This window comes from Nicotiana tomentosiformis, chromosome 11, assembly GCF_000390325.3.
Source record: "Nicotiana tomentosiformis chromosome 11, ASM39032v3, whole genome shotgun sequence".
In the NCBI taxonomy this organism is placed as follows: domain Eukaryota; kingdom Viridiplantae; phylum Streptophyta; class Magnoliopsida; order Solanales; family Solanaceae; genus Nicotiana; species Nicotiana tomentosiformis.
The window spans coordinates 106,682,818-106,754,906 of NC_090822.1; the positions used below are offsets into that span (position 1 = coordinate 106,682,818).

General features: G+C 37.9%; 2 protein-coding genes across 2 annotated transcripts; one reads left to right on the plus strand and one right to left on the minus strand.

The window, feature by feature from the left end:
* Window positions 1-47,103: 47,103 nt before the first annotated feature.
* LOC104094763 (superoxide dismutase [Cu-Zn], chloroplastic) lies at window positions 47,104-51,879 on the minus strand. The gene is made up of 8 exons (XM_009600758.4): window positions 51,389-51,879; window positions 50,651-50,712; window positions 50,499-50,538; window positions 50,263-50,358; window positions 50,124-50,155; window positions 49,930-50,005; window positions 49,699-49,752; window positions 47,104-47,318 (listed from the first exon to the last, which is right to left on the minus strand). The coding sequence occupies exons 1-8, from the start codon at window positions 51,663-51,665 to the stop codon at window positions 47,293-47,295; spliced, it is 663 nt and encodes a 220-aa protein (XP_009599053.1). The 5' UTR covers window positions 51,666-51,879; the 3' UTR covers window positions 47,104-47,292.
* Window positions 51,880-67,309: 15,430 nt separating this feature from the next.
* Window positions 67,310-68,002, plus strand: LOC138901982 (uncharacterized). The gene has a single exon (XM_070189784.1). The coding sequence runs from the start codon at window positions 67,310-67,312 to the stop codon at window positions 68,000-68,002; it is 693 nt and encodes a 230-aa protein (XP_070045885.1).
* The last annotated feature ends 4,087 nt before the right edge of the window (window positions 68,003-72,089 follow it).

A 72,089-nucleotide genomic window follows, 5' to 3' on the forward strand; every position in this document is an offset into this window, starting at 1 on the left:
AAGACCAGTATGGACTTAAAGGAATATTGTAGGTGAAGTGAGTTCTACCTGACATATTTGAACAATAAGATTCAGAAACCCAAGGCCAATTTTACCTTCACCTTGGAGAGGAGAAGAGACATTTGTGATTGGGTTAATAATTTAAGTATGCCTGATGGGTATGCATTAAACCTGTCTAGGTGTGTTGACATAAAAGAATGAAAGTTGACGTCTATAAAAATCCATGATTGCCACATTTTCATGGAATCTTTGATGCCTGTTGCGTTTAATACATTGCCTGATAGAATATGGAAGCCCATCACATAGGTAAGCTTATTTTTCAAGGAGTTGTGTTCTAGCACCTTGAGGGTGGAGAATCTAACTTACATGGAGAGTAACATTCGTGTAACTTTACACAAGTTGGCGAAAGGTTTCCCTCTTGGTTTTTTTGACATGATGGAACATCTTCCAATTCACGTTGCACAAGAGGCATGGCTTGGAGGGTCAATTCAATGCAGATGGATGTATCCATTTGAGAGATAATTAATGACTTTTAATCATTAATCATTATGTGTTTCATTTTAACATTATTCCATCTAAAAATAATGCTAATATACTGGATTATTGGCAAATGTAAGCGGAATGTCAAAAATAGATCTAAGATTGAAGGATCGATTTGTGAGGCATATGTGTCTAGAGAAACTTCTTATTTTTTTCATATTATTTTGAACATGATTTTCCATATTTGAGAAATAGACCTTATCGGCATGACAATGGAGGCACCGATCCTTCGTATCCACCATTTTCCATATTCAATCAACCAGGTAAATGTGGTCCAAAATGTAGTTCAAAATGACTTTTGAGTGATATGAAACTAAATTCAGCTATAACACATGTGCTTTTGAATTTCCCAAAGGTCCAACCTTACTATAAGTAAGTATACATTTGTGTTACCGACATATATTAAAGATTCATCATCGTTTTAACTAATGACATTTTTTATTTTGTCGGACAGTTGGTTTGTGGGTAGATATGTGCAAGAGCTTGTTTATCCAAAGTTTTTAGAATGGATTAAAGAATTTATAAGTGTTACTTAATATTTAACATGGTCTTATTAACGGTAAATTATAATAAGTTATACGTATTTAAATAATTCTAAATTATTTTACCTTTTATGGGTTCATAATCCAGTTAATGGCGTAAATGACCAATTTTTGCAAGATATAGCTTGGGGACCTGATCCTAGAGTCAGAAAGATGTCTAAGTATTGTATCAATGGGTACAAGTTTATACAGAAGAATGAGCTAAGGGTAAGAAAACAAATAATATTGGTGTGTGTGTGAAAGCCGATGGGGATATTGATTATTATGATGTGCTTCAAGAGATCATAGAACTTGAGTATAAAGTAGGTTGGCCGAAGAAAATATTGGTATTGTTTCGGTGTAAGGTATGATCCAACACCAAATAGAGGTACGAAGGTGCATCCTCAATACAAAATTGTTGAAATAAAGCACAAGTGGAGGTATAGACTCTATGACCCATTTATTATTGCACAAAATATGAAACAAGTATATAATGTACCTTATCCTTTGTGCAAGAATAAGTCTGCATGGCGGGTAGTGATAAAATCTAAGCAAGTGGATAGAGTTGAAGTCGAGGATGCATTGGATGTAGCATACCAAAATGATATTTCAAGTGTTTAAATGGTAGTGGATGATGAATTAGCAGATGAATTGCAGGATAGTAATGGCCTATACGAAGAATTCGATCCTTCGGTCCTAAGATCAATTTTAACTGAGCATGGTGAGGGAACATCAATGGAAAATGAGGACGAAGATTCAATTGATGAACATGAAACAAGCGATGATGAAGAATTATATGATAAAAATGAACCAAGCGATGAATAATTATATGATGAAGAAAATAAAAATGAAATAAGTGATGAGGATTAAGCTATTGGTGTGTTTTATATCTTGATCAGTATTTATATGTTATGGTGTGCTTTATTGTAATATGTAATAAAATTATTTTATATTATTTTTGACATCTTCATTTTTTATGATTATATTGTTATATTTATTATGTATACTTTATGTTTATATTTGTTATATTAAATTATGTTACATGTAAATATTTTATATTCATTACACAGATGGCTTGTCGCGGTAAAGAAATAAAAATATCTAAGAAGAAAAAACACACTTTACCTACTACAAGTGAGCTTCCTCCACCTATAGCAAATATGAGCCATCCTCTTACGCCTCCTCGTCCTTCCATGCCAGCTTCACAGTTATCTGACTTTTTCAAAGTCCCTCCCCCGCCTAGCTCGCTTCAGTACTACTCCATGCCTTCTCATGGTGGCTCAGCTTCGACCACCATTAATTTTATACCCATGCCTCATTTTCCAGCTTCTTCCTCGCGTGATCCTGCTAGTCAGATTGGTGGCTCACCACCAATTGCATTCCCGAGCCATCATAGTAGCCAGCATGGTGGTTTATTTTTTGTGCCTCATACATCGCCCACTCAATTATCATATCCATCATCATCCACTCCAAGTATATCTAACTTGGATATTGGAGGCTCTCACACAGCTGCCTCCCCATCTACCAGTACTTTTACAGTTGCTGGTACCGTGAGACAGTGTACTGTAGGAACGGTATAGTACAATTTTCTTCATCGATTGATTATCGTTCCCCGTGGTGATGGGTGAGTTTTTCTTCAATTTTCTTTTAAATTCTTTCAATAGAATTTTGCATATAATGAATTTAATGAATGTTTATTTTATATATTAAATTTAATGCAAGTTTTTGCCATCCTATCAGGCCACACATATGGTGATGGAATCTATGAAGCCGGGTTTTCATGAGCCATGGAATTCCCGGAGACAGATACCGTACCAGATTAGAATGAATATGTGGCAACAATTTAAGGTAAGAATAAATTAATTTTTATTAATACTTATCCTCATTCGTCTAATATTATTTATTCATTTTTGCAGGTTAGGTGCGTATGACAGCCTGCACTTGAAAATCTGGTGAATGAGGACTTCGAGAAGAGAGCACAGAAGCGGATAACAGATTCACTTCATGTTGCTAGGAGAGGTGGCACATGGCCTGATTGGATACATGTAGATGTCTAGAATCAGCTCTTGGAGAAGTGGAACACCCTTGAGTGGAAGAAGAAGAGTGAACAGATAAAGTTAAACAGAGCTTCTACTAAGGGTAGAGCGTTGCATACTGGAGGTTCTATTAGTTTTGCAACCCATCGATTGAGATTGGTAATTTCATTATAAAATATTCTTAGTTTTACAAGTATGCAAATTGAACACACACATATATATATCTAATTACTTTTTAATTTTCAGGAAAAGGAATGCGGGGGAGATGTGACTTATGCTGAGGTCTTTGCGGTGTCACGACCCGATTTCTCCTATAGGTCGTGATGGAGCCTAACATTGGCCAACGGTGAACTAGCCATGTGTCTATTCTTTTAATAATTTTAAAGTAATTGATTTTTTTTTATTTATTAAGTAAATGAGAAGTGAAAATTTTTGATAAAGTAAAGCGTAAACAAATAAAAGGACAAGTATGGTGAAATAAATACTCAAAAGCCATCAAATGTCTACTAGCATGTTTTCAAGATACGATGTCACAAGTGTATGAGCAACTAGTAGAATATACTAAACACCTGAACTACTGTCTGAAATGAGATAGACAGAAAGTAAATACAAAACAGAGAGACGGTAGGGGCTGCAGAACGGACTCGGAGAGCAGCTCACCACTATGCCTCAGGATAACGGGGGTGCGCGCCTGAATGAACATCAGATGCACCTGCCTCACATTCTGCACGATTAGTGCAAAAGTGTAGCGTGAGTACATAAACAACATATACCCAGTAAGTATCCAGTCTAATCTCGAAGAAGTAGTGACGAGGGGGCGACATCGACACTTACTATAGGCCAACAATAAAAATAGATAAATAATATGTGAATAATAATAATAATAACATAATGGCAAGCAGTGAATAAATGATTCTTTAACTGATAGTAATTTCCAAAAATCTCCAACTAACACATACTAACTTCAAATCAATTTCAGGCCAATAAATTAATTATAATCTCTCAAGTCATGAAAATAATATCAAGTGTATTTGGGCTTCAAGCATTAACACGCACGATTTATGCCGAGGTCGTACGACCCGATCCAGAATAATGTGTACACTGCCGAGGGTCTAGTAGCACGAACCATAAATGCATCTATTATACTATTGAGGCGTTCGGCCCGCTCCAGAAGAGAGAATACTCTATGAACATCTGATTTAAAAGTTATCACAAGACTAATACACAAGGAAACACAATTTCTATTAACAGTCAAATAACCCGCCAAAACTCAAAATAAGTGAAATTCGGCCTTTACTCAAAATAAGTAAAATTCGGCCTTTACGAATACTTTATCAAGTTTCAATATAAGTTAGGCACTTACATTAACAAGTAGAATGCAAACAATACAAGTATTTCATGATTTGGATCCTAAAACTACCCGAACTTAAGCATGATTAGCAGCTACGCACAAACTCTCGTCACCTCGTGTATACGTAGCCCCCACAATTAGAAGCAAATAGTAATTTAAAATATCTATGGGGTAAATTCTCTCTTATAAGGTCAGGCAAGAGACTTACCTCGTCTCAAAGCTCACTTTCCGGCCCACAAATTCGCTCTAAAGCCCCAACTTGGTGTCGAACAATCCGAAGCTAGCCAAATATTATATAAATTAATCAATATATGCTCACAAGTTCATGATGCTATTAGAGCAATTACCCAACCCAAATTGGAAGATCCTAAAATTCACCCCGGGCCCGAATTCCAAAAATATTCGAAGATAAATATTACCCATAGTCTCACGAACTCAAATATATAATTTTTACTTAATTCCATAATCAATTTCGAGGTCAAATCTCATTTTTACCAAAACCTTAGATTTTTCACAAATCCCCTTTAATTTCACAAGTTTTCCATGTTAAATCCACCTATGATTCGCGTATTTAGCTAAAGAATTGATAGGGATCACTTACCTCTTGATGTTGATGAAATCCCTCCACCAAATGATCTTAAAATCGCCTAAGACCAAGTGGGAAATGAGGAAAATGAAGTTAAGTCCCGTAATAAAAAGCCCTTGCACTAGTCGCAGATGTCGGATTTGCGACATATTGTTCGCAAATGCGAGGATTACAATTGCGACAAAACCATCGCAATTGCGAAGGCTGGACATCTCTGACATGGTCGCAAATACGACCAAAAAATTCGCATTTGCGAAGAGGTGCTGATCGCAAAAGCGAAGGAAGAGCTCGCAAATGCGAGTCCTGCCTCGCCCAGTCTTCATTGCTATTGTGAAGCCTACCTCGCAAATGCGAACAAAACCTCGCATTTGCGATACTTGAGGCACCAACAAAAAAAATAGAAAAACTGAAGTCCTTCAACTCCTCTGAACGTGTCCAAAACTCACCCGAGCCCTCGGGGATCCACACCAAACGTTAACACAAGTCTAAAAATACCGTACGAACTCGCTCGCATGATCAAAACACCGAAATAACATCTAGAATCATGAATCAGATGCCAAAATCCATGAATTAAACCATGAAACTCAAGAACTTTTAGAAACACTTCCGCATGCCCCGATTCTTGTCAAATTTAATCGGAATGACTCCAAATTTTGCATATAAGTCACAAATCACCATACGGAACTATTTCCAGGCTCGGAATCCCAAACGGACCTCGATAACACCAAAACCTATGACAAACCAAACTTAAAGAACTTGAAATAACTTCAATGCGCTAACATTCAATATTAAGCGTCGAAATGCTCACGGGTCATCCGAAACCCGATCCGAACATACACCCAACTCCAAAGTCATCATACGAATCTATTGAGACAGTTAAATCCCAGTTCTGAGGTCGTTTACTCAACATGTTGACCCAAGTCAAACTTAACCAATTTAAGCCAATATTAAGGAACTAAGTGTTCCGATTTCAACTCGAACCCTTCCAAACCCGAACTAACAATCCCCGCAAGTCATAAAATAGTAAAAGAACATACAGGGAGTCTTCATATCACGACCCAAAAATCATAAGTCATGATGGCACCTAACTCGACCCGCTAGGTAAGCCAACTAATAAAAGATACAAGTCAATTGAATTTATAGGAAAGTAAAATATGATTATCTGAACTTTTACAAATTTTTCCAAGAACTAGTAATACAAATCATGAGCTTCTAGGACTTAGGATTTATAAAAGAAATCTGATACAAATAATTACATGACCTGTTTGAAAACTACATAAACAGATTATCAAAGTCTAAAGCTACCAAGGACAAGTGGCATCTTTTATCCAGAATACACGAACATCTTCAGGGTCAGCTCCCGACATCACTAGCAGCTCCGCTTTAAAAATCTGCACGCAACGTGCAGAAGTGCAGTATCAGTACAATCGATCCCATGTACTGGTAAGTATCTTGTCTAACCTCGTCGAAATAGTGGCGATGCTTTGGTTAAAAATGCTTAATGATAAAATTTGCAATGTAAACTAACGATAGAACTATACTACAGTGCAACAAAATATAGCACACGAAATGAATATACAAAGCAATAACAGAGTACTATAAGAAAACACAATTCAGCACGTATCAATATCTTACCCAATCCTTTCCTTAGAGCCAAAGCCAATAAATCACAATAATCACCTCAAAATTTTTATAATGTGAGAAACATACTCAAGACATCAAATCCAACGACACGGAAACACCCTTCGTGCATTTATCTCATCCTCACCAATTATGCGTAGAACAGTACCAACCAAATAGCAGAAATGCCGATAACAGAAATGACATAGTAGGAAATATGCAAATAGCTATGGAAAACGAGAATGTACATGAGAACATCAGTAACCGACTGAACAGAAAGCATAGAGGTAATGACAACGATTAGGAAAAAGGAATGTAACTTCGACTAACTAGCATGGTGAAGGCATGAAGATAGATATGACAAATAAGGAAACGAACACATGATCTTTATAAGTTAACCAGTAGAGACATGAACGATTAGTATGGAAGAAGACATATACTTAAGTGCAACAAAACAGATGACATGGATGCAATCATAACAGTAGGAAGTAGGCATGATATTGGCAAGTTTAAGCAAATAGAAGGCATGGTAACCCGAAAACAAAGGTGATAGAGGATTAAGATAGAACAGTAACAACATATCACATAAGAACCGTGAACACGACGATAACAACTCCAGGTAAAGACATGAAGATATTTGCAAGAAAGGGATATCACAACATAATGCATGTCTCTCATCCTCACTTTCACGGCAACACCCTTCGTGCCATGAATTCACCATAATATGAAAGCGTAATAATATAATGCAATGGCAAGACATCACCCTTCGTGCTTTTACTCACATAACATGGCATGACATCACCCTTCGTACTTTTTCTCACATAACATGGCACGTCATCACCCTTAGTGCTTTTACTCACAATGATATGGCACATCATCACTCTTCTTGCTTTACTCTCAATAATATGGCACGGCATCACCCTTCGTGCTTTTACTCACAATGATATGGTACGACATCACCCTTCGTGCTTTACTCTCAATAATATGGCACAACATCACCCTTTGTGCTTTGCACTCTCCCTCACATGATAATTTATAAACAAAGGCACGACATCACCCTTCGTGTTTCACACTCTTCCTTACCAAGCATATGTATATCAATGACAAACAAGGCAGGAAGTATAAATAACGTCAAGGAGAGTGTATAAACTAATAATCCAAATGAATCCCAATTACAACTTTCCAAGCCAGCAATAGTTCAATAAACCCACAAGAACCTCATTATTCAAGTATTCCAACAAATCTCACAAATGATCTACAACACAAGTTTAAAATCTAGTATCTCAAGAATATTAGCCGTAGCAATGTATTAATGATTATGCATATTGATGACTGAATTAAACGCACCAATGTATTCTCAGAATTCCATCAAGTTTGATCAAGTCATAATAGGCTAAGTCTTAGTTTCTAACATTTAATACTATGTTCTTAGTATCTAGGATCCAAGTAAGGCATGAAGCAAGAAGATCACGGGATTCTAGAAGACACAATTTATTCCCCCTCCCCATATTTTACCCCCCGAGCATGGTTACCCTGGCACATGCATATATGCTCGTCGTCTCATATATGTATCGCCCTCGCAGTAGAAAATAATGCAAAATAGTAGGAAAAATTCCCTCAACAAAGTTAGGCAAAAACTTACCTCAATTCGGCTAATTCAATACTCAATTTAGCTTTTCCTTACAAATTCACCTCTGCTCGGCTCAATCTAGTCAAAGACGACTTAAACACATCACACAATGCAAGGGAAAACAATTTTAATTCATAAAGTTGTGATTTTTATTTAATTTCTAAAAAGTCAATAAAAGTCAACTCCTCGAGCCCGCACCTCGGAACCCGATAAAATTTACAAACCCCCAAACACCCATTCCGGTACGAATTCAACCATACTAAAATTATAAGGTTCCGATACCAATTTGTCCTTCAAATCATCATTTTGCATTTTTGAAAGATTTTACAATTTTTCCCAAATTATCCTTTAGATTCTCATGAATTTGATGTTAAATCATATATATAATCATGAAATGTAGTTGGAAAATGATTAAAGGTACTTACCCAATAATTTGGTATGAAAATCCCTTCACAAAATCGCCTCTTCTCGGACCTAGGGTTCAAAATATACCCAAATGAAGCTAAGTCTCGGAATTTTTAGCACTTAACAGGTTGCAGATGTCGCATTTGCGACAGGGGGTTCGCAAATGCGACCCTCGCAAAAGCAAACGATGTATCGCAAATGCGGACTGGAGGGCCTCCTCCTTAGGTCGCAATTGCGACCATATATTTCGCAAATGCGAAGACAGAAATCTCGCAAATGCGGAAGGGTTCTTCGCAAATGCGAATCTTCCCCAGCAGCCCAGACTTCGCAAATGCGATGGCTGCTTCACAATTGCGGCTGTCGCATTTGCGACCAATATATCGCAAATGCGATGATACCGGTACCAACAATCAAAATTTATGAAGAATCAATCTGAAACTAATATGAAACTCACCCGAGCCCTCGGGTCTCCAAACCAATCATGCACCCAGGTCTAGAAACACAACATGAACTTGCTCGCGTGCTCAAATCATCAAAATAACTTTTAAAACCACGAATCGGACGTCAAAACGCATGAAGATCAACTAAACTTCAAGAACTTCTAGAATCGCAATCGAGCGTCCGAACCATATCAAATCAACTCCGAAAGGTGCCAAATTTTGCAGACAAGTTCCATTTGATAAAACGAACCTACTCAAAGCTTCAAATCACACATAACAATCTCGAAACGATGAATCACACCTCAAGTTAAAATTAATGAACTTTGAAACTTTAACTTCTACAACCGATACCGAAACCCCTCAAATCACCTCCAGTTGACCACAAATTTTGCACACAAGTCACATTTTCTATTACGGACCTATTCCAACTTTCAGAATCGGAATCCGACCCCGATATCAAAAAGTTCACTCCCGGTCAAACTTCTCAAAAATCTAACTTTCGCCAATTCAAGACTAATTCGACTACGGACCTCCAAATTACAATCCGGACGTACTCCTAAATCCAAAATCACCCAACGGAGCTAACGAAACTGACAGAACTCTATTCCGAGGTCAAATGCTAAAAAGTCAAACTTGATCAACTCTTTCAACCTAGAGCTTAAATCTTGAAGTTCATTCTTCCAAATCGATTTCGGATAACTTGAAAACCGACACCGACAATTTACGCAAGTCATAATACATCATGCGGAGATACTCGAGCCTTCAAAACATCGAGCGAAGTGTAGATATTTAAAATGATCAGTCGGGTCGTTATACTTAATTAGGGCAATGGGGATCTAGATAGCAAAACGACCAGCCAGGTCGTTACATGCGGAGACTCACAAAAAGAAGAAGAAGGACGGCACAAGAGAAGGATGGGTCGAACCGCGTGCTTCAGAGACATTTATATGATCCCAACTCCAATACTATATTATTTTTTCCTCTTGCTTTATTTTATTTATATAACGTGTATTATTTTTATTTCAGGACAAGTATCATATTGATCTTGATGCATGACGACAAACTCAACCTAAAGGAACTCAGCCAACCCTGGAGGATATGACTGCAATTTGGACACAAGCGACTGGTGGTGTGAATAAATGTATATATATTATGTAATTATCTATTTGGTATTAGTTTGAAAGTTGTGTGTTTGTTTTCTTACTCCTTTTACTTTCTTTTCTTTATTTCTCGTGAAAATAAATAAAGGTTGAGTCTACAGGATTGGAGTACATCCATCCTCCAGTCGTCCACCAGCAACATTATGCAATGGTGCATCAATTTTCCAAGAAGACGTGAAAGGTATGTGTCAAAAAGTGGATCAAATATCGCAAGAATTTCAAGCAACTCAGGCTTTGATCCAAAAATTATTAAAAGAAAGCAAGAAAGGCAGTTAAGCTGCAATGGAGTCTGAGTCTGAGTCTGACTAGGATTAGCTATTTGAATGTTTTAGAGTTGAAATTAGAGACATGTTTAATTTATGTTGTTTGATTAGTTGGTTGGATTGTTATAAATATTATTGTTCGTTTTGTAGTAAATATTGGATTTGAATTGTCATACTAGGTGTTTGGTTGGCTGTTTTATTTGGCAGGTGGTGTAATTAAAAATACAGATTTGCGACTGAATCAGTCGCAAATTCTACCAGAAATTATCCAGATTTGCGACTGATTCAGTCGTAAATTGAGAATTTTTGAATTTTTTTAATTAATTAATACTCAATATGTACGACTGTTTCGGTCAGAATATTAATTATTGTTTCGGTTGGAACATTTAATTTGTATTCTTTTAGTTTGATTAGCGACCGAATCAGTCACAAATTTACCGACGGATTCGGTCGCAAATGACTTAAATTCAAATGTTTTCATTTTTTAGATTGCGACCGAATCCGTCGGAAATTTTTGACTGATTCAGTCGCAAATATTTTGTGACCACATGTTTTCCGACCGACCTTTATCGTTCGAAAATTCGTCGGAGAAACACGATTTTCTACCGATTTTCAACTCATTTGACGGTCGAAAATTAGTTTTTTTCTAGTAGTGGCGCGCTTTTGGGGCTCGAAGTGACGTAGCTCGAATGACAAATCCGTGTGAGTTTAGACCCAAAACGGACAATATGTGTCATGGGCTTGGGTCGTGACAATTATTTGTGTGCCCCCTGCTACAAAAAGATTGAATAATACACCTAGTTAAATGGTGAGTTATTTATCTAAAGAAACATGGATCAATTTTCACTTAGCACTTTTTTTTCGCTTTTAGTAGTGCACCGATGTTCTAGAAGTCCAGCTTGTACATAATGATCCATATTCCTTCCTTCTCATACATAGATCTTTTCTTTGAAAAAAATGAAATGAAAGAGGGGTAGAAATAGCAATGTAAACGAGGGTGAATCGACTCTGAAAGGCTGACAGATAAATCATCTTCAGGCCTTCCACGATGAAATATGAGAAGAAAGAACTATAAGGAAAAGTCATAATAACGAATCCAAATGATTAGAGAATATGCCTAGAAGATCATTTTATTTCATATTTGTGTAGTATATTGTTAGGTTTCAGCATCTCTTTACATGCCATTTTATTCTTCTATTAGCCATCACTATATTGTCTATATCTTTATTCCCACGACAATACTGACCTTGTTAATTTAGATCTTAATATATTACAAGAAAACAAACCAGGTAGATTTGTAATTAACAAAAATGGAAGTCAACTCTCTTAAAGGTAAGCATAAAACCAATTTGATCTTTTCTTTTCCTAATTCTCCATATATATAATGCAAAAGGATAATCATAATATCAAAAATTTATCTATGGGAAAATTAATAGATCTTTTTTTTTAATCATTCCTACATAGATTTTAATAGGTGCAATAAGAAAAACAATTTTTAAGGTAATCCCAGACATGAAAGTTAAAATCAAGTTTTCTCCTGAATATTACCCTGAATATCGAAGTTGCTAGTAAGAATTTTTGAAAATGAGATTTATCTTGATTTATCTCTTTTTATTTATCAAAGAATGATTATGATATATTTTGAAGCTTGGCTGTGGCGTGAATATTATACTTGCGATGATAGAGCATAGCAAAGTAACATCACAATAGTCTTTTGGAATTTGAATACAAGCACCACAGTTATGACTTATTACCACTACTAGAAATTCGGCAAAAATCGATCAAGATCGACCGATCAACTTTGGTCGGTCAAAAAATCGGCCAAAAAATAGACCAAAGTTGGTCGGTTTTTCAAAATATTTTATTTTTTAATTTTTTTACGAAACCGACCAACTTTGGTCGGTTTTCTTTGGCGCAAAAATGTGAAAACTATTTTTGAGTCCCGCGAAATTTATTTTTCAAGAAACCGACCAACTTTGATCGATTTTTTAATTAAAATAAATAAAAATTAATATTAAAAAAACCGACCAAAATTGGTCGGTTAATTCGGCCGGTCATTTTTAAAAACCAACCAACTTTGGTCGGTAATTTTATTTTTTAATAAAACTGACCAACTTTGGTCGGTTATTTTCGTGCGAAAATATAATTACAGAGTATGAATAAAATAAAAGACAGTCTTAAAATAAAATACACCAATGGTCTAGTGGTAGAATAGTATCCTACCATAGTACGGACCTCAATTCGATTCCCAGATGGTGAATCTTTTGAATACATAATTAAATTATTTTTTAATTTAATTGACCGACCAACGTTGGTCGGTAATTTCCGACCAACTTTGGTTGGTATGCCTTTTCGACCGTCAAACTATCGTCCACACATAAATGGTCGCGTTTTGATCGGTAATTGGCCATAACCGACCAACTTTGGTCGGTTGTTTTGGTCGGTGTTTAGCGGATTTATAGTAGTGTACCACATTTTATTATTGGTATAATAAGTTGCCTATATAGCTTAATCTCCAATCAATTATCCGGAAAAAAAATTGAAAATAAAATTCAAAGTAAAAGATTTTTTCGTAAGAGAAATACTTCCTCCGTCTCATTTTTGTGACACTATTTGATTATGACATTAGTCAAATATTGCATAATACCAAAATTATCCTTTAAATGAGTGGTGGGAGAATTTCACATATCATTTCATTTTCTTTCTTCAGATAGTTATATAAGAACACATTTATATCAAGTGAGTTTCAATAAATCATGTTATTAAGAATAAAATAAAAAAGATAAAACAAAACAATTTTCTTTTCAAAAAAAGAAAAGATATAATTTTATTTGAACGAACTGAAAAAAAAATATCTCACATAATATGGGACAGAAAGAGTATTCTTGATCATACAAAACACATGAAAAGGAAAGAAAAAAGAAAAAAGTGAAGGTAAAAAGCAAGTAAAGGAGATCCAACAATGGGCGGCCAAAATTCAGAAAGTTTCTAAGGTGCAGGGGTGGGGTGAGGTTGCTGAGGGCAGATTCTTGACGTAACAAATTAATGTGCGGTTAGCTGGTTATGTAAAGTACTTAATACTTTCACTATCTCAATTTCTGTGGTATATTTTTCTGTTTAGTTTGTCTAAAAAAAATTATATTCATTAATAATTTAATTTTAGTCATTTCATTTTAGATGGGATAGGAAGGAAGAACCATTAATAGCATTTGCAGCTGTTTCTTTCCGCTCGATATACAAGCAGTTGAGCGCGAAACTTTCTTCGTGAAAAAGCTAGTCCTTGTCAATATAGGACTGTCTTTCATTCTACTTTTACTTATTTTTTTTAGATCTCTCATTTTCTAAATTTTTTCATTGTTTTTAGTTTGATCTGGCTTCACACCTCGCGGTGCTTACACCTCTCGCCTATCGGGACACCAACCTAATCTTGATAAAGCTGAAGTGAGTTTGGGGAATGGAAGAACAAGAACATCTTATTTACCACAAAAAATGGTAATATAAGACCCTTCTTCACTCATGTTTGTCATCTGCTCATGAATACCGTCCAGTCAAGTCTTTGTTCTTTTATTCTTAAAATAATTTATCTTCACACAAATTTTGTGACTTGTCTTAGACCATAAATTTAAAAAGTATAAATTTTCTCTAGGTGGTTTTGTGAAAAACGGCTCTGTTACGCCGTAGTTTGGTTTGCTGGTGGGGCAAGCAAAGTATAGTAATCTTTTTCTCATTGCCATATATTCTATTCAACTCTTAAATATTTTGTTTCAAGTGTACCAAAGTCGCTTATATTTTTTGATTTTTTCTATATACCCTTTATGAGAGCTGGCCAAACCAACTATATAGCTGGATCAGAATTGCAATTTTTTTTATTTCTTAAAATTATCAAAGGACAGGCTGAATTAACTAAAACATTACTAACACATTAAATTATTTGGTCTATTTTTTAACACTCCACAGTCTAACTCTTTCATCTGTCGTATTAATCATATGAAGCATACAACTGCAAGATATGAAAAAGAAATCACACCAATATCAATTTGCTAAAAGGGTAGGCTACGGCCTAAGGTAGAATCCTATAAGTAGTACTAGCATAATTTAAGAATTTAGGGGTCCGTAATTAGCAACCTATCATTTCTTTAAAAGGTAATCAAGGCATAATAATCATATTTAAGAATACTATATTAACATCACATAATACTATATGAGTTCTCCTGACTATTTTTTTTCCCCTTCTATTTTTCCTTTTTCATTGTCCATGTTGAAATCCGTGGCCGATCCAAAATAGAAGCTGTGATTTTGAAAACATCATAAATTCACAACGTTTAAATTTTGAGTTCGCTATTACATGAGATATGAGAAACCTAAGAAGCTTGTGAGCCACTCATAACAAGAAGGTTTTCTATTACAAGTTGCAAACGGCAAGCAAGCAAATCAAATACTCCCTCCGACTCATATTATATGTGTCGTGTTTCTCTTTTATACGTCCCTTAAGAAATATTAATTAGGAAAAGGATTAGACTATTCTACTCTTATTTATATCTTAAGATATAATCTTTCTTCATTGAATATTTATTCTATTTATTTATTATCTCCATCTTCAAAACAATTATTACTAAGGGTAAAAAAGAAAAAAAATAATCAATTTTGTCTTGAACTTCTAAAATAACAAATAATTTGAGATAACTATTTTTAGTAACTATGACTATTAATATGAGACGGAGGGAGTAACAATCTTTTAGTCGACTAGTTGTAAAGCAAAGCATTTTTTTCCCACTTGGGTTGCCGGGGGGATGGGGTAGGGTGGGTTCGGCTGAGTGAGAATAAGCTATAGGACATCATCAAGAAAAGTACAACCATTTAAAAAGGAAAAGAAAAATAAAAGTTGCAAGAAAGGGAATGCTTCAAACTTCAAAGTGTAGTTTTTTGTGGATCTGTCTGTTCTATCCTTTTTTATTTTTGTTGTTTACTATTTATATACATTTCAAAGTCATCAATTTTCAAATGATTTGGCTAAAATCTAAATCAAAGAGTTAGTTTCAAAGAAAAGGGTAATAAGATGAATGATTTGGTGAAACTTGTTACAATTATCAAGAAAGATATCATAAAATAAACTAGTCATTTTTAGGTATTGTTAATCTCACTTCCAGCAACCAATTTTTTTTTTTAACGCTTATTATGTCGCTCTATCTCTTTATTCTTTTTTTTTTTTCTTTTTCTTTCACGCTGATTTTCATATGCGATTTTAAAAAATGAAAAGGTTCAAATTTATTCATGCACTGAAATTGTTCAATTTTGTCCTCTTACATGTTTAGTCCATTCACATTCTCGTCATTTGCCCTTACAATTGCTGGAGCTCTAGCGTGAAATGGATGGACTCCATGTCCAAATTCTTCAACAAAAAAAGAATTAACTTTATCTCTCAACTTTTGATTATATTTAAAATTATCCTCAAATTAAAGTTTTATTTGGGATTAAGGACAAAAAATGAGACTTTTTCGTAATGGTAAGATTAATATTAGATCAAAAGTCTAAAAAAATTGCTCGATATTGAATAGTACACGGACAAAATTTAACCCTTTTGCCTTTTAGATGTAAAGATCACCTAAACCAGAGATCTTAATCTACTAATGTTGACTAAGAGGGTCCAATTCATTAATATAGTTGTACTCCATAAGCAAAGCAATAATGACATTGACATATCAATGGTTGGTCCGTCGTTGACTAGGAATATAGCTAACCAATCCTCTCGAACTAATTTTGAGAAAACTATTACTTAGTAGAGTACTTCCTAACTAAAAAAAGTTCGCTACTGCTTTTTAAACCGCAAGCTAGTAAAACAACAACATACACAGTATTATCTGCATCATGGAGTTTAAGGAGGATAGTATGTACACAAACCTTATCTTTACCTTGTGAGGATAGAGAGCTTGTTTCCAATAGACCCTCGGCTCAGGAAAATATAAGCACCACATTAATAAAAAATAAGGCAATAAGGGACATCACTAAAAAGCCATATAAAAGCAGAATAAAAAGAACAAGATAGTAAGGTGATCAATAATGAAAGAAAACAACAGTTAGTCATAAAAACCTACTACTAACAGAAAGCGAGACTGCGTGCCAATACTACTGTTATGAACACTCTAAACTACCTATTCTACTACCCTAATTCTCGACCTCCATACCTTCCTATCAAGGGTCATGTCCTCGGTCAGTTGAAGTTGTGCCATATCTTGCCTAATCACCTCTCCCCACCTCTTCTTTGGCCTATATTTACCTCTCCGTAAGCCCTCCAATGTCAACCTCTCACACCTCCTCACCGGGGCGTCTGTGCTCCTCCTCCTCACATGACCAAACCACCTAAGCTGCGTTTCCCACATCTTGTCCCCAATAGGGGCCACACGCACCTTGTCGCGAATAACCTCATTTCTAATCCTATCTAACCCGGTATGCCCGCACATCCATCTCAACATCTTTATTTCTGCTACCTTCATCTTCTAGATATGAGCGATATTGGCTGGCCAACACTCAACCCCATACAACATCGTCGGTCTGACCACCACACTGTAGAACTTACCTTTAAGTTTCGGTGGCACCTTTTTGCCACACAAAACCTCGGAAGCGAGTCTCTATTTCATCCATTCCACCCCAATACGATGTGACATCTTCACCAATCTCCCCAAGGTACTTAAAACTTCATCTCCTAGGAATGACCTGCGAGTCCAGGCCCCCTTGAGTCTCACCACTGAACTTGCACTCCGAGTATTCTGTCTTGGTCCTGCTCAACTTGAAACTTTTAGACTTCAGGGTTTGCCTCCATACCTCTAACTGCGCGTTCACACCGCCTCACGTCTCATTAATCAATACAATATCATCTGTAAATAGCATGCACCACTGCACCTCCCCTTGGATGTGGCGCGTCAGTACATCCATCGCTAGGGCAACAAAAAAGGACTGAGTGCCGACCATTGATGCAACCCCATCATAATCGGAAAATGATCCGAGTCCTCACCCACCGTCGTCCTCACTAGGGTCTTTGCTCCATCATGCATGTCCTTAATCACCCTAATGTAGGCAACATGTACACCTCTAGCCTCCAAATATCTTCACAAAACCTCACTTGGAACTTTATCATACGCCTTTTCTAAGTCGACGAACACCATATGCAAGTTCTTCTTTCACTCTCTATACTGATCCATCAATCTCCTTACAAGGTGGATGTCTTCTATAGTCGAACGCCCCGGCTTGAACCCGAACTAGTTCTTGAAAATAGACACACTCCTCCTCACCCTTAGCTCTACCACTCTCTCCCAGACTTTCGTAGTATGGCTAAACAGCTTGATACCCTAATAGTTAATACTCCCTCCATTTCAATTTATGTGAACCTATTTGACTAGGTACGGAGTTTAAGAAAAGAGAGAAGACTTTTAAACTTGTGGTGTAAAATGAGGCACATATATTTTGTGTGGCTATAAATCATTGCATAAAGGTAAATTATTTCCAAATAAGGAAATAGATCATTCTTTTTGGCACGGACTAAAAAAGAAATAGGTTCACATAAATTGAAACGGAGAGAGTACAATTTTGGATATCACCCTTGTTCTTGTATACAAGAACCATCATGCTCCACCTCCACTCTTCGGGTATCTTTTTTATTCAAAATATTATATTAAATAACCTAGTGAGCCACTCCAAGCCTGCCTTGTCCGCACTCTTCCAAAACTCTACCGGGATTTTATCCGGCCCGGTCGCTTTGCCCCTGCTCATCTTACGCATAGTCCCCTCCACTTCATCAACTCTAATCCGCCTACAATACCCAAAGTCACAACGACTGCCAGAGAATTCCAAATCACCCAGTATAATACTCATGTCCCCCTTCTCGTTCAAGAGACTATGAAAGTAGGTCTGCCATCTCCGACGGATAAGCCCCTCATCCAACAAAACTCTACCTTCTTCATCCTTTATACACTTCACTTGGTCCAAGTTACGAGCCTTCCTTTCTCGCGCCTTGGCTAACCTGAACAATCTCTTATCCCCTCCTCGGCTCTCGAGTTCCTCATACAAACGACTAAAAGTTTCAGTCTTGGCCGCCGTAACTGCTAGCTTTGCCTCTTTCTTAGCCAACTTATATTGCTCCCTCTTCTCCTCCTCGTCTACACTTTCCACTAGCTTCAAATACGCCGCTTTCTTGGTTTCCACTTTTCCTTGCACCTCTCCATCCACTTTTCCTTGCACCTCTCCATTCCACCACCAGTCTCCCTTGTGACCACCAAAGTAACCCTTTGAAACCCCTAATACCTCTCTCGCGGCTTCCCTAATGCACTGCGCAGTCGTGGTTCACATAGCGCTCTGCAAGCTAGTAAAAATTAGAGAAATATATATTTTTAGCCGCTCCAAAAATAATAGCTGATTAAATTTTGTGTGTGTATATGTGTATTTTATATATATATATATATATATATATATATATATATATATATATATATATATATATACATACTTTTCGACTAGCAAATACAATTAGTTTCAACCGACCGACCAATTTTGTATTTTTGCCCTAAAAATTAAAATGACCTTATCACCAGGCCATGAACGTTACTAGAGTCATCATAAAAGGAAAAAAGAAAAAAAACGGGAGAGATATGATGAAAAATCCTATTTTTGGAATTTGAGATTGAAATTTTTTTCTCTCTGTTGGTTCTTTCTAAATCAAGATTTAGTGGGAGAAGACTTGATTCAGTACTATATGCTATTAAAAAATAAAATATATCAGCATCCAAAATTTTAGATACACCCTAAATTAACATTCTAGCAGTGAGTAAATCCAAATTAAGATCTATCTTTTTTATCAAAAAAGAGTTTAAAAATATCAAATGAAGCTGGATCGAACTTAATTTGGATAAACCTCAAACTAAATTGTAAAACAAACAGAACATTTCAAAATTTTCTTAATTCTCCCTGTTATGATGATATCAGCTGTTACCTTTTGATGTAAAGCTCTAATTAGTTGCACTGATTAATCTTAGGTCTAACTCTATTTCCCATTACGCAAAGAGGTTCGTCTCTTCCTAAGTTACTAACTTGTTATGCAAGTAATTCTAGCTTTTGACTGGCTAGTGCACATCGTCAATTATTGTAAAAAAGAAAATTATAAAGAAAAGAAATTGAATATATCACAACAATTTTTGCTGGAACATAAGTTACTTTGACTTGAGGAAAATTTTGTCCAATAATAATACTTTGACTTGAAGAAATTGGAACAATAATTGAAAATACTTCGTCATACTTAATTGATGTTTATTACCTCACATTTAGTTTCTTGTTATTAATGTTATAAAAAGAAATACCTTTGTATACGGTCGAAATAGATTTCGGTCTTCGTACGTTTGATCGACTTCGAATGGTAAGCGACCGAAGTGAGACTTCGAGACGAGTTCCGAAGATAGTACAAACAAGCTTCGAGCTCCAAGACCGATCGAGGAATCGGCTCGGTATCATTATCGAGCCCATGACCAAATTGAACCGCAAGGCAACGTGAAAGTTGTCGGAGACGCACAGACCAATTGATACTCACCCCGAATATCGAACTCGAACCAAGGCCGAAGGCTCGACCCAATACCGAGCTCGAGCCAGTATCGAGCTCGCAGACAAGAGTCGTTACAACCACACTAGGGGAGAGAATCTTGGCGGGAATCGAGGAAGAGATAATTCATCATGGGTTCTCCACTATATATTTTTTATTATAAATAAAATAAGATCCCTCTACTATAAAGGGAGAATCCTTGTAAGCACAGGGCAGGTTCACACATTGTAAGCAAAAGACTACTTCTCTTATTGAAGAATAAATTTCTTGAGCTTGTTTTACTCACCATACTCACTCTTCTTGTTCAATAATTTATCTCCCGTTTTTATAGCCAAGAATCTAAACATTTGCACTTCTACGTACGATTTATGTCAAGCTATATCACATATCCTTAGAACTACTTATAAATTTAACTATATCCGATTTTTCGGGTAAACAGTTTGGCGCCCACCGTGGGGCTAAGGGTAATAGTGGTTGTTTGATACAAATTTGCAATACACACCAGTTTACAACTTTGAATCAGCAATGGCAGACCCTCGATTGATGGCTTTATCTATCGACCATGAAGCCGACCTTCGAGATGAAACCAACAACTTAATACCCAGGGCGGGAAGGCCACTTAACGATGTCACTGAAACTCGAGTCGAAGTACATGAAATCCGAGTCGAAGTACCGCTAGATGTCAATTCACAGGTGGCTCTTGAGGCGAACCAACGTTCCGAACCGGAAAAAAGTATTCAGGGTGGTACTCGATCCGTAGCTCGAGACACCCATAACGTGGAGGAGATCGGAGTCAGCTTACGGATGATCTTCGAGATGTTACAAGCCCAGCAAATAGCGATAGCTCAGTTGTAGAGCCAAACTCATGTACAAAACAGGCCGGAGCCCAATCCGCTTCGAGAAATCACCCACAGAACGGAGCCAGCCATAGTGAAGTCAAACGAGCAAGAATCGGGGACTACTCCCGAAATTACTAAATTGCTCGAGGAACTCACAAAACGAGTCGAAGCCAACGATAAAAAAGTAGAAACATATAATTCCAGGGTCGATCAGATCCCGGGAGCTCCACCAATGATAAAAGGGCTGGATTAGAAAAAATTCATACAAAAGCCTTTTTCCCCGAGTGCATCCCCAAAACCAATTCCCAAAAAAATCTGTATGCCCGAAATTCCCAAATATAACGGTACGACCAAAAAAATCTGTATGCCCGAAATTCCCAAATATAACGGTACGACCGATGCCAACGAACACGTTATCTCTTACACATGTGCCATCAAGTGTAACGATTTGGAAGACGATGAGATCGAATCCATGTTATTGAAAAAATTCTGAGAAACCCTCTCGAAGGGAGCAATGATTTGGTATCATAATCTGCCACAAAATTTCATCGATTCTTTTGCCATATTAGCGGATTCATTTGTAAAGGCACATGCTGGTGCCATAAAGGTTACAACAAGGAAATCAGACCTCTTCAAAGTAAAACAAAGGGGTAATGAAATGCTGAGAGAGTTCGTGTCCCGATTTCAAATGGAACGTATGGAATTGCCACCGGTAACAGACGACTGGGTCTTCCAAGCTTTCACCCAAGGGTTGAACGAGCAAAGTTCGATAGCATCACGTCGGCTGAAGCAAAATTTGATCGAGTATCTAGCAATAACTTGGGCAGATGTACACAACCGATATCAGTAAAAAATTAGGGTCGAAGACGACCAGTTGGGAGCTCCTTCCGGATCCATGCATCAGAACAGGATAGCTATTAAAAATTAGAGGGACATCGACAGAGAGCAAAGGCCGAATAGAGACCGATATCAACCGTACATCCCAGATCGAATGAACAACGGTTCAACACGCAATGCCGCTCGGAACAATCGAAGGAGTGATCGAGAACAAAATTCTCGGGGGCTTATGAGCAGGAGTGGCTTTGATAAATATGCCAATCCTATAGAGGCACCTCGGCTATCGGAGTACAATTTTAGCATTGACGCATCGGGCATTGTATCGGCGATCGGAAGAATCAAAGTTACTAGGTGGCCCAGACCCACGCAAACCGACCCTTCCCAAAGGAACCCGAGTTCGATGTGCAAGTATCATGGTATGCATTGCCACAGGACCGAGGATTGCAGACAATTAAGAGATGAGGTAGCCCGTCTATTCAATGAGGTCCACCTTCGAGAGTTCCTCAGTGACCGAGCCAAGAATCACTTCAGAGAAAGGGACGCCAGTAAAAAAGATAAACAAGAGGAACCTCTGTATATTATTCATATGATCATTGGTGAGGTCGATACTCCACAGGGACCCGTGCTCAAATACGGCAAGATACCGGCCACAGGGGGAAAACGAACTCGAGGCTATGTACCCGAGGGCACTTTATCATTCGGAATTGAAGAAGCCAAGGGCATCTCTCAACCTCACAACAACGCTCTGGTAATTTCTATCCTATTAAATAAATTTCAAGTTAAGCATGTCTTAGTGGATCCAAGTAGCTCTGCGAATATTATCTGATCTTGGGTAGTGGAGAAGCTCGGTTTACAGAATCAAGTCGTGCCCGCAACTCGGATCTTAAACGACTTCAATATGGCCAGTGAAACAACTAAAGGGGAAATTATTCTGCCTGTAAATATGGATGGAACCATCCAAAACACCAAGTTCCACATAATCGAAGGCGATATGAGGTACAATGCCCTACTTGGAAGACCATGGATCCACAATATGAGGGCAGTGCCTTCGACTCTACCCCAAGTGATGAAATTCCCTACGTCAGACGGCATGAAGACAAGATACTGGGAGAAACATGCTGCGAAGGAAATGTTTGCGGTCGATGAGATAACACTGATACCAACCTTATCAGCCTCAGAAAGGTCGAGCACTAAAGATAGGCGAGAAACCAAATAGCAATCACAGCAACCAGTCTCGACCGAATCGGTGAAGCAGGAAATAGAAGATAACGAGGAAGAGTTTCCGACACCTCGAACTCTCATCGTCCCTGACAACTCTGACGCCACAAAGTCGACGATCGAAGAACTGAAGCAGGTTATATTAATCGAACGTCTGCCCGAGAGAAAGGTATACCTGGGAACGGGGTTGACCCCCGAACTCAGGAAAAAGCTTATTCAATTTCTTATTGATAATATATATTGTTTTGCTTGGTCCCATTTAGACATGACGGGGATCCCACCATCGATAACAATGCACCAGCTGAGTTTGGACCCTAGGTTCAAACCGGTGAAGCAAAAAAGAAGACCTCAATCCGAGGTAAAACACGCATTTGTAAGAGATGAGGTAACTAAACTTCTTAAAATAGGGTCAATTCGGGAAGTAAAATATCCTGAATGGTTAGCCAATGTGGTTGTAGTCCCCAAAAAAGGGAACAAACTTAGAATGTGTGTAGATTATAAAGATCTAAACAAAGCATGCCCCAAAGATTCTTTTCCACTGCCTAGCATCGATCACTTGATCGATGCCACAGCCAGCCACGAGATCCTCACTTTTCTCGACGCCTATTCCTGGTACAATCAAATTAGCATGAACCCAGAGGACCAAGAAAAAACTTAATTTGTCACTAAGTTTGGAACCTATTGCTATAATGTAATGCCATTCGGGTTAAAAAAATGCAGGGACTACGTACCAACACCTAGTAAATAAAATGATTGAAGAACAAATAGGTAAATCGATGGAAGTTAACATTGATGACATGCTAGTTAAGTCCCTGCGCGCAGAGGACCATTTGACTCATTTGCAGGAAACGTTCAAAGTTTTAAGAAAATACAACATGAAGCTCAACCCCGAGAAATGTGCTTTCGGGGTTGGATCGGACAAGTTCCTCGGGTTTATGGTGTCGGATTGGGGGATCGAGATCAACCCCGACAAAATCAAATCTATCGAAGACATCACCGTCATGGATAGTGTGAAAGCAGTGCAAATGCTAACCGGACGGATAGCTGCCTTAGACCGATTCATTTCAAGGTCGTCAGATTGAAGCCACAAATTCTTCTCTCTACTCAAAAAGAAGAACGATTTTACCTGGACCCCAGAATGCCAACAGGCGCTAGAACAACTGAAGCGGTACCTATCGAGCCCATCATTACTTCACACTCCGAAGACAGATAAGAAGCTTTACTTATACTTAGCGGTATCAGAAATCGCGGTAAGTGGTGTCCTAGTTCGAGAAGAGCAAGGTACGCAATTTCTTGTTTATTATGTAAGTCGGACTTTAGGAAAGGCAGAGACTAGATACCCACACTTAGAGAAATTGGCGTTTGCATTGATAAGCGCCTCTAGAAAGTTAAGACCATACTTTCAATGTCACCCCGTATACGTTTTAACAATTTGCCTACTTCGAAACATTTTGCACAAGCCCGAACTATCGGGCCGACTGGCTAAATGGGCCGTCGAACTCAGTGGGTACGATGTTGAATATCAGCCTGGAACGGCCATCAAGTCCCAAATTTTAGCAGACTTCTTGGCCGATTTCACACCAACCCTCGCACCCGAAGTTGAAAAGGAACTCTTGTTAAAATCAGGTACATCGTCGGGGGTGTGGACCCTCTACACAGATGGTGCTTCAAATGTGAAGGGATCCGGGCTTGGCATCGTATTAAAACCTCCCACAGGTGGCATTATTAGGCAATCCATCAAAACTACTAGTTTAACTAACAATGAGGGCGAGTACGAGGCCATGATTGCAGGTCTCGAGCTAGCTAAGAGCTTGGGAGCAGAAGTCATTGAAGCCAAATGTGACTTTTTGCTAGTGGTGAACCAAGTGAACAAAACTTTCGAAGTTCGAGAAGATAGGATGCAGAGGTATTTGGAAAAACTACAGGTAACTCTACACCGTTTCAAAGAATGGACCCTACAACATGTGCCTCGAGAACAAAACAGTGAGGCCGACACACTCGCAAATTTGGGGTCGTCGGTCGAAGAAGATAAGATCGACTCGAGGACTGTCGTTCAACTTTCGAGATCTATAATCGAGGGAGGAAATGCCGAGATAAATTCCACAAGCTTAACCTGGGATTAGAGGAATAAGTATATTGAATACTTAAAGAATGGAAAACTCCCATTGAACTCTAAAGAATCGAGGGTTCTACGAACCAAGGCTGCTCGATTCATGTTAGTTGAAGATGGAACATTGTACAGAAGGACGTTCGACAGACCATTGGCAGTATGCTTGGGACCAGGGGACACCGATTATGTTTTACGGGAGGTCCATGAAGGCACTTCTGAAAACCACTCCGGCGCCGAACCACTAATTCGCAAAATCATCAAAGAAGGATACTAATGGGACAGCATGGAAAAGGACACTAAGGAATTCGTTCGAAAATGCAATAAATGTCAAAGGTTTGCACCAATGATCCATCAACCAGGAGAGTAGCTTCATTCAGTCATTTCTCCATAGCCATTCATGAAATGGGGAATGGATATCGTCGGCCCTCTACCATCATCCCCAGGTAAAGTTAAATTCATTTTGTTTATGACTGACTATTTCTCTAAATGGGTTGAAGCACAGGCGTTCGAAAAAGTAAGAGAAAAAGAGGTTATAGATTTCATCTGGGATCACATCGTGTGTAGATTTGGTATACCAGCAGAAATAACATGTGACAATGGTAAGCAATTTATCGGTGGTAAAGTGAAAAAAATTCTCGAAGATCATAATATAAAAAGGATATTGTAAACACTATATCATCCTAGTGAGAACGGACAGGCCGAATCAACGAACAAGATTATCATCCAAAACATAAAGAAAAGATTGAACGAAGCTAAAGGAAAGTGGAGAGAAATTTTGCCCGAAGTCCTTTGGCCATATCAGACAACATCTAAATCCATTACAGGAGCGACTCCATTTTTCTTAGTGTATGGCTCCGAAGCTTTAATTCCGGTCGAAGTCGGGGAACCAAGTGCAAGGTTCCGACATACATCGGAAGAATAGAACTACGAGGCAATGAATACTAGCCTCGACTTATTAGATGATAAACGAGAAGCAGCACTGGTTCGAATGGCTGCACAAAAACAACGAATCGAAAGGTACTACAACAGAAGAACCAAGCTCCGCCATTTCAAGACCGGGGACTTGGTCCTAAGGAAGGTCACCGTCAACACTCGAGATCCTAATGAAGGGAAGCTCAGCCCAAATTGGGAAGGACCCTATCAAGTCCTCGATATAGTCGGGAAAAAAAAGGTCTTATAAAGTTGGAGCAATGGATGGAAAACCATTACCAAACAATTGGAACATATCGCTTCTCAAACGATATTATTGTTAAGGTATGATTTTCTCTTCTCTATCGTCTATATACGTATATTCGGCACTAACTCATTGCAGGAATTCGACAAAAAACATCAAGACCTCTGGTTTCAAAGCACGCGTTGTACTCTTTTTCCCCTTAGTTCGTCTTTTTATCCCAAATGGGTTTTTCCGGCAAGGTTTTTAACGAGGTAACAACTATGTGCTACCCGGGGACAAATCAATAGTATCCGAGGCTCCTTCTTAATCAACTTCGAATACTGGGGGGCTACCAATCGAATAAATCAAGTTTGGCACAAGAAAGTTGTTTCATATCAAATTCATGTCGAACAGGGTCTCGATAGAGAAAAGTGTAAGGGCCAAATGGTCAAAATGAACCATGCCCACATAGTTTTGCTCGAACTCTAGCACAAGATACAAACACATGTATAATGAATTATAAAGGAGAACTTCTTATTTTTTCAGATATCTCACACTTTGAAAAGATCTTCCTGCTTCATGATTCAAACAGGCTTAAAGGCCAACCACCATCAAAAGAATTTTTGATACAAGCGATCATAAAAAGCCTACGGGCTAAGATACTTTAAGTTCGAGTTCGAAACAATTACTCACTCAATTATTAAAGCCTAAGGGCTATCTTACTTTGAGTTCGAACAATCGCTCACTTGGTCATTAAAAGCCTACGGGCTAAGATACTTTGAGTTCGAGTTCGAAACAATCACTCACTCAATTATTAAAGCCTAAGGGCTATCTTACTTCGAGTTCGAGCAATCACTTACTCGGTCATAAAAAGCCTACGGGCTAAGATATTTTGAGTTCGAGTTTGAAACAATCACTCACTCAATTATTAAAGCCTAAGGGCTATCTTTCTTCGAGTTCGAGCAATCACTCACTCGATCATAAAAGGCTTACAGGCCACTTTTATTTCGAGTTCGAGCAAGCACCCACTCGACCATTACGCCTACGGGCTACTTTACGTCGAGTTCGAAACGTTCACTCGACTACTATGCCTGAGGGCTACTTTTATTTCGAGTTCGAGCAAACACTCACTCGGCCATAAAGGCTACGAAGGCCGAATTCGATGAAATCACCTAAATCCTTATGAAAACATTCGCAAGGCATGAATGAAATCTTCGCAAGGAAAGAAAGCAGAAGCAAGTCAGTAAAAGAAAAATATATTTGTATAAATATACAAAGATTGTTTACATGAATAAATGCAACATAGAAGCTAAGGGCTAAGCTTCTGGGTTATCATCGAGAGCGGTCTCTTCTCCACCGGGATCCCCCCCATCCCCTCCCCCCGTTATCGGACCCGCTCTTGCTACTATCATCATTATCATCATCATCGTCGCCATCATAAGCCAAGGCTTCAACATCAGCTTCGAGTTCTTTGTCCCTTTTTATCTCTTCAGCAAGATCGAAACCTCGAGTGTGTATCTCCTCGAGGGTCTCCCTCCGAGATCGACACTTAGCAAGTTCGGCAACCCAATGTGCTCGAGTGTCGGCAGTATCCGCTGCCTCTCTTGCCTCCATTTGAGCAGCCTCGGCATCAGCCCGATACACAGCAATTGACTTGTCTGCCATGACTTTCGATGACTCAATCTCCGCCTTGGCCTCAGCAAGCCTTGTTTCAAGCTCCTCGATCCTCTTGGCTTGAGCCGAACCTTTTTGCTTGACGCTTCGAAGTTGAACATCGGCTGATGATAATTTGGCCAAGATAATTTCTTTTTTTGCAGCCAGGCGGTCGATAGTCTCCTTCCACCGATCACATTCGGCCTTGATTTGATCGACTTCTTCCCGAAGTAACCTGATCTTTTCAACCTTTTGCTACAGCTGAGATAACGAAGGGTTAGCTTCCACAGTTGGGTCAAACCCATACTCTAAAAGAACGAGGCTCACCTTCTTATCTAGTTCGGCCTCTTCTTCACGAGCCTTAGCCAAATCTGCTTGGAGGTCCTTTACAACCTCGTCCTTTTGGCCGCAAAGAAGTCGCAGAGCATCTCTCTCCCCCGAGACCTTCTGAAGCTTGACCTCACATTGGTTGAGGTCGGCTCGAAACTTGCTAATGGCCTACATAGAAGGGAAAGAACACAAGTCAGGTTTAGAAAAGAATGAAGAAATCAAGCGCAGTAAAATCATTACCCGAGAAATGAAACGTTGGCCTCTTCTAGGAGAATAGAAGCGTCACTAATATCGGAGGCATCACCGACTCCAGTAAAGCAATCCCGAAAAGGATCCCCTACACTAGAGCCTCCACCCATATTGGGGGTCTTCAATTCTCGAGCTTCCTTTAATGCCTCCTCGGAAAAGGTCGGAAGAGAAGGCAAATTACCTACTATCATGTCCCGAGCGAATTGCTCGGGACGCTCTGATCAAGACTCGGGGTATCAGAACCGGCCCCGACCGGTGTAGCCGTCATCGGCTCAGAAGGTCTGGCGACCTCGATAGCTTTCGCGAATCGGACCACCAAAGCCAAAACATCTTCTTCTTCTTCTCTCAGTCGTTGGACCGAGTCCATCAAAAGAGCGATTGCCTTCCTCCTCACCCTTCGAGTTTTGGGCTTGAGGTCCTCTGACCGAGAGACAGCTTTTCGCTTTTTATCTTTTCTCGGTTTCGGGATCGGGGACTTGGTTCCTTTCTCACCACTCAAAGGCCTCAAAACGGCATCCTTGGTTACGTCTGCATGAAAGGAAGTCAGTAACGAATGGAGCACAAAAAACATTTCGAAAAATATGAGAAGTGACCCTTACCGTGATTCTTGGCCTCCCACCTACCTTTCGCCAAATCACGCCAAGCGCGTTCGTCATAAGAGGAAGTCGAGGCTAACTTCTGAACCCAATCCTCGAGGTCGGGTACCGCTTGTGGCATCCAAGGGGCACATGTATCGGAGGGAGATGTCAAATAGAATTAGAGAAAGATACGAAAAGCAATGCCTTATGAAAATCACTTACGGTCGAAATTCCATTCCTCGTGGAATGACATCTTCTCTTCTGGGATAAGGTCACGGGTCCCCGCCTGAATATAACGGGCCATCCAACCCCGATCCTTATCTTCGTCGATGCTCGACATTAAAGCTTCTGTTGCCCGATGATGGAGCCTGATTAGTCCTCAAAAGATTTGAGGCCGATACAATCGTATGAGGTAACTTAGGGTAAAATCCAGCACCCCTCCCCCCCGGCCTTGTCGGAGAAGAAGCGAAGTAAGATTACTATGCGCCATAGAGAAGGATGAATTTGACCGAGGGTGACCTGATATCTTTTGCAAAAATCAATGATCACTGGGTCGACGGGACCCAACGTAAAGGGGTAAGTATAAATACTTAAAAACCCCTCCACATGAGTGATGATGCTCTCTTCGGGAGAGGGAATTTGCAACACAACCTCGGGACCCCAGTTGCATTCTTTCCTCACAGCCTCGAGATGACCCTCTGTTATCGAGCACATGTGCATCGACACATGCTCACATCGACCCGAAACCGACGAAGGATTTTCAACTTTAAAATTGATCTTTAGAGTACACGGGCCAGGAATATACTTGTGGGGAGGCGGCTCCACCGGTGCCTTATCACCGGACGGCCGTGAAGAGGAAGCTTTCTCCTTCTGAGGTACGGTTTTTGAAGTTTTAACCATTGATATGAGAAAAAGAAAAGCAAAGGAAGATGAAAGGTTGATGATGCCAAACGCTGGTGAAGGTGGTTCTACAAGCGGCGAAATAGAGGCAGAAAGAGTAAGAAAATTTGGGAGATTGAAGATGTAAAAGTGGTAAATGATAAATAGAAGGGTTATTTATAGGTTTATACCGTGGCGGTTCAGTATCAGCGGTGGCCGACCACCGTCTGACATGGGTTAAATACCTTGAAAGACTAAATCGACGGGATATCTATCACGTACGTCATGATCGAGCCCAGTGAAAACGTCAGCTTATAATCTGATCGAGCCGTTGAAAATTATATCGCTTCTCACCACAATCTTCCTGAGAAACGAGGGGACTATCTGTATACGGTCGAAATAGATTTCGGCCTTCGTACGTTTGATCGAGTTCAAATAGTAAGCGACCTAAGTGATACTTCGAGACGAGTTCCGAAGATAGTACAAACAAGCTTCAAGTTCCAAGACCGATCGAGGAATCGGCTCGGTATCATTATTAAGCCCATGACTAAATTAAACCGCAATGCAACATGAAGGTTGTCGGAGACGCACAGACCGATTGACACTCACCCCGAATGTCGAACTCGAACCAAGGACGAGCACTCGACCCAATACCGAGCTTGAGCCAGTATCGAGCTCGCAGACAAGATCCATTGCAATCGCACTAGGGGAGATAATCTTGGCGGGAATCGAGGAAGAGACAATTCATCATGGGTTCTCCACTATATATTTTTTATTATAAATAAAGTATGATCTCTCTATTATAAAGGGGGGAATCCTTGTAAGCACAGAGCAGGTTCACACATTGTAAGAAAAAAACTACTTCTCTTATTGAAGAATAAATCTCTTGAGCTTGTTTTACTCAGCATACTCACTCTTCTTGTTCAATAATTTATCTTCCGTTTTTATAACCAAGAATCTAAACATTTTCACTTCTACGTACGATTTATGTCAAGGTATATCACATATCCTTAGAACTACTTATAAATTTAATTATATCCGATTTTTCGGATAAACAACCTTGAGTCCATCAAACTGCTGAAATGAAGTTTAGAAATCCACCTTCCCAAAATAGTTTGGTGAACTCTCTCTCTTGAAGTTCACTGTACCAAAATCCCAAATAATCACTTTTAATAATGAATCTGCTTTTCAAGAATAAAAACCTTGCTTAATATGGAAGCTCTTGAAACATGTCCTTTGCTTAAAATTCTGAGAATCCCTTAGAGCCGCTTTTTATTCACTTAATAGAAACAATAGCCCATAGTGTAATTGAAGAAGACATTTCATGATTAATCCATCCGAGTTAAATGGAGAAATATGAAAAAGGCAGTATGGTGTACTAAGCTCCCGCTATACGCAGGGTCCGTAAAAGGGATCACAAGGGTTTATTGTACGCAAACTTACCCTGCTTGTAAGAGGCTGTTTCCACGGCTTGAACCCGTGACCTCCTGGTCACATGACAGCAACTTTACCGGTTACGTCAAGGCTCTAATTTAAATGGAGAAATATGATAGTCAGAATATATATAGAAGACACCAACTTATTTGGGACTTAGTAATAAGTGTATACTCTCTAAATAAAAGTTGGAGGTGAAGATATTTCTATTGTAAATATCACAATTTCTTTTTTCAAATTTAATTTCACCACCCCTCCCCCCAAACAATACCTCTTCAAGTCAGTCATGGAAACATCTTACTGCAACACAATTCGAGTATTACATTCCAAAGAAATGAATATCAAGGGTCCTAATTTCCCGAATCCCATTGCCAAGATGTGCTAGAAATAATCCCTTAAGTTGTTTAACAATATGGTATAATGGAACTAGTTGCCTTTCAGAAAACTGGTAGTGGAAGTTGTAACTAATGCAATACACACAAAGGACATAGAAAAAGAAAAACTCTAAAATTGAAATGTTTTGCAAGGTAAGTGTTTCCATCGAAACCCTCCTTTTCACGTTACTGACTTTTTATCTCATAAGTTGGTTCACACTAGTCACTCTTTACTTTCTTTTCTTATACTTAGACTTTGAACTACGACACTATATAACAGGGGCGAATTTAAGGGCGAAAGGGGGTTCGATAATTACATTGTGGATATAAGGCAAAATTTGTTTTGTGCCTTTACATACTATATTTTGAATTCTTTTGCCGCGGCTCAAAAGCATAACTCAGTGATCAAGGAGATTCAAAGTCTTTGTGAGATTGCTGATTCAGTTTTCATTGGCCACAGTTTCTTTTAATTTTTTAACTTTTTTTTTTGGAACCCGCTTAGGAAAAATTTTGCGCCACTGTATATATAGCATAGTATCTCACATGCACACTTGTGAGTTAATCTAACCTTTGAACACCCCGATCAGTTCACCCTTAACAAGAGGTCTCGGGTTCACGTTGTGAGTAAGAAAAAAAAATCTAGTAGAAAAAGCTTTCGCAGGATTAAATTAAGATTAATCGGACCCTAATACAGCTACCGGGAACAAGTGGGAAATGAATAAAAAAACCTTTGAACACCCCTGCATACTCTTTTGCCATTTGCAGCGACTTGCACTTGCACTCTTCTTTACATTTCAAAGTTGTTATAGTACTTTTCATACGTACCTAATGTATTCTTGTTTTTTCTCTTCTTTCTTTCCATGTATTTTAATATTGAAACATGTTTTTTTCTTCATATTTTAAGGAACAATATATATCCAATGGCACTACATTTATATGAAGTTCAGAAGTAAATGCATAAATATAAAGCACTTCTTTTAGATTCTTATTAACATCTTGTTAAAATTAAAAATAATAAATGTCATGCATCTATTGATTTACCTACACCAAAATGTAGGTAAATTTTTCTCATTTGACTTTCTCGACTACGCACCTGGAGAAACATGAATAAAAATTGTTTATTACTATCTCAAAACATGTAAAAATACCCATTTTTGACGAAGTTAATTTCAACATAAATATGTCATGATTAACCTTCTCTTTATTTTTCTTCTTTTGTTGTTCTTTTACGTCTTCAATAGTCAAGAACTAAAGTTGTGTATAAAGGGAAAGCAATAAGAGATTGACCGATATTTGTGTGGGCAAAGTTTTATATGAAAGCAAGAAGCATTATTAGGTGGCATTTTATATCAGAATGATTAAAGTAAGAGGCAGTTAAGTTTTCAGCCAATCTAAATAATCAAATTACAAGCAATTGTGAGTAAGGTTTTAATTAAGAAATGAGCATTCTAAGATATTTGCTTGGCAAATGCACTATGATTGCAGGATGTAAAAAATAGGTACTGCAAACAGTAAATATTATGGTTTCACTTTTCTGTTAAAATTTCTCTTATGTGCTGGCTTTCAAGTAAGAGGGAAAGAGAGTTGCCAAAAGTTTGAAACTTTTTACAATTTGGAATTAAAAGTGAGTTATAAATTAGCAACTAAATATGTAGTGAGTTTCAAGTATATTGGACAGTAACCATTTTCATGTAACCTCATACCACGTTCCACTGAATTTCAATCACAACATGCATACACACTAATATATGTTGATCATTCAATAATTAATCTATATATTATATTAAAAGTGGAAGCCCTTAGCCTAAAGTTAATTATTAAAATACCCATCAAAAGTTAATAGACAATTTTACCCTTCACTAAAGAAAGGATAAAAGAAAAAAACTTCTAAATAAATCAAAGTCCCTACTCCTAGAAAATGACACCGATTAACTAATTCTCAAGAAGAGGAACTGACAGACGCACCCCTTCGATAGAACTTATACTACATGACTCTGGGAAAAAGTGTTTTACCATTTTTAAAGACGCTGCTTGTAACAGAGAGTTGTACAAAGATGCCACCCATAGTAAGGAAGAAGAAATCTTGAGGAGTCGCTGGAGATAAGAGTTCTCCACAAAATGTTTTAATAAACGGTGTCAATGATAATCCTTCACTGAAAAATTATACTGTAATATATTATTAGGTACGTAAAAAAAATTGTTTCATACATATTTACTATAAGTTAAACCTCCTTGACTTTTTGGTATATTTATTTTTTTATATTTTGGTACCCCTTAATAAAAATTCCGGCTCCGCCACTGATCTTTGGGGAAACTTATAATATTGAAGTCATATAGCATGATAGAAATATGTAAGATAAGGCAATGGAGTAAACAATGCAATATTTGAATTGAAAACATATGAGTTGAAGAATACACTTATCTTCAAGAAATTAATGAAGAAAGGCATATAAAATGAAGAAGAAGAAAAATGAAATATACAAAAATAAGGTGCCGTGAAAATCATTCGTTACAATCATAGATGGACAGAACCAATTGGGAATAGCAATTATTTCTTTGCATGGTAAAGTGTCCAACAAATCATGAATATTAGAAAAAATTTACAAAGCAACACTTCCTAAAATTTGATGTGGAGAAGAAGAATCCAAAACAATTGTTTGTTAGGCAATTTGAAAATAAATCATATGGCAGAAGGAATATATGTACGTTCTTTCGCTTTAATATGTTTTTCTGTTTGACAATATCAAAACGGTTAACATTGAAAAAATTGGTGACAATCGGGTTCTACATATATATATTTATATATATATAGACTTTTTGATGAAATCCAACATATATATATTGGGATAAATGTCCCTAATATGATGATTTTGAAATGCATGTTTGTTGTATGTAAGAATGACATATTACTAATGCTTTGAATAAGTTTGTTATTGAATTGCTAAAATAAAATTATTAATTGACACATAATAGTTACATACTTACATGTATAAGAGTATGTGAAAGTTTACTTCCGAGTTGGGGAATGATATAAAATATGTTATTTAAAAGGATCGTGCGCTTGTACTTGAAAGTTATTTTATCATGAGATTAAATATTTTATATTTAATTAAATACTATTTATTTAGTAATGACTTTTTGTAAATTTCATGTATCTTTAGAGAAGTATAATGTATTAATATTTTGCATTAATTATGCTTGATTATGATTTTGTGTTTCCATAGGTGTTATAGAAAAGAAGTATTTTCATAATTATATTTAGCATTATAATTATGGGGAGTAAATTTCATATTTCTCTATGTGATATTGGCTTCTCTTTGCAGGAATTTGAAATATATTTTGGTTAAATTCGTAATATATGTGGTTACTTTGTGTTAGTTTATTGATATGTTGATAACAAGATAGTAGTTCATGTACGCTATTAATTGTGATTAACAGTACTCATGAAAGTTGACATATTAAAATTACTGCATAGACATATATACAAGAAAAGAAGAGCAAAAAAAAAGTCGAGAGTAATAGAATAGTTAAACCATAGAATTTATTACAATTGAAATGGAATATTGGACATGGGCAATAGAAGCTTCAAGTAATTAACTGCAACGTTCAATATCCTATTGATATTTGGCTATAATTCCATATTTTTAGTGCATTATTTACCTTACATTTTAGGTGCTTTAATGCTAAACTATACTATATTTGTGCTTAATTGAATTTATTTTATGTATAGGTACGTTGAAGACGAAATTTGGAGCAAAGTAGAGATTTTATGTGTATTTTATACACTATAAGAATGGAGCTATGATTATTTGATTATTGAATATACAATGATTAAAGTTTAACAAAACAAAGAAAGGAAAACAACTGAAAAAGAACCAAAAGCAAGAAACGAGAATGAGAAAAGAGTTTGAAAAGTTAGGAAGCAAATATTGAATTGAAGCTAAGAACTTGGGCGACACGAGAAGATTAGCTCGCTATAGAGCTGGCGACGCGCAGGCTAAAGCGAGGAGGAGCTCGCGTCAGAGGTTGCGGCGCACAGTGTGTAGCGAGGTGAAGCTCGCGTTTTGCCTCGCGAGGCGAAGCCTGTAGTGAGGGCGTTCCGGATTTTTAAAGCATATTTTGTCTCCTATTTGGTTTTGGACTTGGTCATTTTCGTTTGGGTCTTTTCCCTACACATATAAATAGTCATTAAACACCATTTTTAGGGGGAGTTTTTGCGACCGGAGGCAAGAACATCGCGCTTGGAGGAGGCTTCTAACTAGTTTTTCTTCTCTTCTTTTCCTTTAATCTCATAGTTTATTAGTTCTAGAGTTTTGGGTACTACATGAACGTTGTAGTTTGAAGCTTGAATTGTTCTTACTATTTTATCATATTGGTTTATTTGTTCAATCTTGCACTTAATTATTTGATTGCTTGATCACCAATTGAATACTATCTACGAATCTAGGATTGAACTCGGGAGAGGGAATTTTAGATTGCATATAAGATTGAGTAGAGTAAGATCTTAACTCTAGGGGTGAGGGGGGGCAGATTTGCGGTTAGGATAGGAATATACCTAATCGCCTTGCTTGGTTACTATACAGGAATTATTAATGTGTTCTTGTTAATTCTAATTCCATAGGAATATAGGCGTTAGATTAGCTTGAATAGGCGAGTAGTACTTCAGGAGAAGGCTACGAGCAATATTAACCATGTCAACCAATAAACCAGATAAATTAATTAGACGATTTAAGTGAAAAACTCAACGGGATTGTTAGCTAACCCATAGCTCTAGAATATTCACTCACATTGATTTCGTCTTTAAGCTTGTCGTTGTTTTCTTTAATCTCTTAATTTGTTACTCTAGATTAATTTTAGTTAAATATTCATACATTAGGATTCACTTGAATAGATCATGTGTTTGGTTTAATTTAGTTGATATTTAATCACAAGTCCCTGTAGGTACGATATCTGGACTTACAATCCTATATTACGTGTACGACCACGTATACTTGCGTGTGCATTTGGGAGCAACACATATACTGTAAATTATAAAAATTTTACTTAAAGTTTGTGATTAGTGGATAGAAAAAACAATTCAATATATTATCGACCCTATGTGTGAAAATTCTAACATATTTATAGTCGAAAGTACTAAGCTAACACGCATAAAAGAAATTAATAAAACTAGAATATTAAAATTAGATCTAAAAGAAGTATACAAGTACCAAAATGGTGTAAAAATAAAGGATGGTATAAAAATATGTGTTCTCCGATATGTATCTTAGTAAATACTTTTCTATGAATACTTCCACTGTGAGAACAGAAAGAAGCATTATCAAACCATATTAACATATAAAATTAAAAAAAAACTACTTTAATATCACTTTTCCTTTAGTATTTTTGACTAATTGATGCACAAGGTCAAATTTTAAACCAAAAATGACGTGAGAATTTACTAAGTATATTTATGTAAAATTAACTCTTGAATAAACACATAATAATACGATGATACACAAATCAAGGGATTAGGAAAATACGAGTGTGAAAAAAGTTGATGGCAGGAAGAGATTTTCTTAGTTATTTTGATCCATGCATCTATTTGTCGGGCAATTTGAAACAAAATCTCATAAATTATTAACGTAAAAAAGAAATTTAATTACCTAAGTCTAGGAGTTTACTTTTGTCGATGCATATTTGATTTTCTCAGTACATTCATAAACACTAATGTACCCACTTTTGTAAATTCCATCTTTTAGCTTCTTCCAAATGAATGATGCATTTTAGTATTTTATTTTTTCATAATCATAGTTTATCCGTTTCGACTACTAGCCATTTGCTATAAATTTTGTCTTTCAAAACCATTGTCATATTCTTGCTGATTTAAAAGTCATTTTCCCGTTCTTTGGTCATTTCTTGTCTTTCTAACTTGATTTTGCTATGATATCGTGTATTTTCTACTCAAATAAATTTTCTTAGTGTAATAGTTGGACTATGTTCCTTCATTCAAAATTTGCTATAAAGAAGACACTAAACCTTATGCATTTTAACTTAATATTGGATAGTTCATTTTATTTGGAAAGTATTATTCTTTGAGAAGACGGTAGATTTTTTTTTAATAAGAGAACCTAGAATTTTTTGTTGTTAGACAAGTGATTTTAGAAGTCAGATTATGCTTTTTGTTACGCGGCGCCTTCCTGAAGTACCTTGGAAGGGCGACGTAAGGCTAAGCAACTGATATCAGTGCGATTGCTATGCGCCAACTGAGGTCCCCTTCGTACGCTAGACTAGATTGTCAGTGTCGTACGGGAAAAACAATATCGTGAGCAATTGAGCAGCGGAAAATGAGCAATTGATGATGAAAGTTGATGATTGTATTGATGATGATGAAAGCTATTACAAGATGCTATGCGGTGTCGGGGGGGAGAGACACCAGTACAGAGAATTGTTTGAATGTTTGAATGCTTTGGTCCCCCTTAATAATGCTTAAAAAAAAATAAACCAAAGTTACATGAGTTGACCTATGAAAGTTGTAGAAGCACACTGAAAATAAGTGAAGTAAAACTACTCTATAATTACAATGAAAAGGACTTAGTCTTCTACAAGGTGGAAGCTAGTCCGATGGCAGCAACTTTGTCTTGAGCATCAGGGTCTGCGCGCGCATTGCTGTTGGCGCGCGCGGCACTAGTTGGATCTGCCAGCGGCTGGGCGCTGGTGCTTGGAATTGGATCTGCGCGCGGGGCACTGTCTGTGCGTGCGGCGCTGTTAGCAACATGATGGTTTGTGTGCGCGGCATTATCGGTGCGCGCGGCATTGTCGGTGCGCGCGGCACTGTTGGCACTTGCCAGCCGCTGGGCGCTGGCACTGATTATCGGTGGGGCGACAGAGGCGCATGCGCGCTTGTCACTTGGCGCTGCCGAGATCATGGGGCCAACCGTGGCGCTAGGCATTGGGAGGCTTGCCAGGACGCCACGGGGTGCGTCCAAGGGGTTATGGGTCGATGATGGAAAGCAGCCCATGACATTCTCCCCCACCTGAGTTGGCGACGTCCTCGGAGCCTTACCTGCAGGATGATGGTGATTGGCCAGGCTCTTGATGGTTGGGAGGTCTGTTCCCCTCGGTGTTGTGAGGTGGTTTTCTGAATGATCTTCCATGTATTTCTGAAATGCTCTGAGGCGGCTGACATGGAAGACTGGATGGATTTTTCACCAGGCTGGTATTTGGATTTCCCGATGCGCCTTTCAATGGAAAAAGGCCCGATGTATCTTTGCAATAGGCGAGGATCTTGGGTCCTCTTTGCAAACAAGTTCTGCCTCGGGGATCTTACCATCACTTTGTACCCTGCTTGATGTTGGGCAAAGCGAAGGTTTTGTTCGGCATACCTCGTTGCCCTCTCTTGGTCTTTGACAAGATAGCTCCGCACTATCTTCAAAGTTTGCTCCCATTCTGTCGAAAAACTGGCAGCTCGAGGAGATGTTGGCATGTTTGGTGCATTCACCGTTTATGGGAGTAGCAGTTGTTGTCCGGTAACAATTTCAAAAGCGCTTTTATTTGTATGGGCGCACTTTTGTGAATTGAAACACAGCTGAGCAGCATCCAGAAGCTTCACCCAATGTGTTTGTGACCCGGTTGCAAATTGGCAGAGATATTCCTCCAACATGTCATTGAACCGGTCTGGCTGGCCATCTGCTTGTTAATGGAAGTTGGAGTTATGACTCAATTTGGATCTGAGGCACCTGAATAGATGGGTCCAAAACTTGCTAGTGAAGCGTGAGTCGCAGTCACTAATGATGTTGTTGGACATGCCCCAATATTTGACAATATGAGAGAAGAAGAGTCGAGTTGTATCTTCTGCCGATATGTTCTGTGGGGCTGCGATGAAGGCAACATACTTGGAAAATTGGTCTACTACTACCATGATGGTTGCATGATTTCCGACCTTGGGTAATCCTGTGATGAAATTCAGGGAAATGCTTTTCCAAGGTCTCTGTGGGACAGGTAGCGGCTCCAAGAGTCCCGCTTGTGCTGAGTGATCTGACTTGTCCTTTTGGAATGCTTGACAAATCTTCACACAATAAGGGGCGCCATGAGCTGTTGGACGCCGATGATCTAATGTTTGTTTGATGATGTTGAGGGCAGCCGGAACCATAGGTTCTTGTATTTTGACTCCCTTCTTTGCTCGTATGGCCGAGATGTTTTCAGTGGCCATCTTTATGGGTATGCATGGTATGGTGCGGGGTTTGGCCCTGTTGTCTCCCATCATTAGGAGCATGTTGGCATATGGCACCGGGATGGTGTTGGTTTGCCTGAGGAATTCCAATCCCATTATCAGTTCGAAGTCATCGATGATAGCTATGCGTAGGTCGAATATTTCCTTGTATGGGCCAAGCTTCATTGGCACTTCTTTGGCTATTCCACTCACTGGCCGAGATGGAGAGTTGATAGCCTTGACATGACCCTTATATTTTTGCAATGCTAGACCGAGGCGTTGCACCTGAGTTGAGGCCAGGTAGTTGTGGGTAGCACCCGTGTCTATCAATGCTCGAATAGGTCTGCCGTTTACTTTCATGTCAACGAACATTAAGGTCCTCTTTTGTGCTGTGGGAGGCCTCTCGTCCGCCTTTCCTTTCCCTTTCTTTACGATTGGGCATGCGTTCTTCTTGGGGTTACCAGCACTGGTTCCCGCCAAGGTATTATGAATGGAGCCAACAAATGCGTTGAAGGCACCTACTTGTTCGGGGCCGTCTGAGTCGTCAGTATCTGACTCATTTTCACCAGTCTGTTGAGCATTGATCTGTGTATTGGGACATTGATTGTTCCAATGTTCACCGCCGCAATGACGACATTCTGAAGGGGGCTTTCTTCCCTGATTGTTGTTGACTGATGTAGCACTGTTGCTGCCTGAGGAAGGAGTCTTAGATTTGGATGCACCTCGATCTCCTCCACTTCTGTTAGGGCCACCGTTGCTAGGCTGGCTCCCGTTGTATCCCCCTCGGATAGGCGGTTGGGGCCTATCCTTCTGAGTTTCCATGTGATAATCCCCAAGGCACTCTGCAGCTTGAATGGCCTTGGGCAGGGTATCCACCCTTTGTCTTTGCAGCTCCATACGAGCATGAGGTTTCAAACCTTTTATGAATGCGAACAGTTTGTCTTTGTCCCCCATATCCCGTATGTTTAGCATGAGTGCGGAGAATTCACGCACGTAGTCCCGCACCGACCTGGTATGGCGGAGTTCACACAACTTTCTCCGTGCATTGTATTCCACGTTTTCGGGGAAGAACTGCAGGCGTATGGCTGCCTTCAGTTTTGCCCATGTGTTGAGAGTATCTTCACCGGCCCTGATGGCTTCGTATTTGACTCGTCACCAGAGTTTTGCATCGCCTTGAAGATACATGGCAGCAGTTCCTACCTTTTTGGATTCTTCCAACTGTCCAACAGCATCGAAGTATTGTTCGATGTCGAAAATGAAGTTTTCCACTTCTTTAGCATCCCGGGCTCCGTTGTAGGGCTTGGGCTCCTTAATTTTCAGCTTTTGTGGCATGGGGGCAATGTTCATGGCACCCCTGATTTGGTTTTCGCCTCCTTTGAGCAGGCTTTGAAGGGCAGCATTAACAACATTGAGCTGGCCTGTCAAGTTGTCTATGGTTTGCTGCATGACGGTCAGTCCGTCTGCCTCTAGTTCCCGATGGGCTAAATCCTCGGCATGCTCCTGTTGGAGGTCCTCGAATTTGCCATGAATTTTGGTTGCCTCGACGGCAGCCGTTTGCCGGTCTTCCTCAGAGTCGCTACTGATGTTTGCTATGTCAACTTTGGCCTACCGTATTCAGCGGTCCAGGTCGTCTAACCTTTGCACTAGGTTGGTTTTTAGACCAGGCACCGTATCTACAATGGGTCGTAGTACGTCAACCGTCTCTTCGAGGACCGTGATGCGATCCCCATAATTCACCATGGTCAGAAATGGTGATGATGATGGCAATGAGTTCCCTCGTCCAATGTCGAGCCTACGCTCTGATACCAACTGTTACGCGGCGCCTTCCTGAAGTTCCTTAGAAGGGCGACGTAAGGCTAAGCAACCGATGTTAGTGCGGTTGCTAAGCGCCAACTGAGGTCCCCTCCGTATGCTAGACTAGATTGTCAGTGTCGTACGGAAAAATCAATATCGTGAGCAATTGAGCAGCGAAAAATGAGCAATTGATGATGAAAGCTAATGATTGTATTGATGATGATGAAAGCTATTACAAGATGCTATGCGGTGTCGGGAGGGAGAGACACCAGTACAGAGAATTATTTGAATGCTTGAATGTTTGAATGCTTTGATCCCCCTTAATAATGCTTAAAAAAAATAAACCAAAGTTATATGAGTTGACCTATGAAAGCTATAGAAGCACACTGAAAATAAGTGAAGTAAAACTACTCTATAATTACAATGAAAAAGACTTAGTCTTCTACAAGGTGGAAGCTAGTCCGATGGCAGCAACTTTGTCTTGAGCATCAGGGTCTGCGCGCGTGACACTGTCTGTGCGTGCGGCGATGTTGGCAACATGATGGTTTGTGTGCGCGGCACTGTTGGCACTTGCCAGCCGCTGGACGCTGGCACTCACGTGACAGACTCTGCTCCTATTTCAAATGCTCTTCTTGCCGCTTATCTGGTCTCAATATCATATATGTTGTTCGAAACTATCTTACTTTGAAAGGGGGAGTCGGTGCCAACAATCGAAAAGCTATTGGGTCCTTATCAATCAAACTTTCTCTCTCTTACCGGAACTAGACCCTGACCATCTAGGTCACCAAGTACTCTTATTTTTTAGGGAGTTGGAGACGATCGAAGAGGCAGCAAAATAGGAACTTTCGATCAGGGAGAGCTCAACAAGGTCGAGACCAAGATGATGGATATTCCAAGGAAGTTAGTCGTGGTTGATTCGAGGATCTTACGCGGCGGAGCGAACTCTTCTATCGTCTTGCATTTTCTCTGGCGGACCCCCCCCGGTCCATCGTACTGGAGCAATTGACTCCTTGCTGCCAGTCCGTGCTTGCTGTCATGCTGGCAAAAGCAGGGGTTTCGGTCGGTTAGCTTCGGTGAATCACTTGAGCCCTGATACATTTTCGGTGCCATGGAGCTAGACCAGTGAGCTATTACGCTTTCTTCAAAGGATGGCTGCTTCCAAGCCCACCTCCTGGTTGTTAGGAGGTATCAGAGCGGAGTTTTGGGTAAAAACCTTTCGATTTCTGCTAATTCTCTTCTTGTTGTACCATGTACATGACGATAGCAGTGGAGTGCTGTCAGCGGCGGGACAAGGAGCATGCATATACTGGCTTACCAACCCCACAGCATAGGTAATGTCAAGTCTAGTGATAGTAAGATATCTAAGTTTTCCCACAAGCCTCTGATGCCTGCAGGCTTCCAACTGAACAACATGGCCTTGCCGCCCCGCCACTAGCAGAAGCTAAGCGCTTGAAAAGCGCGCTAAGAAAGGTTGCTTCTGTCGCCCTTTCTGTGCAACAGTCCACCAGTAGCGGAAGAGAGGGTTACCGTACATACAAGAGTCTTCCAGTTCTTACGGAAGCTCTTTCTTACCAGTCAATCAAGTAGTACAAGAACTGTATCTTATCTTATAGCCCGGCGCGGCGGGTCGCCTTTTAAATTAAGTAGATAGAAGAAAGTCTTAAATAGATAAGGAGTAGGTGCTTGATACGCTTACCTTGCCCGTTTAGGTTTTCAAGAAGTAGACACGGGCAGGGAAATTCCTAGCTAGGTTCTTCGTCTCAGTGCTCTCTCGGCGGCCAGCTCGTCAAAGTACCAAACCCTGGCTTTCTACCCTGAACATTGGGTATCTTCTTCTGGCCCCTTGGGGGCAAGTGAGAGCACTAGATCGAATACACAGGATTGTCCATGTTTTTTACCATATAAGAGAACTGCCTTTAGGGGTAGAATATCTTTGAAAGATATCTTTCCCTTCTTTCACTACGCCCTTTCACTCTTGAACTACTTGAACAAGGAGGGCAGGGGGTGCTAGATGCTTACGAGCCCTCCTAATATGGAAGAAGTTCAAAAGGTAATTTTGAGCATGTCGGCGCGCACTAGGCTTGACGGAGTTAAGCTGTATTGAGGGAATCGTTTTGTCTCAATCAATCAAGAATGCCTCAACTGGATAAATTCACTTATTTCACACTGGATCTAGCGCTCCGTTTGGAATTGGGTCTCAATTATTGCCTCATAAATATCTTCGGGCAAGGGACGCTTGATAGTATTTATGCTAAGACGATCACTGAGCTCCCGACGCCCTATAGAGAGGAAGTAGGCTTTAGACAAAAAGTGCCTCTTGTGCCCCTAGTAGGGAAAGCAGTGCGCCTCAACGCATTTCGGGGAGAACCAGCTATATCCGATCTTGGTTGGCATTTCACCCCTAACCACAAGGCCAGAGCTCCTTTTGATTCTGTTTTATCTCAGTCAAACTCTATTTGCTAAATAGAAGCACATTTAACGCTTCAGCGGCGAGCTCCGTGCGTGAGCAGCGACTAAGCTTCTACAGGCCCTAAATTATCAACAGGCTCTCCGAGCACGTTAAAAATTCGTCCAAGAGTCGCCCCCCCGACCGATAGTCTGAGTAGCATGATTGGAGCTTCTTAGCGCTTAGGCCACTACCTAAAAGTAAGCTTTTCGCTCTTTTCCTCTTAGACCAGGAGTGCCAAACCACTCTAGTATCTTCACCCTTGCCATGTAGTCGGCATTCTAGAAGCAAAGCTTCCCGGTCGCCTGCCTCCTTGTGTGGAAATGCTTTTCATGATGAAAAGATTTGATTGAATGAATGCCACCTTGGTAGTTTTCAAACAAATCCAATGTTGGGCCAAGCCTTGCCAGCCGGTAATAGCCGAAGGCTTAGTAGTCCCTACCGTGATACGTCTTCGCCGTGTGCGATTACTTCTCTTGTTTTTCAAGGAAAGGCATTAGGGGAAACCTAGATTCAAGGTCGGAAGAATCGGAAACAGACTCGAAAACGGAACCCTTTCTCTAGCGGCCTCTTGGGAGCTAGATTAGTTGGCGATGAACAAGTAAGAATTGCCTCAACCAAAATTGATGGAATTGGACCTAAAAAAGCTGTTTAATATATAGAAAGTTTGGAAAATAAGTCAAATCTCCAGATCAAGAGGTTGAGGTCTGAACTCCGGCGGAGAATACGTGTCAAGGGTCTTTTAGAAAGGAGTCCAATCTAAGCAAGCGTAGTGGAGGAAAAAAAAAATCCTAAAAGTAAGCAAGTAGTTGAATTAGTCGCCGCCCGCCCTATCATCCCGTGTCTCAACCAACAGCAACTTAGATACCTCTTTGTTAACTATATTCCTGCTTTGCTAAAAGGGTCCTTGGGCCCAATCAATCTCTATACTCTTGATGCAATGGACTCCCCGGCGGACACAGCAGCTACATGGACCCCTTCCTTTCTGTTGTTGCCAGAGCTCTCTTCAACCTGCTCATGGCTAGATCGATCGGTTTCGGGTCAAATAGGAAGAACTAGAAGATTCCACCTCTGGAAAGCGCCTACACCTAATGGCTTAAGCCGCTGTTCCCATTTCCTCGCTGACCCATCATGCAAAAGGTACGCCGTTAGAGTGAGTGCGCTTTACATAAAGTAAAGGCTCTAAGCTCCGCTCCTTCGACTGATTGTTCGCATCGGATCTCAGGTTCTCTATTGCACTCCCTAAATAGGGTTCTTTTCACCTTTCCCTCACGGTACTTGCTTCTAGAATGCCATTCATTTCGCAATAAGAAACTTTTCCACATAGAGGTTTCAGCTACTTAAAGCGAGAGTGCATCCAAAAATTCGAGAAGAGTGCTCGGCCTTGGTTGAAACAATTATAGGTGTCAATGGACCGATTTCACTAGCAGAGCACTTTCTCCAATGTGCGCAAACAGAGATGCCACTTTCAATGATGGACACCGGCCCTTGTGTTAAAGTAGCATCGAGTTTCGCTTGGAAACCGGCAAGTTTCTAGTTTCCAAATAAGTGGTACCCTTTAAATCAGAATGCCGAATCCACATTCTTTGGAAACGAAAGACCCCAGGCCTGCGAGTATTATAATCTTCTAAGAAGATTACTAGAGGAGAGTGATCAGAGGATACTCTAGGCAAATGGTCAACTCTGGTGGAAGCAAAACGGCTTTTATATAGAAGCGGGCAGTCCCCATTCAAAAGGATTCTATCTAGTCTGGCCCAGATACAATGTTGACCGGTTTGATTATTGCTCCAAGTCAATTTGCTGTCATTGAAAGCCCAATCAAATAATCCAAACGAGAAAATCATATCTTCAAAGCTCATCACTTCAATAAAGGCATTGAAGTCAGGAGGCCGACCCCAGGGATTAATTAAGCTGCAAGGATCGTGAATCAAGGGAAGGGAAGAATGAGACCATAATTTGGAAGTCGCCCCCGACCGAGACCTAGATGGCAACCTAACCGAGTACGTCATAATTGAGAAAGGGAAGACCCACCCCCCCAGAGCCAGAACACAGGCGCCGACCTCTCCGCCACCAGCACAAGTGAATAAGAAAAGATCACGTCGCCAAAGGTGGCGGTATCACCGTCTACAGGTCGAGTCATGAGATCTAAAGTGCAAATACTCGACGCCGTGAATCAAGCCGAATGAAACCAAACTGATTATCGGTGGGGCGACAGAGGCGCATGCGCGCTTGTCACTTGGTGCTACCAAAACCACGAGGCCGATCGTGGCACTAGGCGTTGGGTGGCTTGCCAGGACGCCATGGGGCGCGTCAAAGGGGTCATGGGTCGATGATGGAAAGCAGCCCATGACATTTTGTTTGCAAGGAAGTTGCGTTTTTTCTATATAAGAGTCGTATTTTTCAGTCATTGGAATGTGAAAGAATTATAAAATGCTTTTAATTTTGTATTTTAAACAAGGGCCTAAGTCCTAACTACTTTGGTTAGCTGAATCAAGAATTGTTTCTAATAATACTTTTGCAGCAATATAAATAGAAAGGTAAAGGAAAAAGGATTCTTAGGAGGATACATGAAAAGATCCCCGAAGAAAAATGTTTAACTGTACTCTAAATAAGCATTTTGGTGATCCAATTTAGTAGATATATCTATTATTTGGTAGTGCTTATAATGTTAATGCACTCTAGATGCATCATACATTAAAAGCTTAATTTAATAGGTAATGCCCGCTTGTGAATCTTTTAATCCACAATGGTAATGATGAATTTTAATTTGTGTTTGCACTATTTTACCCAATTTCTTTCTTTTGTGAAAGATGAAGTATTAATGAACCAGCTGGGATTGGACATCACAATTATATAAAGAACATTATACTTATTGCCGAGAAACTAGTATAAAGAAAATCATGAATGGGGCTATATATAATCCAAGAATTATTTTTGATAGCCAAAACTCAAGGGATGCTAAAATAGCGACTTAATTCCAGTGTATTATTGAAGAAAAAAGTGTTGCGCCTCATTTGGCAAACTGGGGAGGATATAACACTCAATTATAGTTCCTACCAAAGAGTTGTTACCTTAACTTCATATTGGAGTCAAACCAAGTATGCCTGCATAGGAAAAATTTATAATGAACATTAGCCTAAATGTATTTTTGGGAGCATCTATATACATAGCATTCAGACGATTCAAAGTGAATAAAATTCGAAGAATATAAAAGGGGCCTCACAGATGGCAAAGCTCTCAAGAGAAAAATAACCAGCGGATCTATAATAGTATGAAATAGCAAAAAGAAAGTACACGAGAATACGTCCTCGTTTAAGGAATACAAAGATATAAAGATCTCAACTTTGAATGAAATTACCAGTCAAAGTGGAAAATCTATGAGACTACTCATAATTTCTTGCAGTTAAGTCTTCCTCTCAACATATCCAAGCCAGACAAAAACCACATAACCTCAAAGTCCATTTTTTACAGTTACGGCAATAATGTACAAAAGTCTGTACGTAGACCAATGACAAGTAAACCCCGCACAGGTAACTGATTGAACTAGAGGCTTTTCGGTCATCTAAAACTAAGGTTCAGTCAAAATAAATCGGACTCGGTTAACGCGGGGGGATGAACTACTCGGCAAAAAGAAAAACATAAAAGAGCATAGAATTTCCAAGCGAAAGCAGCCACAAATATATATGTGTAAAAAGTATCCTAGCTGTCAACGGTTGATCTGATGCTCTCTAGAAAAGTCAAAATTGCTGCAGACGCTGAGTTAGCATGAAGCTACTTCTATCATGTATCTCACATTCTTTTTCCTATGTAGATCTCGTAATTTGGTCACCAACGGTCTAATTAGTATAATTTCCTTCTTAGGTGGGTTCGTTTTCCTTCTATTCAAACTTGAGATCAGCCCAGAAACAACAGCTTTTTTGAGCAGCCTCAGTACCGACCAGCCTTGTTTTATACTTCTATTGGCTGACATTTTGGGTGCCAAGACCCAAAGTTTATTCACACACACATATATTTTTTAAAGCAAAAAATAAAATATTAAAGACAAGGCTGGAAGTTAAGAGGCCCTAGAAGTAGTTTCTTCATGAAAAGGGGTATACTCTGATTCTTCCATTTATTAACTAGAAATGACCAATACTCTACAAAACTACAGTTACATAAAAAAAAAAATGGTTTGTGTATCTAGTAGAAGGAAACAAGACCAAGGAATGAGTTGGTTCCACAGGAATTTGATGCCCAAAATGTTAATGCCAACTCTTGGAGTTCATCCATTACTTTTCTACCTAAAATTTTCATTTCCATAATGCAAGCGAAGGACAAAGAAATTATTTCATGAATAATGCTGCATATAAAGTTCTCTGTGTAAATGTTGCTATGTTAGAAATGGGGGAGGGGAGAGAGAGAGATACAGACAGTGACAGAGCGAGAGAATACATAGATAAAGCTTTCATATAAACTAGCAATACAGAAAAGGACATCAACAAAACAAAGTGTCACCACTCAATGCAATGATAAGCACCAGAAGAAGAACTTGTCTTACTTTTGGTTCAGTTTGTAAAACCATAGAGTTTTTACTAGTCTAGTTGAAGGAAGTGAAAATCAAAATCCTAGCTACGAAACAATAAATGACGTAATTGGCAACGAGAAACTCAGAAAAATCTGTCTAGAGCTATCTTTCTACAGTTACTGGAGCTTTTCATGTTGTTCTTCTTTGATAAGTATAATTATCCTACTAATTAATAGCTAAAAGAGTCATGCAGTGCAGTACTGCAGTTGCATCTAACCAAATCAAATGCCAGTTTGGTCACAGGTTTAGAATAGATAGGTTTCAACAGACAATGAGTAACTCTAGAAAGGACTCTCTGAACAATGAGCAAGTCTAGTAAGCATTATTCAGAAAACAGATTTAAATGCTTAGGAGTGCTTAACACAACTGATACCCTGTGCTTGTGACAGAGTGTTAGCTAACACCACCTGAGGGAACCAGATAAGGGCGAAATGAAGAACACGGCTAAAATAAAGGTTTAACATATATAGTAGACAGCATAAGGAAAAGCATAAGACCAACACAGCTAAAACAAAGGTTTAACATATATAGTAGACAGCATAAGGAAAAGCACAAGACCGAAGCATATAAGAGCTTTGCACAACCCTTCGTCCCAAAGAAAGGAAAAGGAAAGAAGAAAATCCATCATGTTTAACAGTTATAATTACCAAAAGCAACTATAAATAGGCTGCCTTTTGGAAGAAAAATAAATTGAGCATCCGTCTCCTGGCTCATAGAGTTTTAGACAAGGAACACTTGCAAAATAAGCTCTTAAGTCTAACCTTAACCATTACGAACACCATGCAACTAGGACTAAAGCAATATCGGGCTAAGTTTCACTAATTTGGTCTTTAATTTAGCAAGAATAATAACAGATTAGAAAATTACACCAGAAGGAAGAGAGAGCAGCTGGGGAAGAAGAGAAAAGAGTTCTTTCTTACCACATGCCAATCGTCCACCAGCATTCCCAGTGGTAAGGCTGAGTTCATGTCCACCTACAGACGGATCACCAAAAGGAGATTAGCTCATAAAGGCACCACGTTGACCTCCCGAAATATAAAAGGCAGCGTGTAGCATTACACCAAATAAATTTGACATGCTCACATGGATACCTTTTCAAATCCACAGATAAAAAGGACCAAAAGACTTCAGATTGTAATGTAGAACCTTACCCTTTCCAAGGTCATCCTCAAGCTCATGAACGACAAGTGCTCTTCCAACAACTGAGTTTGGACCAGTCAAAGGTATCTGTTTGATGTACAAAAAGATAGAGTCACTAAATTATCCCAAACCTATAACAATAATAAATGTCGAGCACAAAATTGTGTGAGCACTCAAATGACCAAACAAGGTTGGAGGTAAAAACCTGATTATCTACAATTGTTGCTTCAGCCACACCTGCATACAGTAAGCACAATTAAGAATACAGAAAATCATCATCGATCTTAACAAACAAAATATTGTCAAAAGCACTAAGAAGAAATCGAGAACATGTTTTTTTTTACCATTGGCATTGGCCACTATGTTTCCCAGGTCACCCGCATGACGGATTTCATCTTCAGGAGCTCCATGTGTCTTGCCATCAGGATTGAAATGGGGTCCTAAAGTAAAACAGTGGGACGAAACTTCAAACTACTACCACAAAACTAGAAGTAAAGATATTTCCAATTAGTCACTACAAGAGTAGCAATTAACCAGCATCTCAATTAAGTCAAAACTGAAAACTAGATCAAAAGCTAACCTGTAGACATACACCCGTTTGTAGTGTCACCGAACTCGTGCTACAACACAAAACAAAGCAAACCAAAACACAACGTTAACCATAATTCATTAAAAATTACAACAAAAACCTTATAACAATGCCATAACATTCAAATGATAAAATGTACTCACTAAATGAAATCCATGAAGTCCAGGTGTAAGTCCAGTTATGCGAACTTTCACAGTGGTTGGACCTATACAAGGAGAGAATAAACAAATAAGTATTCAGATAAAGGGTATGAAATATTCGTATAAAAGCCTACACCTTTAAGTCACAAACAATGAATATGGTAATACAAAACCAAATGAGGATAAACAACAACAACTACTGCGCCTCAGTCCCAAATAAGAAAGGGTCGGCTTTATGGATCCTCATTGACCATGTTACTCCCTTTATACTAATCTCATGCCAATATTACAAACAGAAGTATTGGAAATTCTCTATATTCAGATATAGAGAAATGGGTATGAAGTGTTTGTGTTTGTAGAAAAGCTTACATCTTTAGATCATAATCCACAAATATAACAACATACAAGCAAATTAGAGCAAAAAGGGTGGAAAAATAAACAAATAAAAGGGTATGAAATAAAGGCTCACATCGGTAGGTCAAATTCCAGAAATGTGACAATAGTAAAGCAAATTAGAGCATAAAGGGTGGAAAAATAAGCAGATTCACTTAAAAGGGTATAAAACATTCGTAATAAAGATTACATCTTTAAGTCACAATCCACAAATGTGAGACAACAGAAAAGCAAATTAGAGCATAAAGGGTGGAAAAATAAACAGCAAAGTCTATGTCTTTAGGTCAAAATCCACAAATGAGACAACAAAAAGCAAATAAGAGCATAGAGGGTGGAAAAGTAAACAACCATCATCATCTTGGGATAGAGTGACAACGCCCTCAACATTGGAATTGCCCTTAAGAACAGCAACAGCTTTCTTAGTAGCAGCAAAAACAGTGAGACGTTTAGGAGCAGTGGCAGCAGAAAATGTCAAAGATTGGGGAGTCTTTGACTTGAGATTGAGGGAAACACCGTGGAAAGAAGAGTGGAGTGAAGGGGAGGAGTTGGTGTTAGGGGCAGTAATTGGTAATAACAAAGAATTGGCAGTGCCGGTGGTGGTGGTGAAGATTGTGTGGGCGGCCATGGATTCCACACAGGTGGCTAAGATTGAGATGAGAAAGATGATATACTAATTGATAAACTGACAATGTTAGTGAGTGGAGTAGAGTAACAAGATTGTATGAGATTTTATCTTTGGGTTTTCTGGGTTCTTGTTCTTATTGGCCTCTTCTGCAAGATCTATTTGGTGTTGTTTGTTTTATTTGACACTAGAAAGTTTAAAATATTATACGGAAAAAAGGGGTTATTTTCATTATCATTATTGAATTTGTAAACTTGCACATATTACTTTGTCGCAATGATATGTCACTAATTACGTTGGCGCATATAAACCTCTTTTTATTATTTACTAGTATTAGTACCCTGTGCGGACATTATTAAAAAATATTAAATATATCAAAGTTTATATGATATGATTTGTTTGAGCACGTTAATTATATATTTTAACAAAATCATAAATGTTGTCTTATCTTAATGCACGTACCAATAATAAAATTTTATGTAATTAAATTAAACGAATCATATAATCATCGCATAACTTTTGGATAAAATTCAAATATCATAGTGATATAGTTTGTTCAACAAACAATCTGAAAATATGATATAATTCAAAATGATAAGACTATATTATAATTAAATAAATCTAAAAACTTCTTTATTTAGTATTTTTCTAACTTAATTTGTTAATGTTCATCATCATCATTAAAATCTTCAACTCCTTCCTACTTGTTACTCGTGATAAAGATCATAAAGTGATTTATTTGTAAACACATATTTATTTAGGAGTAGCTCAATATGAGATAATGATACATCTTGACTTTTAATAATGACAAAAGAATAATGCGATAGAAATTTATTTTTGCTTGGATTTAAAACGTATTTTGACTCGGATGGAGTCAACATTATATTGGGATAATAATTTTTTATTTACTATATTTTATGATAAAATCTTAATTTTAATAACTTGATAAGTCTTATAAAGAGTAAGCGCATGCTATTACCCAATACAATATTTTAGAGTTACATATATACTCATATTTATCAGTGTTTTAAAAGGCATTTCGGGGCGAGGCGCACCAAAAACACTCTGGGGCGATGGTGTGGGGCGAAAGTCTCGAGAGTCGTACGCCCAACAATTCGGGACGTACGCCCGGGCGTTCGAGGTGAGTTTTTTTAGTGAGGCGTAAGCCTCAGAGATGTTTTTCAAATTAAAACAAAATTTGTTGAATAAGTCCTTCATATAATACCCAAATTTTCAAAATTCAGCTTGGTAATTACTCAAAAGTTTTAAAAAGGAACTAAAATGTATTAAATTTAAAAGTCAAGACCTTTTTTATTGATTGAAGCCCCAATTCATGGTCTTTTTCAATTCTTTATCTAGTCCGCTAGTCTGTTAATATCTCCCAAAAGCAACGAATATTCAATTTTTTTTTACAAATACAAAGAGAACTATATTCTCCTTCGTAGCAGCAAGTTCAAAGTTCAAATTGAAGGTTAGTCATCATTTTTGTTCCTCCATGTAGAAAACTTTATTCTTTTCGACTCAAGTTACTTGAGCCTCTAAGTAGCGTATAATAGATTGTTTTGACTAGTTTTTGTAGGGATGAAGCACATCTATATATATATATATATATATATATATATATATTCACATATTTATAGTTTTCTTCATTTTTTTATGCAATTTTAATTGCTTATAAATATTTACTGTAATTATATTATTTTATAAAATATTAAAAATTAAATACTTATGGGGCTTACGCCTCGCTGAGGCATATGTAAAACGTCTCGCCTTATGCCCACGCCTTTTAAAATACTGATATTTATAATAAAAATTATGTCTTATTTTAATAGACTAGTACATCATTTGTTCACTTTATAATTTGCAAAATGTTATAAGAAATATCAAATTATGGGGGATATTTACTCTTCCTCCATGATCTTCATCTCAAATGCTTAATGACATATTCAATGACATATTTTCTTCACTTTTCATGCCTATATAAAGGCCTTGTAATAGATAGAAAAATACACACATTTGAAGAAGAAATAAGAATCTCTTCTATCTTTCTCCATATATCTCTTAGCTTGTTTTTTTCTTGTTCCATATTGTTACTTTGAGTTATATTTTATAACACGTTATCAGCACGAAGTTCTAGCCAACTGAGTTATTATGATGCGGCCAGTACCGGTAGCGTCATTTAATGTTAATAATATGGTAAGAACGATGACGGTATAAGGTGTACAACGCCATCATATATTCGGCCATCACGGTTAGCCTTTTCTAATTAGTTTTCAAGTTTCTTTACACTTTGCTATTTATGTTTTCATTCATGAACAAGAAAAGTTTTTCTTGAAAGTTAATCAAATCATGTAAGAATTTTTAGTATAAAGAACGATAAATATTTTTCCTATAACAAGTATTATGTTCCTATGTTTTAATATTAAGAAACACGAAGTGAAGACTTTTGAGAGAGCACATATTTTTTCTTTCTATTTTATCACATATCTTTTTCATCTTAAAGTGGGATAATTATCACAAAGGACACATAGATTTTAATTGATTATGTATTTTTCTATATTTGCTTGATACTTTTTATTTGATTGAGTTCAGTTAATGAAAGTTCGCATATGCAAATTAAATTTAATTGCCACCAATAGTGAAAACCCGTCCCATAAGTCTAAAATAAGACATGATGTTACCGTGGAGGTATAAATAGAAGTGGACGTGGTAGTGGATGAAATTATAATCGTCATCATTATAGTAATGAGAACAATAATGGCTCTCAAAATAATTCTTCACTTTGTGAAAGTGATGTTTGCCATTGATATGGCATAAGATTTTATAAAGCACTCATGGATTATTACGTTCCATTCCTGAAGTGAATGTGAAAACAATGTGATAATCATTATGAATACATATTCATTCTTGCAAGAATATGAACGTGCTAGTGGTAGTAAATATACCACACTCACCTCGAGAAGGGGGGTTTGAGATGAAATAAGAAAATAATGTCATTATTATGGCATGAATGGTCATTGGTCACATACCTATTATACGCCAAAATATTTTGGCAATGTGATTATTAAAGGACAACAATAATGCAAGAAACAGATCTTGCATCTAATTTTGACCATGACCATAATGGTATAATTTTTTCTTTAAAAGAGATATTCACCATATAGATGTTGATGAATATATGGTAGTACAAAATTAATTGAAGGCTCTTGAAGAGGTACTATAACTCTGCCTAAGGGAACAATACTTATCATAGAGAATGCAATGTTCTCCTCCAAATCCAAGAGGAACTTGTTGAGTTTTAAAGATATCCGTCGAAATGGATTTTATATTGAGACAATAGATGAGAATAATCTCGAATATCTCATCGTTACCAAGAATGTCTCTGGCTAGAAAAGGGTTATTGAGAAATTTCCATCTTTATCTTGTGGCCTGTATTGGACAAGAATTAGTACAATTGAGGCACATTCTATCGTAAACCAAAAGGTTTCTAATTCCAATACTTTTGTACTTTAGCATGATCGATTGGGACATCCTGGATCAATTATAATGAGACGAATTATAGAGAACTCAAATGGGCATCCATTAAAGAATTTAAAGATTCTTTTAAATAATGAGTTTTCTTGCACTTCTTGTTATCAAGGCAAGTTAATTATTAGACCATCACCAACAAAGGTTAGGATTGAGTCCCCTGTATTTTTGGAACGTATACAAGGGAATATTTGTGGACCTATTCACCCACATAGTGGGTTGTTTAGATATTTTATGGTCTTAATAGATGCATCTTCTAGATGGTCTCATGTGTGCCTATTGTCATCTCGCAACCCGGCGTTTGCAAAATTAATGGCACAAATAATTCGATTACGGGCACAGTTTCCCGATAATCCAATTAAGTCTATTCGACTTGATAATGCTGCTGAGTTTTCATCCCAAGCATTTAATGATTATTGTTTATCAATTGGGATAAAAGTGGAATATCTTGCAGCTCATGTTCACACTCAAAATGGCCTTGCAGAGTCTTTGATTAAACGTCTGCAATTGATAGCAAGACCGTTACTCATGAAAACGAAATTACCCACTTCTGTTTGGGGTCATGCCATTTTGCATGCAGCAATACTAATTCGTCTCAGACCGACAAATTATCATAAATATTCTCCGTTGCAATTAGTTTTGGGTCATGAACCTAATATATCACATCTAAGAATTTTTGGATGCGCTGTATATGTGCCTGTAGCATTGCCATATCGCACCAAGATGGGTCCCCAAATAAGGTTAGGAATATATGTTGGGTTTGAATCGCCCTCCATTATTCGCTACCTCGAAACATTATTTTGTTCACTGCTCGATTTGTAGATTGTCGATTTGATGAGATATTTTTCCCAAAATTAGGGGGAGAAATTGGTAAAATCAAACGGGAAAATTCGTGGAAAAATTTATCATTATCTCATCTTGATCCACGTGCCTCTATTTGTGAAAAAGATGTGCAAAAGATTATCCATTTGCAGAAAATAGCAAATCAAATGCCAGATGCATTTACGGATCTGAAAAGGATAACGAAATCACATATCCCTGCAGAGAATATTCCAATCCGTATTGATGTCCCTGTTGGAAAATCTTCTAGTGTCATAGCTAATGAGTCAAAAACACGCCTAAAGCATGACAGACCTGTCACGACCCAATTTTTCCTCCATTTGGTATCGTAATGGCACCTAGTCTTAGGGACTAGGTAAGCCTAACATTAATTGAAGCAACACTATTTAAATAACATCTAACAAGTTAAATAGAAATCTCTTATAATTCTCAAAAATCGGTAGTACAAGTCATAAGCTCTACAGAGTGTTCGCTAGAAAACTTCTAAATACAACTGTCCAAAAATAAGAATAAACAGTGTAAAACTAAAACTTGAAGGTGACTCTGAAGCCTGCGAACGCAGCAGTAGGTTTACCTTGAGTCTCCACAACAACGGTCTACCCAGCTAGCTAACGAACAATGTACCAGGATCTGCACAAAAGTGTGCAGAAAAGTAGCATGAGCACATCACAGCGGTACCCAGTAAGTATCAAGACTAACCCCAGTGGAGTAGTGACGAGGAACAGTCAAGACACCCACTGTTCTAATAAACTGAACAAGTAATAGTATATGAACAACAGAAAGATGATGTCTACATAAAGACTATGCAATATGGCTCACAATACCGTAACGGCAATAAGAAAGGAAACAACAAGTATCATTGGAATACCATAAAAATGACATAGAAAAGTGAATGGCACACAACCTAAATTCGGAATCACAAATACATCAAGGGCAAGTAATAACTCAGCAACTACAACCGCTTTTACATCAGGTCTTAGTCAACAACTTCACGAGATACCGAACCTCGGACAAATCACAGCTCACGGGTCTCAATACCTGAACCCTAACACTTGGCATCCTGTGCCCTCATAACACCTCATAACCGCACTGACGACTCACGTGCCAATAGAGCCAATCTCACATAGAAGGCAAGTAAACAAGGGTGAGCATCTATGCTCAACAATATCAAGAACACCTCTTATCCGATAAGAGTGCCTAACTACGTGTATGCTTGTGCGAGTGTCCTACCATAGTCCATATCAGCAAATAAGCATAAGGAAAAAGAACGGACATCATGTAGAATATTGTCTCACAGCTTTCACAAGATAAAACTCACACAGGTACGTATACCACTACACAAATATCAACAACAAGAATGCCCCCGGACCACAAATCATCACAAATCAATCCATGACATAGCCCACCTTGTCTCGCAACGTGTGCAATAGTAACATAAATGCCCGCCTTGTCTAGCCACACGTGCATAATAATATTCTCACCTTGTCTCGCCACATGCGCAACCCACATATATACATACATATCTCGCCTTGTCACGCCGCATATGAAAATATCAATGGTAACAATAGCACGGCAGAAACCTCGTGCAACCCCATAATAACAACCGCACGGAAGAAATCTCGTGCATCACAATAATAACAACCGCACGACAGAAACCTCGTGCATCACCACAATAAGTACAGCAACAACAATGACAATAATACAAAGTACGACAAGTAAATCAACTCAAGAACTTTAATTCACAAAGAAACGGTAGAACCAATTCGCAAGGAATAACCACAGTGAAAATGCTAAGCGTAAAGAGAACAGCTCAACAAAAGGGAAAACTAATGTGTTGATCCGATCCCACAATATACACTTCAACAACAGGGAAGCTAACACGAATCAAATAATTCCAACTAAAATAGGTCGACTAAGATATAGGATATCTAAACTTCTTTTAAGGTTGAGGAAATTACGAAGGGTATTCAATAATTCAATTAAGGATAAGCAGCAAAAAAATAATCATAACCTCAATTAAGACTGAACAATTATAGGATGAAATAATATTAATTTCAAATAAAGATAATCAGTTATGAAAAGATAGCAGGGCTATAAAAGAGATAACAATTTCAATTAAGGCATATATGAATCAAGTAACAATAATAGTGGATCATAAAGCAATTGATTCTAATTAAGCAGGTAGGTATGAATCTAGTAATTTAGATATATAATCATAACAAGAACAACTGCATATTCAATGAATACAAGGACCTAAGAACCCAAAAAAGGCTAACTTTCCACAAATAAGTCCGTGCACGCACTCGTCACCTCGTGTACACGGACTATAATCAACATAGAAGACTCAAATCCTAAGGGGAAGTCCCCAACACAAGGTTAGGCAAGATACTTACCTCGAACCAAGCTCAATCAGTCCGTAAGAATGCCCTTTCCTCGATTATCAGACTCCGAATGGACCAAATCTAGCCAAACGCAAATTGCATATCATGAATACAACCATAATAGACTCATCTAATTAGTGAAATCAATATTTTAACAAAAAATTAGAAATTAACTCAAAATCGCCTGTGGGGTCCACTTCTTGGAATCGGGTCAAAGTCATAAAATACGAAAGCTCATTCACTCATGAGTCTAACCATATCAAATTTACTAAAATCCGACACCCAAATCTCGATCAAAATCCCAAAATTCGGCCTAAGAACTTTTCTCAAATTTTCACCCCAAATCCGAATTTAAACGATGAATTCGAGCATAGATTAGTGGAATATAACCATAAGGGAGTTAAGAATCATTATCCAAAAACTTCCTCCGAAAATTTCTCCAAATTCCGCCTTCTACCGAGCTTTCAATCAAATTTGTGAAGTGAACTTCAAACCCTCGAATCTGCCCCTTTTCTGCCCAGTTATTCCGCATCTACGGACCTTGGGTCGCACCTGTGATGCCGCACCTATGGAATTTCCTTCACAGGTGCGTAAACGACTTAAGAGGGCTGGGTCCGCTTCTGCGGGAAAAGGGCCGCACCTGCGGATTATTGTCCGCTTCTGCGATCTCCTCCGGGCCTGCATGTCCTTTAGCGCATCTACGGGCATCGCAGATGCGGCATTTCCCTTCGCACCTGCAACCCCTGACCACACATCCCAAATATGCTTCTGCGCTCGCCTCTCCGCACATGCGATCACGCACATGCGATCTCTCCACCGCAGGTGCGAAAATGATAGGTGCCTGAAGACTTCAGCAGTAACACAAATCCAACTTTTGATCCGTTAAGCACTCGAAACTCACCCGAGCCCCCCGGGACCTCAACCAAACATACCAACTAATCCTAAAATACCATACAAACTTAGTCGAGCCCTCAAATCACATCAACTAACGCTAAAATCATGAATCACCTTCCAATTCAAACTTAAAGAACTTAAAACTTCAAATTCCTACAAGCGATGCCGAAACCTATCAAACCACGTCCGAATGACCTCAAATTTCGCACACAGGTCACAAATGACACTACGAACCTACAACCACTTTCGGAAATCCATTCCGAGCTCGATATCCAAATTTCCACTATCGGCCAAAATCACCGAAAATCTAACTTTCGCTAATTCAAGCCTAAATCTACTACAGACTTCCAAAACACATTTCAGACGCGCTTCTAAGCTCAAAATCACTCAACGGAGCTAACGGAGCCGACGTAATTCCATTCCGGATCCGTCTTCACACAGTTCCGACTACTGTCCAAATTATAAGACTTAAACTCTCATTTAGGGACTAAGTGTCCCAATTCACTTTGAATCACTCGATAATTGAATTTAACCATGCACGCAAGTCAATGCACATAATATGAAGCTGCTCAGGGCCTTATGCCGCCGGATGGGACTTAAATTCTCAAAACGACTGGCCGGGTCGTTACAAGACCATTGGGTTCTAAAGATCGAAATCCTAGAAAAAGGAAAATAAATAATCAAGATGACACTATGAAAGAGTCTCATAAAGAAACCCATGATTTAACTAATCCTGAAATTCATGAGGATATCGATGAGCCCGAGACTCAAGAAAATAAGGAACTATCAATAAACCAAATCGATATTGAGACAAATTTGAATCGATTGAATATAGTTGTGGATTATGTATTTGCACATAATGTTGCATCTAGCATTATGCAAGATAATGAGGATCTTGAACCTCAATCCGTTGGAGAATGTCAACAAAGACGTGATTGGCCAAAATGGCAAGAAGCAATCCAATCTGAGTTGGATTCACTTGCGAAACGTGAAGTTTTTGGGTCTGTAGTCCAAACACCTAATGGTGTTAAACCTGTTGGCTATAAATGGGTCTTTGTACGTAAAAGGAATGAGAAAAATGAGGTACAAATATATAAGGCACGCCTTGTTGCACAAGGATTTTCACAAAGGCCTCGTGTCGATTATGAAGAGACGTATTCTCCTGTTATGGATGTTATAATGTTCCGTTATCTCATTAGTCTTGCTGTCCATGAAAAGCTTGACATGCATTTAATGGATGTGGTTACAGCCTACCTTTACATCTCACTTGATAATGAGATATACATGAAAATTCCTGATGGATTTAAAATGCCTAACGCACATAATTCAAAGTCGAAGGAAATATTTTCAATCAAATTGCAAAGATCTTTATATGGTCTAAATCAATCAGGAAGAATGTGGTATAACCGCCTTAGTGAATATTTATTAAAGAAAGGTTACATAAATGATGCCATTTGTCCATATATTTTTATAAAGAAAACAACATCGGACTTTATTATACTTGCCGTATATGTTGATGACATAAACCTTATTGCAACTCCTACAGAACTCCAAAAGGCAATTAATTATTTAAAAAAGGAATTCGAGATGAAAGATCTCGGAAAGACAAAATTATGTCTCGGTTTGCAAATTGAACATTTGGCAAACGAGATTTTTGTTCATCAATCTGCCTACATAGAAAAGGTATTGAAACGGTTTTACATGGATGGAGCACATCCATTAAGTACTCTAATGGTTGTTCGATCACTTGATGTGAATAAGGACCCGTTCCGACCTCAAAAAAAGAATGAATAGCTTCTTGGTCCTGAAGTACCATATCTTAGTGCAATTGGTGCACTAATGTATCTTGCTAACACTACAAGGCCTAACTTTTTCAGTTAATATCTTAGCAAGATATAGCTCGGTTCCTACAAGGAAACATTGGAATGGAATCAAACATATATTGCGGTATCTAAAAGGGACTACCAATATGGGCTTATTTTATGGCAATGATTGTAGTCCCGATCTTTTTGGTTATGCCGATACTAGGTATTTATCTGACCCACATAAGGCTCGATCTCAAACAGGCTATGTGTTTACATGTGGAGGCACTGCAATATCTTGGCAATCGACTAAGCAATCAATCGTGGCTACTTCATCTAATCATGATGAGATAATTGCTATTCATGAAGCAAGTCGAGAATGTGTATGATTGAGGTCTGTAATAGACCTAATTCGAGAGAAATGTGGTTTGAAGTGTGACAAACTACCCACAATTTTGTATGAAGACAATGCAGCATGCATAGCTCAATTGAAGGGGAGGATTCATAAAAGGAGATAGAACAAAACACATTTCACTAAAGTTATTTTTCACACATGATCTTCAAAAGAATGGTGATATCAGTGTACAACATATCTGTTCAAGTGATAATATGGCTGATTTATTCACCAAATCTCTACCGACGTCAACCTTCAAGAAACTAGTATACAAGATTGGGATGCGAAGGCTCAAGGATGTGAATTGATACTCTCATCAGGGGGAGTTAATATGCGGTGTACTTTTTTTTCCTTACAAGGTTTTGTCTCACTGGGTTTTCCTTGCAAGATTTTTAATGAGACAACCAAAAAGCGTATTCCTAAACATGTGTACTCTTTTTCCTTCACTAGATTTTTTTTTTCTAATAAGGTTTTAACGAGACACATTATCTATGGACATCTAAGGGGGAGTGTTATAAGAAATATCAAATTATGGTGGATGTCTACTCTTCCTCCATGATCTTCATCTCAAATGCTTAATGACATATTTAATGACATATTTTTTATGTTTAATGACATATTCAATAACATATTTTCTTCACTTTTCATGCCTATATAAAAGCTTTGTAATAGATATGAAAATACACACATTTGAAGAAGAAATAATAATCTCTTCTATCTTTCTCCATATATCTCTAAGCTTATTTTTTTCTTGTTCCATATTGTTACTTTGAGTTATATTTTATAATACAAAAGACTTTTATATATTTGTTTATCATTTTCTTCCAATAAAATAATAGTTAATATCTTTATAAATTCAGAAATCTAGAACTTAGGGTGTGTTTGGTATAACAGTAAATGTTTTTTTCCAAGAAAATATTTTCTTGAAAAACAAGTTGTTATCTTATTCATTTTTTGGTATTTGGTATGCAAATTAAGGAAAATAACTTCTCAAGAGTATTCATAAATAATTTAGATATAATAAACATGAAGTCATAAACTTTCGGACCAATAACCTTTCGAACCCACAAATTTCATAAACTTCCGAACCGCTAAACTTTCGAAACCGCAAAATTTCGAACCCGTAAACTTCCAAACACATAAACCTCCGAACTCATAACTTTGGAACTTGTAAAATTTCGAACCTGTAAACCGAAAGATGAAAAAACTAAAACTGAAAATATATATAAAAAATATTTTTTTTTCCCGGGGGAGGGGGACATTGTGAAATGTTTAATAATAAAATAATAATAAATGACAATGGAAATGAATCAAGTAAGTAGTATGTCACCATTAAATTATACAAAATAAGGGCAAATAATACATTGCAAAAAAAAAACAGAAATTTACAACTTTAAGAAACATTATGACAATAATCAAAGGCAAATGCAGCCATAAAGAAATATGGGGTGGTGCAGAAAAATAAAAAAATAGAAATTTAAAATTACAAAATAAAAGTAAAAAAAAATATTTTTTGCGGGGGGTGTAGGTGGGTGGTGACGGAAAAAAAACTGAAATTTGAAAAGAAAAAAAAACCTTTTTGGAGAGAGGGGGTGGGGTTAGGTGGGTGGGTGTGAGGGTTGTGGGGTGGGTGAGTGAGGGTGGGGAAGGTTGAGAAGGAGTTTTGGAAAATGTTTTCCCTTCTCTTGATAAGGAAAATATTTTCCTCCAATTGAGTTCATAAGGAAAATGTTTTCCAAAACATTTAAGCCAACCAAACATGGAAAAATTTAAAAATATTTTTCGAAAAATATTTTCTTTCATACCAAACACACCCTTAAACTTAATAGTTTTTCTAATGTTCTATTCAGGAGATAATCATGGGTGAAGTCTTTCATGAATTTTCTTTTTTTTATTTTAATAGTACATATAATTAGTAATTAAATATTCCTTTTGTGTTATTTTTAACATAATATTTTGTGTTTAATTTCAATTATAATCAAAATGACCTGTATTAGAAATATTTATGATATTTCTAAGATTTAATGAGTTGATTGGAATTCCATCATTTAAAGTTTTCTCATCATAATTCAAACAAATTATCTCATTTCAAATTCAAATAAGTCTTATAATTTTATTTTAAGCTGACTTTTTTAATATTTAAAATTGTTATTTTTGTTCCTTGTTTATCGCTATTGTATTATTATTTACTTAATATTTTTTATATTGCCATGCAATTCTTTTTGGCTTGTCAATTAACTTAATACAACTAAATATAAATTTTTCTTACTCATAAAATTTTTGTTAGACTTTTATTCTAGTTCTCAAATTTATTTTATTATTTGAAGTTATCAATAATATTTTTTAGTATTATTTATTTCTTGAAATAATTTAAAATATAATAATCCTCACTATATAGATTTTCTCTCTTTATGCATTATTATTCCTACTTTAATATTTTAATTTCATTTTTTTAATTTAGTTTTTTATCTTTACTCAAAGAGTGACATATTTTTTATTCTAACGTGTAAGCAAAATTTACTTCAATTTATTTGAATCAATGTTTAAGATAAAACTTTCAAAGTACCTACGAAAGTTAGTTCAGGATTCTTCCTAATTATTTTATCAGCAAGATCCAAATATGCCTCCTTAGTATTATTCAAACATATATTTGAAAATAGGATTCTAAGATATTATTTACTCTTATCCTCCAATGAATATATATCTAGATAATCCTACAAAAAAAAAGGAGTAAAACAAAATTAGAGATCAAACTTATCTGTCTACAAATAACCTTTTTTATTTATTTATTACAAAAACATATCTGATTCATATGCTATTTATTCTATTTTGCAATTCAAAATATTTTACAGTAATCTAAAAAGTATTTCTTATTTAATATTCTTATTATTGTTTTCAATTGGATATGTGGATTATAAATATTGTTGTTATATTCTTACATATTTAAATCTTGAGAGTATTATTTATATATCTACATCTATTACTTCTATACATATATAAATCAAATTAATATAATCCAATAGTATATTTCGTCATTAGTAGGTAAAACTCATAAATTTTTTATTTAGATATTTCCAATAGGTGTAGAGTTACAACAATTAAATTGCAACAAAAATTTGAAAAAATATATTATTGTTGCACTAATTTTTACTTAAAATGTAAAAGAATAACACATTCATGATTCTTGAAGAACGTTAAGTTTATAAATTAAAAACTTTAGTTTAAAATAATATCATTTGCCATTATTATTATTATTCTTATTCTTATTATATTTTTATTATTATTATGCTTTTAAAAAAACATTATCTATCATTCAATTTAAGATAAATTTCTTTTATATTTTAATTCAAATTCAAAAACTTTATTCATAGATTCCAACATTATCCTTTAATTCAAATTCAATTTATTAGATAGCCTAATAAATATTGTCTTAAAATTTCCAAGTGATTTTTCTTTATAGCTCGTCACTTGGCTTAACCTCAATACAAACTATACCTCTCTCTCTCTCTCCCTCACACACACACATAGATGGATAAAATTGCCAAAAAACTTTTATTAGCTTGTCACTTGGCTTAACCACAATACCAATAGTATATGGTAGCTTTATTTTTTTAATATATATAGAGATAAAGATATAGAGATATGTTATTTATTATATTTTGTAATTCAAAATATTTTATAGTAATCTAAAAAGTATTTCTTATTTAATATTCTTATAGTTTTCAATTGGATATGTGGATTATAAATATTATTATTATATTCTTAAATATTTAAATCTTGAGAGTATTATTTATATACCTACATCTATTATTTCTATACATATATAAATCAAATCAATATGATCCAATTTTATATTTCTTTATTAGTAGGTAAAACTCATAAAATTTTCGTTTAAATGTTTCCAATAGGTATAGAGTTACAACAACTAAATTGCAACAAAAATTTATAAAGATACATTATTGTTGCACTAATTTTTACTTAAAAGAAAAGAATAACGCACTCATGATTCTGGAAAAACATTAAATTTATTAATTAAAAACTTTAGCTTAAAATATATTTTTTTAAAGAATTGTCTATCATTTAATTCAAGATAATTTCTTCTATATTTTAATTCAAATTAAAAAAACTTTATCTATGGATTCAAACATTATCCTTAATTCAAATTTATTTTTATTAGATATCCTAATAGATATTGTTTTAAAATTGCCAAGTGTGTGTGTGTGTGTATATATATATATATATATATATATATATATATATATATATATATGAGAGAGAGAGAGAGAGAGAGAGAGAGAGAGAGAGAGAGAGAGAGATTATATTTAACTAACATATTTTTTATATTTTATCCTAAAGATTGCCAAGTGGCTTTTATTAGTTTGCCACTTGGCTTAACCACAATGCCAATTATATATGGTAACTTTATTCCTTCAATATATATATATATATATATATATATATATATATATATATATATATATATACTTTAAACAATTACAGTATAGAAGTAATTTAGTTCTAGAAATTTTTAATTCCAACGACCTTATCTAAAGTTTTATAATTTGGGATCTGTATAGGGTAAAATATGATATGACACATGGTCGTTTAAAGGGAGGACACATGAAACTCAGGACAGGGATGGTCGAAGACCGAACGCAACCATTCCGCTTGTTACCGGAAAGGATAACGTTTATAAAGGCGTGTTAAATACTCTACGCCTGGTAACATTTAATAGGGAATATTCTGCAGCATTAAGAGCGACGGTCCGTTACAGAGAATTTGACATTTATGTTCACCGTTACGTATTCATCAATAACCTTCATAATTGACATTTAAGGAGAACATGATCCTAGGATTTCCTTCCCGAGAGATAGCTATAAATAGTGAGCTCAATTATCATTGTAAAATACACGAATTTTCTGGCTAAACTTACACTCTATTCTATATAAAGCTTTATACAATTTTACTTCTTGCTTTTTAATCTCATCATCACTGTTCCCGGATACACTGTCCCGGAATTGTCATCTCTGCTGTTTTCATCCATATTTCAAGGCTAAGTATCATACTTTTCTTCAGTTATTGTATTATTTCAGGATCAAATTAATTCACTTGTCTAGAAACCACGTATAAATTCAACTGTACCATTTTACGGATAAACAGTTTGGCGCCCACCGTGGGGCCTAGACAGCCGTGCAATTAAATTGATCCTTGCTTTTTTTACTAGCGTGTTTTGATTACTTTGTCTTAGAAAAAAAATCACGAAAAATGATAGATAACACTGTTAACGACACACGCAACCCTGAAATTCGACGGGATTAGCCTCATTTCGAGGATTCAATCAGTGACACCCACAATGAGGAGACAACTCTCGATGATGCTGATGAGGAGCATGTAGCGGATGCGGTGAGGGTCCTGCAAGAGAAACAAACAATCATTCTAGGTCATCTCACGCGGCAGGATCATGTTATGATGGAACTGAAGCAGGTGCTATCGGGTGCTTCGAATAATGCAAACAGACGAGATCCAATTCCTCCCATTATTCCCACAAACCAAACAACGTAGAGAGTCGACAACAACACTCCCAGGGGTAAAGTTGGCTCCGATGGGGCTGGGGGAAGCAGATCTGGTCTCAACAACGAGAACGATCCATTCAAGGATGAACTTTTGCGGTTCATGGGGGAAGTAAATGCCCGCATGGATTAAATCCCAGGCGCGCCACCGGTATTAAAAGGCCCAAACTCGAAGAACTATGTTTAATTACCGTACAAGCCAAGTGCGGCACCCGAACTAATCCCTACGCGGTTCAAAATGCCTAAAATTCCAAAGTATGACAGAACTTCAGACCCGCAGAAGCATATTACTACCTACACAACAGCGGTGAAAGGAAATGATTTAGCTCCTCACGAAATTGAATCTGTATTGCTAAAGAAATTTGGAGAAACTATCACGAGGGGAGATCTAACGTGGTATTCATTATTACCCGAGCATTTCATAGATTTCTTTGAGATGCTCGCGGATTTTTTCATTAAGCCTTATGCCGGGGCCAGAAAAGTTCAAGCCCGTAAGGCTGACATATTCAGGATCACACAGGGAGAATCTGAATTATTACGAGAGTTTGTTACTCGATTCCAGAAAGAAAGAATGTTGCTCCCAGGCATCTCGGATGAATGGGCAGCTGAAGCATTCACCAAAGTATTGAATCCAAGAAGTTCAGACGCTTCCCAGAAGCTGAAGGAGAGCCTGCTTGAGTTTCAAGCAATAACTTGGGCAGATGTATACAACCAGTACGAGTCAAAGATAAGGATCGAATATAACCAGGTCGGTTCGACATCATCAGCCAAAGGACGGGAGAAAAGCAGAGAAAAATCAAAGAATGACTACGACGCGGATAAACAGACTTCAAGGGGCCGATTTTTGCCCTACGAGCAGACCGAAGGCCATGGCAAAAACTTTCGGGCAACAAACAAATTCACCATTGACAGAGGGACCGATCGTGGTTGAAACAATAGATCATTTCAAAATAAAGAAACGTCGGGGTCTCGGGATTTTTCTTATCCAGGTTATCAGAATATAACTTCAACGTCAGTGTAGTGGAACTAGTGTCAGCCATGAGAAATATTAAAGAGGCACGATTCCCGAGACCTATGAAGTCCGATTCCAGCCAGAGGGGTCCCAACTTATGGTGCGAATACCACAGGACGAACGGTCACCTGACAGGGGACTGCCGACACCTCCGAGAGAAGGTGGCAACATTATTGAAGAATGGTCACCTCAGAGAATTCTTGAGTGACCGAGCTAAGAACAATTATGATCGTAATAGAGACAACGTGAAACTTCCAAAACTAGGAGAAGAACCCTCACGCTAAACGATCAATATGATCTTCAGTGGGAATGAGATTAACGAGGTCACCTTTTCGGCAGCAAAGAAGACGAAAGTATCAATAACTCACAGTAAAAGACTATGGTAAGACGATATCACTTTCACGGAGGAGGACGCAGATGGATTGCTATTACCACACAACGACGCACTTGTAAGGCCCCGTAAAAGTTTTCCTAAAAACCCGAATTTTCGTGATGCCAAAGTAGGCATAGAGGTTAATAGTAGTAGAAATTCATCGCGGTTCGGACTTTTTGGATTGAACAGTGCGTTCGGGAGTTGAAGAAAATATTGGGTAGAAGTACGCATTTCTGCGGCCGCAGAACCACTCTGCGGACCGCAGACTAGTCGCAAAGTGGGGCAGGTTTCTGGGCATTTTTCATGTCAATTTTGCGGCCATTATGCGACCGCATAACCGTTTCGCGAGCCACATTCTTGTCACATATAACACCTTGGGATTTATCAGAGGGAGGTTCTGCGATGCACTATGCAACCGTAGAACCGTTTTGCGGTGCACTATGCGACCGCAGAACAGGTCTGCGGGCCGCATAGTAACCGCAGACCAGGTCAGTTTTTTTCTCAGTTTTGGCACCCAATTTTGTGGTCCTTTCGTGGACCGCATAACCATTATGCGGTTGCATATGCGACCGCAGAACCTGTTTCGGAGCTTTGTTTTTAGGGGTTTTAAACCCGACCCAATTCCGTTAAAACACACCCTATAGACCATTTTGAGCACATTTATGATATTTTAGAGTGAGAGTGAGAGTTCTTAGAGTGGGGGAGCAATCTTTAACCATTATCCATAAATTCTTGATCAATCATTGAGGATTAACAAAGGGAGTCTTCACCCTAAAGGTAAGAATCTATGTCCTAACTCTCAATTTTGAAATTTTGTAAAAATGGGGTAATTAGAGAGGCAATTATTGGGTGTGGGGGTTGTTGTCTTGCATGCATGTATCCTTGAAGTATGTGGAAAGATTGTGAGCTAAAGATGGTAGAGAGTGGGTTGGGAAATGATGAAATCTTCCACAAAAGAATCTTAGAACTTTAATACACACCTAGTGTTTGATAAAATGCTCAAATGAGCTAAAACCATGATAATCTTCTTAGTTTTAGTTCAACTTGCTATATTTCTAAAATAGATTGAAGTTGCTAAGAATTATGGATCATTTTAGAGTTGAAGCTCAATTGAGGTATGTTGGCTAAACCCCCTTCTTCTTAGAATCGAATCCCACGGTGTTCATGTAATTGGAGTAAGTCCTTGATCATTATTGAATTGGCTTTTCCTAATGTGGTTGTGTTGAAGGATGTTTGTATAATGTTTCTTTTAAATGCTTCATCATGTCATCTTTCCATTTGAGAATATGTTAGAAATGTAGAATGTGTGTTAGGAATGTTAAAACTTCATGTCGAGACCGAAATAAAGGTTGTTATGCGAAATTGTATGAAGGACCTCTATGTGCCTAAAATTTCCTAAATTGCTCATATGTGAATTAATGTCTTGAATTGGAAGCCTTATTGATGTTGATAATGATAATGATAATGATATTTGAACGTGGAAAAGGGAACTGGAATTATGAAATACGGCCTAGCGCCAAGAATAATTTTATAATTGGGGCCACTCGTGCCATTGTATTGAAAGTATGGGAAAGAAATATGAATTGAGATGACTGATTGAATATGGGTTATGTCTCAAATGAGATGGCCTAGCCGATCGGGCCGAGATTGGACTCCGTGTAAGAACACAGTGGTATTGTGAATGAAATTATGGTAATGTCTCAAATGAGATGGCCTAGCCGATCGGGCCGTGATCGGACGTCATGCCGCACACATAATGGCACTGTGCTGGAAATTATAATAAAATTGTGGTAATGTCTCAAATGAGATGGCCTAGCCGATCGTGCCGAGATCGGACTCCGTGTAAGAATACGGAGGTACTGTGAATGGTGGAATATCGGTACTAAAGGTCACCAAACCTAATAATATGAAAATTGACTTGAAAATGTATATGATTCTTAACTTGTTATTTTAATATTATTTGATTCTTGGCTGTTCCTCTTGTATTATTATTCATTCTATTGAGTTGGTGTTTAGCTTTACATACTAGTGCTATTCGACGGTACTAACGTCCCTTTTGCCGGGGGTGCTGCATCTTTAAATGGATGCATGTAGTTACATAGTAGACAATGTTGATCACAGATAGTGTTGCATCCTCTTCTTAGCCGACTCGGTGGGCCCCATTTCATTCCGGGGTCATGTATTGTACCTTTTGTTTATATTATGGTCACCTTTTAAGGTATAGCCGGGGCCTTGTTGCCGGCATCATCTTTACTCTCTTTTGTATCTTTAGAGGCTCCGTAGACAATATGTGGGTTATAAATGGGTGTTGGGAATGCTAAACAAGTTATGTTGTATTTGATCACTTATTCCACTTGAACTATAAGAAATGTGTATTTTGAGACTTAAAGGCGCAATGTCTAATGAAACGATTTAGGATTGTATGAATGAGCTTCTTACTGTTAATTAATGAAATCACGTCTTGTCTTGATTATAAGTGAATTGGGTAGAAAGTATCTAACAGGCTTGCTCGGCCGAATTTACTCGGTTGAGCGCCGATCACGCTTCCCGAGGTTGGGGGTATGACAACACTGGTAATATCTTTAAAAGTGTTAGATTTTAAGATTAAATGTGTTCTAGTGGATCCAGGAAGTTCGGCTAATATCATACAATGGAGAGTATTAGAACAAGCTAAACTTACCGGAAGTATTATTTCGGCAACAAAGCTTCTCGCTGGATTCAACCTTGCGAGCGTGACGACCCGAGAAGAGATCTTGCTGCTCACAAACGCTGAAGGAGTAATGAAAACAACTCTCTTCGAAGTAGTAGATGGTGACATGGGATGCAACATTATCCTTGGAAGACCGTGGTTACACGAAATGAAAGTTGTACCATCAACATATCACCAATTGTTGAAGTTTCCAACGCCCAAAGGAATAGAGAAGATAAGAGGTGATCAACCGGCAGCAAGGGAGATGAATACAATCTCAGTCTCCTGTAGCAGAGGGAAGGAATGCATGGCATAGAAATTACAGGAACCGGCACCTCTTCCTGACCTAGTAGGAGTTAGCTCGGAAACAGAGTTGTTATAACAATATCAGGTGCCAAGATATTTCCAAGTTCCAGAAGAGAGGGACGTGACGAAGTCCACGGCGGAGGAACCGGAGCAAGTTGCATTGTTCGAGGAATTCTTAGAAAGAAAATTCCATTTGGGGACAGGACTGCACCAGGAGCTCAGGTATGGTTTTATTGAATTTCTTATATTTAATGCTGATTGTTTTGCATGGTCGCACGAGGATATGACAGGTATCCTGACGGAAATTGCCATGCACAAGCTGAGTTTGGATCCCAACATATCTCCGGTAAGGCAGAAGAAGTGCCCTATTGCCGAGGCTAGGAATAAATTCATCAAAGAAGAGGTAACCCACTTACTTAAAATCGGTTCGATCCGAGAGGTAAGATATCCGGACTGGCTAGCCAATGTAGTAGTAGTTTCTAAGAAGAACAATAAATTTCGCATGTGCGTAGACTATAAAGATCATAACAAGGCATGCCCGAAAGACTCGTTCCCACTGCCAAATATTGATCAAATGATTGATGCCACGGCCGGGCACGAGTTGATGAGTTTCCTTGATGCTTATTCCGGTACAACCA

Coding starts and splice junctions, on each gene's coding strand:
- LOC104094763 (XM_009600758.4), bottom strand. CDS start 51,665: ATGGCCGCCCACACAATCTTCACCACCACCACCGGCACTGCCAATTCT. Junction 50,713..51,388: donor TCTATCCCAAGATGATGATG/GTTGTTTACTTT, acceptor CTCCTTGTATAG/GTCCAACCACTGTGAAAGTT. Junction 50,156..50,262: donor CATAGTGGCCAATGCCAATG/GTAAAAAAAAAC, acceptor TACTGTATGCAG/GTGTGGCTGAAGCAACAATT.
- LOC138901982 (XM_070189784.1), top strand. CDS start 67,310: ATGCCTAAAATTCCAAAGTATGACAGAACTTCAGACCCGCAGAAGCAT.